The sequence below is a fragment of the Lepus europaeus genome, chromosome 20 (genome assembly GCF_033115175.1).
Source record: "Lepus europaeus isolate LE1 chromosome 20, mLepTim1.pri, whole genome shotgun sequence".
In the NCBI taxonomy this organism is placed as follows: domain Eukaryota; kingdom Metazoa; phylum Chordata; class Mammalia; order Lagomorpha; family Leporidae; genus Lepus; species Lepus europaeus.
This window is the reverse complement of record NC_084846.1, coordinates 47251111-47323199: the sequence shown is the minus strand read 5'-3', so window position 1 is coordinate 47323199 and position 72089 is coordinate 47251111.

Sequence of the window (72089 nt, the reverse complement as noted above, 5' to 3'; positions counted from 1 at the left end):
GGGTCAGGGACAGGCCAAAACCAGGAGCCAGGAGCTTCTTCCAGGTCTCCCAGGTGGGTATAAGGGTCCAAGAACTAGGGCCATCCTCTGCTGTTTTCCTGGGTTCATTAGCAGAGAGCTGGATTGGAAGTGGAGCAGCTGGGACTTGAGCCAGTGCCCATATGGGACATCGGCAACTGCAAGCAGAGGCTTAACCTTCTACGCCACAGCACTGGTTCCCATCTCACATATTTTATAAATGTCTTCAATGTCTAACTTAATGGATAATAGCTGGAATCGCTTATATGTTTCTATATATAAAACTGATATGTCATAATATAACTTGTGGCCTCTGGAAAAACTATTATATATTCAATGAGGTTAAAAAGACAAATTGCATTTTAATGTCACTATGACCTCCACAGCTCTTTCTTATAAGGTTCTTAGGAATGCTCAGAATTATCTACTTACATACTACACATTGAAATCTTCTTTTCTAGAATCAAATACAACCTTAACACTGATTGAAAAAGGCATGACATTCCATAAACAACCTCACTAAAAGTAACAGACATTTCCCAACTCGGTCCTTATCAAACACACACAAAAATCACAGGTTAAACACTCAACTCACTAATTTATTGGCAAGAAGTACAGAAATACAGAAAGAATAAAATAAAAACTTGCAAATATTTTATAAAAATATTTTATAAGATTTTGAAGGATATATACACACTTAATTTAATAAATCCCTTTCTTAAGGAAGCACAAATTTCTATTTCTACTAGATTTCTATTTCTATTTCTACTATAGGGATTTGATTTCTCTTGATGTAAGGACAAGATACATAAGTTGCTTGCAGAAATATTTAAAAATTATGTTGGATGTCCAAAACAGTTAAAGCTAGCTCTTTGTGGTAATATTAGGGTTATCACATAATAATTCATAATAGGAGTCCCATTTTGAAGTGATAAAATCATTTTATTTAAACCTCACACTAATATAGTTTTTCTAATTTAAAAACTAATTTAGGAGAAAAGAACTGTTGACTTTATTCAAAGTCATCCAACTTCTCTTCCTTTTGTCAGAGCACAATTTGGATAGAGCAACAAAAGTCTATAAAGGCTGTTTTATTTAAGAAAATAACAGATAAGTAGCACTAACAAGATTTTTGACTTTTATCAAAATAAAGGCATAGCCAGTTTGTAATTTTTATTGTTCACATAAAAATAAGTTTTTTTAAAAAGATGTATTTATTTTTATTTGAAAGTCAGAGCTACACAGAGAAAGGAGAGGCAGAGAGAGAGAGAGAGAGGTCTTCCATCCGTTGGTTCACTCCCCAATTGGCCGCAACGGCTGGAACTGTGATGATGCAAAGTCAGGAGCCAGGAGCTTCTTCCAGGTCTCCCACATGGGTGCAGGGGCCCAAGGACTTGGGCCATCTTCTGCTGCTTTCCCAGTCCATAGCAGAGAGCTGGATTGAAAGTAGAGCAGCCGGGACTAGAACCAGCGCCCATATGGGATGCCGGCGCTTCAGGCCAGCCCCAAGATCTTTAGCTGATTTGTATACAAATACTCTTTTAAGTTTCATTTCACTTAACATATTAGAGCTCAATGATGGAAAATGCGATATTAAACACTAATTGAAAAAGTTAAGCCATTTATCAGATTAGCCTTAATATTGCAAATATCTAAATCAAAATCTGTGATGAACAGAGTATCAAGTCTCAGAAGACAATTTGTTATACAAATACAGACTAATCTCAATTTATAACAAAGCTCTACATCTCTTCCTGCAGGCATCTGTACACCATTTTCATAGTACTTATTTTGACTTCTTATTTATGTATCTGGAAGCTCTAGCAGAGAAGAAACCATGCTCTATTCACTTTTTTAAAAAGTTATTTATTTATTATTTATTTGAAAGGAAGAGTTACATTGAGATAGAGAGAGAAGGGGATCTTATATCTTCAGTTTTATTCCCCAAATGGCTGCAATGGCCAGGGCTGGGCCAGGCCAATCCCAGGAGCCAGGAGCTTCCTCTGGGTCTCTCATGTGAGATGCAAGGATTTGGACCATCTTCCGCTGCTCTCTCAGGTGCACTAGCACAGAGCTGGATTGGAAACAGAACAGTCAGGACTCAACCAGCACCCATATTGGATGCCATCATCACAGGCAGCAGCTTTACCCACTATGCCACAATGCCAGCCCTTCTATTCACTTTATTTACTTTTTGTAATACAGTAATCTAGCAGAGAGACTGATGCAATGTTGCTTACCAATAATTATTTGATAAATAAGTGAATAAACACATTCATACTTGCTGAAGATGTAGTAACTTTCCCAAACTCATATGTCCAACGAGTGATAGGATTAGAGTTTGCAACCTTGACCATGGAATCCATTGTTGTTTTATCTCTCTCAAGCTCGCCAACAACCAAATAGTTATTCTTGCCAGGTCCTTCTGGGCTACTTATTTTTGATATATAAAACTAAGTAGTACACTGTCCATCTGTAACATTTACTACTCTTCCAGCTCTAACGGTTTTACTTTAGTATTTATTCTGCTCTCAGTTAGATGCCAAATACCGTATTTGTTAAAATCGGGTAAGGAAAGTTGTACTCTTTTCCCTTGCAAGGTTTTCATCAAATTGAAAATGTGCACCATTATGTCAAAGAAGCAAAACAATGACAAAAATACTAAACACATCTAACTACAAATGAGTAGATATTTAATAGATAATTAGGATCACAATTTCCCATTTTCTTTATTGGCTTTATTACTATCACTTGCTGGTCATTAACTTTCAGATAATATTAAAACTAAAATCCTTAAAATTTTACATCAACCAACAATGTCATTTAATGACACTGTGTTTATATCCCTTCCTGTCTCAGGCTGCTTTGTGTTGTTCTCTATATATTCTAAAGCTATTTACCAAGACAATTACCTTCTCCAAACAGTTCTTCTGCTTCTAAAGCACTGAAATAATCTACAGTTTCAAAAAATCAATTCAGTAAGTAGTTTATAATAGGACTCCTTACAATTCAAAATGTGCACTATTCAATACTGAAAGGATAGGTATTCATAAAATAAAGTGGGGAAATTGCTTATAACAAAGGTAGTCATGTAGCCTGGCATTCACTCCTTTTGAAAACCCTGCTTCAGGTTTTGTATAAGAGAAAGAGATCAGTCATGCTTGGACAAAACACATGAAATTTCAAAACACATGGAATTTCCATTACTTCAGAGGCTTCTTAGAATTTTTATTGATTTATTTCAGGAAATAATCTTTAAAAAGCAATGCATAATAGTGGTTACAAACTTGGACGCTGGAGCCAGACAGGCTGGATTCAAGTCTCACTTCTATTATTGGCCTGGCTTTGGCCTTCCTACTTAATTTTCCCTCACCTTCATCTCTTTGTTTTTAAAATGAAGTTAATAGCAGTACTTACCTCACAGCTCATTATAAGAATTAATGCTAATAATCATGAAAAGCTTATAAAGTTCTAGGCATATGGCCTACACACTTTGCTTAAAAAGAAATAAATCTGATTATAATGGTTTTCTAAAACTGAGAAGAGCAAAAAAATATTTGAGACCTAAAGAAGAAACCAAAGGATTGTACAAACTGTAAAATGTGATGGCTAAGTGGCTAAACCAATGTGGGTGATGAAAGCTACATAGACAATATGGTAAGACAAAGGAGGTAGATGGAGAAAACAGACCATTTTTGTATTCTATATGCAGTTCATGTCCAAAATGTGTCAGTGACGTTGTTGAACTCTGTAACTTGCACAAGCATCAACAGATGTTTGTTTAAAGCATAACATTTCCAACTGCTTTATGAAGGCCTGTAGGATTCTTTTAAAAAATTAAATAAATGGCACCATTTTCCAAATGAAATATAAAATAAAATGTTGAAAAGGCTTTCCATCAAAGAAATGCTTTGTGCTGCATTGTATACATTGGCAAAAGAGTGAACTAACTTAGTGTTTGGAACACTAAAAAATTTAGGTTTGCATAGGATAATTTTGTTACAAAGTACAAAATGCCAGCCCTGGACAGTTTGCCACCTACTATGACATTTAAAAGAACAAACTGAAAGAACATTTTGATAAATGCAATTTCAGATAAAAGACCATAAACATAGACAATGCAGTTAAGAAAAATAAAAAGGAGGTAGAGGGTTGATACCTAACAGAGAAATTCTACCAAGTTTGATAGAAAATAATTAAGAAGAAATTTGAAAATAAATACTGGGAAATCTGATAGCAAGGAAGTATCAGACACTGGGAGAAAAAGATAAAGATGAAGGTTGAGAAGAATATGGATACCAAAGTTTTACCATGTACCATAGAGAGATACTGAGGAAATGAACGTAAGTATAAATGTCACAGATATGAATGTGTAAATTAAAATAACATATGCCTAGGACATGTATCCAATATTTTTGAGACATAGATATACATATTTTTATAAATATACCAGCTGAGAAAATCAAATATAGAATCCTAAAATGGTAAGAAAGTGTTAGCCAATTCAATTCTGTAATTTTTAAAGTTAGAGAAATGAGGCTCATAGAACTGGTAGTGATAGAGTTAAAGCTGAGAACTAATCATTTGATTCACTGCCCAGTGCTCTTTACAGTATACCTGCCCAACCTCTCATGTGTAAAGGGCTAACTTTTTTTGCTACCCACCACTCTTAATAATATTACTCCCAATAATCCATGACAATTAATAAATTCAAAACCATTTGGGATATGTATTAAACCCAAATAAACCTCTGTAAAAAGATTTAACAAAAGAAAAGCATTTTTAAAGTATAAATGCTGCATTATTTTGCTATCTGTTGATCAGAAATTAACAGTTACAAAACTAAAAAAAAAGTTGCATCTTAAGAGTCCTCAATTTGTTGTACATCTGATCAGTAAGTACTTACTAAACAGTACTATATGGCATTCGTCCAGGGACCAAGGGTATAGTAATAAAAACATTGTTTTTCCTTATCAATGATATGCTTCTACCTAGGAAAAATCAAAACTCTGCTTTGCTGCACTTGCCAATTTCTACAGTATGAATATTCCATCATGGCTGATTTCAAGCCAACCAATGTAAAACTGGGAAAAAGTATACAGTAAGATACCATTATGTGTTGTTTCCAGGATAACTGTCGACTTTTACAAGTCAGTTTGAATGGGATATACCACACCATTGGACCTTTGCGAAATATTTTCTGTTGGGAGAGGCAGATAATTAAGAAGACTGAAAATTGTACAAGGTGTTTCAAATGGTGGTCTAAGAACTATGAAGGAAAGATCCAGGGTGATGGTTCACTGGAAGAGGATCACAGAGTGGATTAGGTTTGGCTTTCAGTGAAGACACAGATACTCAGGGCTTAAAAATAAACTGAAGGAACTGCTTTTAATTCATAGACTGCTGAGGCAGGAACTCGAGGTCCTCTTCTCTTTCCCCCCAGGAATGTTTTTTCTACATTTCTGCCCTCCTTTGAGGATTTAATAGAAGTAATGCAATTACTAACAGTTGGAGTACCCACCAGACACCCTTCAGGAAGGCTCAACAATGTGCTGTGGGAGGAAGCTTTCGGATACATTATAATGAAACATCCATAAGGCAAACCTTCCTTTGTGACACCAAGGGCATCACAGCACAAAAACCGTAGTGAAGCACATCTATAATTTATATCTTACACCTTCTTACCAAAGACCTTTTTACCTCTAGGTAATGGACAGCAAAAGTAAAAAGACAAGAATAAGAAATTAAAAGTTCCTATAGTTCATATATATATGTGTGTATATATATATATATATAGTTCCTATAGTTCTCTCTCTATATATAGTGTGTATATATATATATATCCTATAGTACTATATATGTAGTTCCTATAGATCATATAGACTTTTAAAATTACTTCTAATTTTTTATCATTTTTAATTATGTCATTATATAGAAATGAGTAAGAACTTAATACTCTGATACTCTGTAGGCAGCCCATTCTTTGAAATCACTTCCCTGTTCAAAATTTGACATCTGGAGTAATTTAGGACATATTAGCAAGAAAGCAGGTGTTTACAGTATTAAATGTTTCAATATCCTCAGAAGATAGTTTTATATTTTAGTTAAAGTTACCCACATTGCTCATGTGCCTCATTTCCTCACTCTTTTAACCATTCCATTGGCACCCAAACCTTTGAATTTAGAAAACATTCTCTAAGTTCTAGTGATGAGTGAGACGTCAGGATCATTGGAGATTCTTTTAGCACCACAATTCTGATTACAGTAAGTGTAGGAGAACTTGCACAGCCAATCAAGCTAAGATGGAAGTGAAACTACATGATGAGACATATTGCAAGAATGGAAGACTTCCCACCTCATAGCCTGAAATGTCCTTCTTCCAAGGACCTTAGAAGTCCTCACCAAACAATATAAAATTATTATTTGTTTCAACTGTTTTTGCTTGAACTGCATGTTCAAACATCACTCATTTCCACACTTGAATTTCTAAAAATGGAGGGGAGGTTTTTTCAACATTTTAAGAGATATACTTTAGGAAACAGAAAACACTTTTTGGTGTGGAAAACTTTATAAAGTATCTCGCCTCCACACTTCTAGGACTGCTGATCATTAAAAGGAAGATCTTGCAGATCTGGGTTTTACCCCTTTTAATCAGGCAATATCAGTTCTGTAACACAGAACTGGTTAAATCTGTGTAATCAGTCACTATCTCAGGAACATGCCTGTGTAAGCCAACAGTCAGGGTCAATGTCAGGCTTTGAAGGTCAACCTTAGGTGGCAAATCTACTTCAGCGAAGACTGAAAAGTCTATGTTGATTCACTCTCCCTGTTGCCAACAGCACAACTTCAAAGAATACATCCACCAGAACTTTGTATACAGTCAGTGATTTTTTTTTTCAGTAGATTGAGTCTGACCAACACGCCTCTTCCTTACTTATAAATTCTGCCTTTCAGTTTCAGATATTGTGTGAATGCCTTCCAGTTCTCAAAAGTAGTTGACAAAGCCATTTTTGTCTTGTCATGTTATTAAAATTAAAATATTTTAGTATTTTCTGAGAATATAATACAGGGCTACAACCCATAATCCAAAATTGTAGGAACCCTATGCCTTTCAAAATTCAGTTCTTTTAACTTTAAAGTGGTAACATGGAACATAGACCATCTATTTGCTTACCCTCAGTTGAGTCTGCATCACTACTCTGTCATGCAGCTCACTATTTCTAAGGAAAAACAGTAGCAAAAACAAGGACTATTGCTAGCCTCTTGTCAGTTCAGAGAGGGTCTTTCTGACAAATGAGTTTGTGTCAGGTAAGTTTTGCCAACAAGTAATAATATGAAAGCTTGGGGTTTAAGAGCTCTTATGGGATCTGAACCAAGATGGCAGCTGAGCTAGAGGCTCTGGCAACTGCCTCCCTGAAGAAATGTAAATATGAACAACAGGAGTCACTGTGCACTTACTCCCCATGTAGGATCTCTGTCCTTAATGTGTTGTACTATGTGAATTAATGGTATAACTAGTACTCAAACAGTACTTTACACTTCGTGTGTCTGTGTGGGAGCAGTCTGTTGAAATCTTTACTTAGTATATACTAAGTTGATCTTCTGTATATAAAGATAATCGAAAATGAATCTTAATGAAGAATGGGATGGGAGAGGGAGTAGGAGATGGGATGGTTTGCGGGTGGGAGGGTGGTTATGGGAGGAAAAACTGCTATAGTCCAAAAGTTGTACTTTTGAAATTTATATTTATTAAATAAAAGTTTTAAAAAAAAGAAATATAAATGTGAAGAGCAATACACACTTCAGTCACCTTAACAAGTGCTGCAGAGGGCAAGCACTGATGTGTAATGGGCCATCTTCTGCAAATGTGATTAAGTTAAGCATTTTGAAATGAGGGGATTATCCTAAATTTTCTGAATGGTCTTAAATCCAATTGCAATTATCCTCATAAAACAAAGTCAGAGGGGCTGGCGCTGTGGCACAGCAGGTTAAAGCCCTGGCCTGAAGCGCTGGCATCCCATATGGGTGCCAATTCAAGTCCCGGCTGCTCCTCTTCCGATTCAGCTCTCTGCTATGGCCTGGGATAGCAGTAGAAGATGACCCAAGTGCTTGGGCCCCTGCACCCATGTGGGAGTCCCAGAAGAAGCTCCTGGCTCCTGACTTTGGATGGGTTCAGCTCCAGCCGTTGCAGCCATCTGGGGAGTAAACCCGAAGATGGAAGACCTCTCTCTCTGTCTCTACCTCTGTAACTTTAAAATAAATAAATCTTTTTAGAAAAAGTCAGAAAAAGACTACATGCACAAAGAAAAGAAGAGGATTTGAAAATGGAGGCAGAAGTTGAGGCAATGCAGCCACAAGCAAAGGGATAATGGCAATGGCAACCATCAGGGCTGGAAGATGAGGGAAAGGAATTCTACAGGAACTTCACAGGGAGTTTGGAGTGGGTGACACCTTGGTTTTTGCTCAGTGAAACTGATAATAAACTTATGGCCTCCAGACCTGTAAGAAAATAAATGTCTGGTGTTTTAAGCCACCAAATTTGTGGCATTTTGTTATAGTGGCCATGGAAAATGGATACAAATGGCTAGATTTTAATTTCATAATTTATTTAGAGTATTATTATGGTACTGCATAGAGTACTCTTAAAAAAAGTAGTTGGAAATTTTAGATTTGTAAACACCAACCAAAGAATGGGGAGGCTATGATTTAGAGTGTTTTTCATGAGATAAACTCTGGGGAAGTCTTTGTTTTACGTTCAACTTTGACAACAATCTTAAAGAGATGCAGCAAAGCCACGTGGTGATTTCAACCTCTCAATAGCATGTAAAATAGCATGTGTGTGGCTTAGGGATCTATGCAAAGATAGAGACAAATGCCATAGAGCCATAAAGAGAAGCATTCATATCCCTTATTCACACTTGATGTTGTTCTTATTCTAGGGAGAGCATCCTGTAGAAGAGGTGAAGTATGGGAGTTCCAAACAGATAAAAAGGCAAAAGCTGCTTCCTCAGAGAAGGAAAAGGATATGAAAAGCACAGGCAAACCAACAGCCAGTAGGAAACTCAGGAAGCAAATCTAAGGCAAGCCTCCTTCTAAGCCAATTTTCATTTCTATTGTTTAGTAGTTGCTTCCTTCTCATGTTCCTTCTTTTCCTCTTTTTTTTTTAGACTTATTTATCTATTTGACAGAGTTACAGAAAGAAAGTGTGAGACACAGACAGAGATAGAGATGGAGAGAGATCTTCCATCCAGTGGTTCACTCCCAAGTTGGCCTCATTACCTGGGTGAGTGAGGCTGAAATCAGGAGACAGGAGCTTCTTCCAGGTTTCCCATGTGGATAGCAGGGGCCCAAGTGCTTGGGCCATCTTTTCTGCTTTCCAGGCCATTAGCAGGGAGCTGGGCTAGAAGTAGAGAAACTGGGACTTGAACCAGCATCCATATGGGATATTGGAATTGCAGGCAGCAACTCTACCTGCTATGCCACAACACCAGCCCCCTTTTCCTTCTTCCCTTCCTTAAACACACGCACACATAAACACACAAAATTATGTAAATACAAGGGTACTTCAAAAAGTGTGTGGGAAATGGAATTCAAAGATCATCATGGTGCAAAAATTTTTGAAATTCATGTCTATAAAGAGCCTTCAAAAATCCATGAAAAGTTCATCTGAAATGCAGATTGTTCAGTTGACCACCTTTAGGATCAAATAACCCCTTATCTAACTAACTGTTTAACTGTGCTCAGAAAATTACTGGTTATTATTTGAGGACTCTCTTCAAAACCTCACAGTGCAATGTCCACGATTCTACATTATTGTATCATGATGCTTTCTCAGTCCCATTCACTATTTTATATAAAAAGATATTTCTTGAACTAGACTAATCAAAATTTTTAAATAAACCACCTTCATTCTTTCTTTTTGAAGATGCTACCAGGATTCTGTGAAAGTAGTAGCCTTTCTTCAGTAAATAGTAAAATTTTTTTACTTGGTAATTTTTCAGAAACTCAGTAATCAGCATTATGGAAAACCTCTGTAGGCAATAACATTGACAATTCTTGGTGTAGAAGAATCCAAAAATTTCTCATACATGGTTTTATATATTCTCTGTCTATATACATTCTTCCTGTCCCTATGAATAATATCAGTGATTATAGTTCCTAATCAAATAAGCCAGTTTAGGTTAATTGTCAAGATTTTAGTATAAAATGGTGCTCCCAGGTCACCATACCCCCTGAACCTACATAAATAAGAATAAGGAGAAACAACAAGGGTTATATCCTGTGATAGACAACCATGACAGTTAAACTATAGTGCCCATTAACTGTGCTATTATTTCATTCTTGAAAATGACATAGTGTTTTTGTGAGTTAGTACACCAATACTGGAAGAGCAAATAAACAGAAGACCAAAGAGGACACTTGAAATTGCTATTAGAAGTACAGACGAGAAAATCATAACTAATTATTAAATCAAATCATGTTAAATCAGCACTAGATTGTAGTAACTGCTTAGTAATTTGATAGCCTAGCAAAGCAGCCATTGCCTAATGATGACAGCCATTTACCCAGATGGAAAGTCACAGGGAATTGGGGCTACTGCCACACAGCATTAACTGGAATAGCCATCAGCGATGGCCCCTCCAGAGTACCAAATCATTCATGATTAGTAGGGGTGGTTCAAGTTCAAAGGGTTGAGAAGTTAGACACTGTGCTCTTGGTCCCAGCACCAGGACTCTGCTGTTTGCCTCCTAGTTTAATGCACTGAATAGAACATGAGGTACAAAGCTCTGTAAGGGCTTGGTAGTCATGTCCTATCCAGCCATCTTTAATGTAGAGTCTAACATTTTTGCAATGATTATTTTTTAAACTCAGCTATGTCAATGCTTGCTTCAAAATGCAAAACATGTCATTCCCCACTGTCACCTCACTATTTACCTCAGCCATGCTCCTCAATTAATCCCTCAAGCCTTTCATGATTTTCATTCTATCCCCAAATGTCATATCAACCATGAATCTATGCATTTCTCAGTCCAATCTCATCATCTGTAGTGACAGACCTAGAAAATAAAGCCTGTCTTACATTATTAACTGATCATAGAAATAAATGTTTAAAAGTCAAATAATTTTTAAGTTCCTACCAAAATATTCCTGAATGCAAATAGTCTAGTCATCAAAATGATTAAGCAGAATGATTCATCAAGAAGTAATGTGTCCATTAATGAAGTGAAGCATTGTTTATAACCAATAGGATGAAATATATAATAGAACAATACAAAAACGCTGAATACAGCCCTCGATTCTTGGTACCTGAAACTATTTTAGGCTATGAAAGGGAGTACTTTTTTTTAATTTAGAAAGGATATGAACAGGTCTCAAAAAGGTTGCTATGACAACAGAAACGATTCCATGATCTATGCATAAGTGGATAAGGTGAATTAGTATTCATAATCTCTATTCAGAATGTTGGGAATCCTTACTCAGGGAAACGGGAAAAGATATAGAACAAATCTGTTGGAAATGGTTCATTGATTCTCATCACATAGACTAACTGTTGAAGATACAGGTGAGAGGAAACAACTATTCTGATTTCTAAAATTAGAAGGGTTGATTTTATTTAACAAATACAGACATGGGCAACAGATTATCCATACAATGGTAGTCTGATAGCATTAAAATGGAGCTGAAAAATTTCTTTCACTTTCACTTCATCATGACATTGCTGTTGTAACATTACTCTTGTGTCTATATGTCGCGTTGGTAAAAGCAAGCCTACTGTGCAGCCTGTCATATATAATTAGGTACACTTCATACTAGTTTGTGATAATGAATAATGATATTACTAGTTTATTATTTATTTACTATATTACACATTTATTAATTTAGTGTACTTCTACTTAGTAAAACAATACTCCCTGTGTTATGCCAGCAGCAGCCTCATATATTTCATGTTCACTGTGTCTTGATTAAATCAAACATAAGGAAGAATGATGCAACCTCATAGTTTTTTTTTCCCATCATGGTCCAATAAGCTAGAATGACTGTGTGTATGTATGTGTGTGCACGCGCGTGTGTGCACATGAGAGAGAGAGAGAGAGAGAGAGAGAGACAGAAAGAGAGAGACAGAAAGACTGAGAGAGGGAGAAAGGGAATGTATCTGTATGTGTGTATAGTAGGCTATACCATCCAGGTTTGTATAAATAAGCTCTGTGATGCTTACATAACAAAATCACATAACAACATATTTCTTAGAAACTATTACCAGGGGCTGGTGCTGTGATACAGCAGGCTAAATTGCTGCCTGAAGTGCCTATATTGGCACCAGTTAAACTTCTGGCTTTTTCACTTCCAACCCAGCCCCTTGTTAATGCACCTAGGAAAGCAGAAGAGGATTATCCAAGTTCTTGGGACCCTGCCACCCATATTGGAGACCTGAAAGAAGCTGCTGTCTTCTGGCTTTGGCCTGGCCCAGCCACAACTCCCTCTCCCTCTCCCCTTTCCCTCCTCTTCTTCTCTCTGTAACTCTTCCTTTCAAATAAATAAATAAATAAAATCTTTAAAAAAGTATTTCCATACTTAAGTAGTACATGACTATATTACATAGCCACTGACAGTCTTATTATAAGAAGCAGAGAAATAAAAGAACTTTAGGCATATTAATCTAAGAACAGAAATCAAGTTTTATACATTCTTTAATTTTTTCCAAAAAACAACATATTTTAAAAGTAAATTATTCTTAAATACAAAGGTTGAAAATTAAGAAAAAATTGGTATAGTGAAGTCACTCATAACCCAATGACTAGAAATATCTTGGTGTATATACTTTAAGGTACTCACACACAATTATTAGTAATTTTAAAAATAATTAAATTTTAGTGTAGGGGGCGTTAGGTACTCTGAGAGATTCTTTCACTGTAGAATAGCTATGTTGTAGGTAGAACCACACAAAACTCAAGGGTTGGTTACAGAGCTGGCAGTCATAACTTTGGGGCATACATGACCATGTATGGTTAGATTTTTCTAAAACAGCACTATGATAGGGAAGTAATCATAAACTAGCATTAAACATTATTTTGCTCTAATTCTTTAATTAAGATGGAACATTAAGGATAGCTGAAGTTACACCAAATCAGATGTAAATCCTGGATATTGGCAGAAGTGGACAAAAATCATCACTACCAAAAAATTCCTACAACTTAAGTCCATATGATTCCCATGGATGAACTCACAACTAGAGAAATGTAACATATTAAATGACAAGTCAAGATGTGGGCATTTGGCACAGAAGTGAAGACACTGCTTGGAGACACTCACGGACCTGGGTTGGAGTCCTGGCTCCTCCACTTCCCATCCAGCTTTCTGCTATGCACACCCTAGGCAGCACACCTGCTAATGCACACCCTAGGCAAGTACCTAGGTTCTGCCAAGCGTGTACTTCCTTTTACTCACTTCCTCATGTTATGTATTAATCAATAAATTTCCTTTGTAATTTAATATTTTTGTGACATTGAAAATCCAAATATAAGTACTTACATTGTTTGATTTACCAGAATAACAAAAGATACATTTTTTTTTTATTTTTGACAGGCAGAGTGGACAGTGAGAGAGAGAGAGACAGAGAGAAAGGTCTTCCTTTTGCCGTTGGTTCAACCTCCAATGGCCGCCGCAGTAGGCGCGCTGCGGCCGGCGCACTGCGCTGATCCGATGGCAGGAGCCAGGTACTTCTCCTGGTCTTCCATGGGGTGCAGGGCCCAAGCACTTGGGCCATCCTCCACTGCACTTCCTGGCCACAGCAGAGAGCTGGCCTGGAAGATGGGCAACCGGGACAGGATCGGTGCCCCGACCGGGACTAGAACCCGTGTGCCGGCGCCGCAAGGCGGAGGATTAGCCTATTGAGCCGCAGCGCCGGCCAAAAGATACATATTTTAAACTTTAGTTACTAGAAATGTTCTTAGAAACTGCTTATTCCACTTTTCAGCTCCTCTCCCATGGTCATACATGTCATTCTTATAAATAGTTTATCAAAACATACAATATTTAAATTCTATTATCCTTACTCACTATTTAAAGTTAGTAATTTTATATTTAAATATTCCAAATGCTCAAGTTTTGTTCATTAGCCAGTTTCCTCCATAATCTGTTGGTCAGCTAATGTATGTCCATTCATAATTTCTAAAGAAAAGCTAGTATACAAAGATTTCCCTAAATCCTGTATGTTCAAAATGACATGACTGTGGCCTTCTAACTGAAGAACTTTTTATATCTGTATTCCTCAAAACATACATTTTTCTGTATCTATGTTTTTCATTGCCTGCTGATGTTGAATGTAGTTGAAAATCTGAAACAAATCTGACATTTTGCCTTTACAACAGAATTGGTATTTCTTACTGAAAACACATATTTTTATTTTTCATTCTGGTTTCTCATCATTTTACTGGGAAAATGTCATTCTGTTCACTTGTGTCAATTTTTCCTGGCACAGACACTCTTCTCAATATGTAAACTTAGCTCATTTTGATCAAGAAAGTCTTCTTAAACAATATATGTAAGTCTTGCTCTATTTTATTAATTTACAATTCTTCCAGATAGTCTCAAAGATCCATCTGTAAGACAGGACTATTGAACTAAAAGGAGTTATGGTGGGGGTACTCATTCACACTTCCTTTAGACCTTTGCACATGGCACTAATATCCATGCTCTCCACTCCAGGTATAATACTGTTCTGATATGCTACTCTGGCTGAAGGTCATTCAGTTTTAGAAGACTTCAGATGGCTTTCATAGTTGACCTTCCACACTATAGATAGCCTTTATTAAACAAGCAGAGTTTACACCAACTAACAAATATGCCTGTCCCAATTATATATTCAGCTACCGAGGAAATGATCACATAATAAGCCTTCAAGAGATCCACTGTGACTCAGACCTCAGCCAGAACCCAATTCATTATATGCTCCCTACATGCCCCATTTTAACAAAGGGACCTAGCCAACTATTTGGATCTTAGTATAAATGTCAACATGGACTCTATGTCCACGATTCCTCAAAATATTCCTCTTTCTGCAGTGTACAGTCCTTTGAGTAAATGGGTGAAGGTTCTTTTAGGGAAGAATATGAGAATTTACTTCATGTATACTTGTCCTGATATGGCAAAATCCTTTCTTCTAGTCCTTTCCAAATCTGAAAACTAACTGAGGTTTGGAAACTAGGCAGAATTTGTGGCTTTTTATTGGGCTAACTACCCTTAGCTTTCTGAACATTCATTCCTAAATTTTTCTGTGTCATATAGTATGAGTTGATTGACACTCTTTTGACTGACCACTTTTTATACCTCTAAGGACACCATGTTCTATTAACAATTTCCATGGTTCTATGTATGAGGCCACCGTGGATTTCATTTGGACCTTGTCACTCATTACAATAGTTGTATCTATTGTACTTTGGATAATTAGGCCCCTCGACTGTCCCCACAGAGATTTTGTGTCTGGACCAATCATCTCAATTGCTATCAGAGAGCCTGAGTGTGTAGTGGATTCCCCTCCTATCATTCCTGAACAATAAAGAACAGCCTCTGAACTTCCCAGCAACACACCTGCCTTTCTTACATTAATGACCTTTCTAGCCATTAATGACCTTGGTAAATGGTATCCCCTCTGAGAATTCCCAAAATACTCAGTAGTAGGTGCTTTTTCTCACCAAGGTATATCCACTCCATCACACATGACTGAAGTTTCATACTACTACCATCTCAAATAGAGAATTTGGCATTTTGACCTCACTTAACATTTGCACCTATCTCCTGGGATCTTTTGAAGGATGTTATATTTTGTATTTTGAGAAAGCATTATCAAATCAATACATTTTCATTTTGTTCCTTAATATTTTCCATGGAGGAAACTGAAACGTTGGTTCATGTAAACAATTTAATTCAAAATTCAACATGCTCTTAGTATAATCATTTGGTTTAAGGCAGTTCAGTGCATTTGTATGAACATTTGCATATGCCCACATATGCCCATGATTATTGATATCAGAAAATTTTTTAGAATTGAAAATTATTAAAATTTTGGAATTATAATGAAATTGTAGGAAGCCTAAGGAAAGCTAGACGATATTTATAAATTTCAAGTAAGATAAATATTTCTTTTCACAATCATTGTGAGAAATAATCTCTTATTATCTTGCACTGGTTGGCAAAGGACCCAGAGAAGCTATGCCTGTACACCTGACCCATGGAAACTGCAAGATAGGAGGTAACCAGGCTTTGTTTTTCTCAGGTCATCAGAACCCATGTTTTAGCTTTCGTTTAGGATCATGTTGTCCATTCTCCATATATTTGCATATGGTGTAGAGATTCTTGGGTTGTTGATTTCGAGTTTCACTGCACTATGGTCTGAGAAGCTGCATGGTATAGTTTAAATTTTTTTGAATTTGTTGAGGCTCCCTTTATGGCCTAGCATATGGTCAATCCTAGAGAACGTTCCATGTACTGGGGAGAAATACATGAACTCTGTGGCTGTGGGGTGGAAGGTTCTGAAGATATCTATTAGGTCTATTTGGTCTATAGAGTCAATTAACTCTGTTGTTTCCTTGTTGAATTTCTGTCTGGTTGATCTGTCCATTGGTGAGAGTGGGGTGTTGAAGTCCCCTGTTACTATTGTATTTGAATCTCTACCTCCCTTTAAATCCTTTAGTAATTCTTTCAGGTAGCCAGGCGCCCTGTAATTAGGTGCGTATACATTTATAATTGTAATGTCTTCCTGCTGGATAGATCCTTTAATCATTATATAGTGCCCTTCTCTGTCTCTTTTAATAGTTTTTATGTTAAAGTCTATTTTGTCTGATATCAGGATGGCCACACCAGCTCTTTTTTCATTTCTGTTAGCTTGGAGTATCTTTTTCCATCCTTTCACTTTCAGTCTGCGTGCATCTTTGCTGATAAGGTGTGTCTCCTGAAGGCAGCATATAGATGGATTCTCTTTCTTGATCCAATCAGCTAGTCTACGTCTTATGGTAGTAGAATTAAGACCATTCACATTCAGTATGATTACTGTTAAGTACTGTCTTTTCCCATTCATGTTTCCTAAACGAGCTGTTTATGTATTTTGAACTTTGTAGGTTACTCTACATTCACTTTTTTTTGTAGTGAAGTTCTTGCTTTTGTATTTCTGTGTGCAGCACGTCTTTGAGCAAGTGTTGTAGGGTTGGACGTGTGGATACAAATTCTTTCAGTTTCTGTTTGTCTTGGAAGATCTTTATTTCCCCTTCATTCATAAATGATAGCTTTGCAATCAACCTAAATGTCCATCAACGGATGACTGGATAAAGAAACTATGGGATATGTACACTATGGAACACTATACAGCAGTAAAAAACAATGAAATCCGGGCATTTACAACAAAATGGAGGAAGCTGGAAAATATCATGCTGAGCAAAATAAGCCAGTCCAAGAGGGACAAATATCATATGTTCTCCCTGATCGATGGCAACTAAACGAGCATCTAAAATGATACTCATTGAAGTGAAATGGACACTATGAGAAACAATGACATGATCAGCCCTTGTCTAGACTGTTGAGGAACAACTTACTATTTTATTCCTTTTAGTATTTTTGTTCTTGTTGTTGTTGCTCTGTTTGTTCTACATAAGACCACTGTAATCAATGCACAATCATTCTTAGGCGTTTAAAATTAACAGAAAAGTGATCTCTGTTAAACATAAGAATGGGAATAAGAGAGGGAGGAGATATATAGGTTGGCACATGCTCACTCGGACTTACCTCCAATGGTGGAACTAGAAATGTGCCAGGGGACTTCAACTCAATCTTACCAAGGAGGCAGGTACCAATGCCAGCGCACTTGGTAAAGTGATAAGTATAAATACACAACCGATCAAAAAGATAGGGTATGTGTTGAAGAGATTTCACAAATAAGACCAGTGTAAGCAAATAATGAAGGATAGAATTAAAAGGGAGAGAATGATCCTGCGGGGGAAGCAGGACACACAGCAGACTCATAGAATGGCAAACGCCCAAAACAGCACTCCTGTCTCAGAATCAACCCTTGGGACATTCGGATCTGGCTAAAAGGTCCATGAGAGTCTCACAGGCATGGAAAGCCATGACACGGTGGCAAAAAACAATCTAAATGAAAGATCCTGGTGAACAAGACCCCAGCAGAAGGAACAGGCCATCAAGGAGAGAGGCACCTTTCTCTGAAGGGAGGAAGGAACCTCCACTGTGATACGGCCTTGACTAAGCAAGTTCAGAGTCGGTGAACTCAAGGGGCTTCCATAGCCTAGAAAGCTCATAGCAAGAGTCTCGGGTGATTGCTGACGCCATAAATAAGAGTGCCAATTGTTAAATCAACAACGGGAGTCACTGGGTACATGCTCCCCATGTAGGATCTCTGTCCTTAATGTGTTTTACTATGAAACTTAAAAACACTACTAGTGGAACAGTACCCTATACCTTGTGCGGTTGTGTGAGTGCAGCCTGTTGAAATCCTTGCTTAGTATATACTAAGTTGATCTTCAGTATGTGAAGGTAATTGAAAATGAAACTCGATGAAGGGCGGAATGAGAGAGGGAGTGGGAGAGGGGAGGGCCACGGGAGGGAGGGAGGTTGGAGGGGGGGAAGCCACAACAATAAAAAAGTTGCACTTTGTAAATTCACGTTTATTAAATAAAAAAAATAATAACTATATAACAAACACACAAAAAAAGAACTTAATACTTTACCCTTTTAGTATTTTTTATGTTCTACTTAAAACTATTGGTTGAACTCTGTAATTAATACACAATTATTCTTAGGTGTTTAATTAATGCTATAACTAGTACTCAAATAGTATTTTACACTTTGTGTTTCTGTGTGGGTGCAAACTGTTGAAATCTTTACTTAATATATGCTAAATTGTATATAAAGATAATTGAAAATTAATCTTGATGTGAATGGAAGAGGAGAGGGGGTGGGAGAGGGGAGTGTTGTGGGTGGGAGGTAAGTTATGGGGGGGGAAGCTATTGTAATCCATAAGCTATACTTTGGAAATTTATGTTCATTAAATAAAATTTTAAAAAAAGAAGGTAAATAAAAAAAAAGAACCCTAGGTTGTAACATAGAAGAAGATAGCTTAATTAATTATGGCAAACAAGTGGTCGGTATGCACTAGCCTCTCACAATACTCCTTACAACCACACTCACAATATCAGCTCTGTTCTAGAGACACACCACTAAGTGATTTTCCTCAGGTCCTATGACTACCACAGGACAAGAATAGGATCAAAAGCCAGACTGGTTTAATATTTGCACTAGCCTCTGCAATATTGTGTCACAAATGATGCAAGCATGTTCAAGTGGTCCTCCTAAACCATACTGAAAACATGAAACTAAAGCCAGGATGCCTTATGTAAGTGCTCTATTAAAATTCCTTCCAAGGATTCTTTTATGAAGCTGTACAAGATATGGTGCCTATCTTTCCTCTATGATAATCCCCCAGCTGATTTTGCTGAAGGCACACAATACACCACCTCAAAGAAATGTCCACTCGCCCGATAACGAGGAACACCATCTCTTTCCCAGTTTCCACCATCTTTTTTATCGGTATGAACTCTTATTAATGGATGCCTCTTAATAGCTTCCCAGTAGGTATCCTGGATCCAGGCTTCTTTTCAAGTATATCATCCTGTATATTAATTCTAGAATAATCCCCTAATCAACACTTTGATCATAAGACATACACTGTGGGGCTTAAAAGCTTTTCCTGACTTCTGATTGCCATTTCAAAACTAGAAAATTTCCTTATCATTCACAAACCAGCCTGAAACTTTCTCTTAGTTTTCTACCACCTTCTATGATTCAGTAAAATTAGACTGTTCACTATATCTTTTATATAATGATTTCCCCTTATATCTCTAGTCTGCTAGTAATGGATTGACAGGAACTGAAGTTTTCTTTTCCAGTAAGCTTGCCAATAAGAAGCAGTAACCTCTTTATAACAGCAGGAGACACTGCAAAAAATTAAAAAATTAAAAAAATAAAAATTAAAAAAAACATATAGTTCCCCAGATAGCCAGGAGTACACAAATGGCTATCTTTGAACTCATAAAATTGCTGACATCTAAGCCCAGATATGAAGGCTGAGCCTTAAATATGTGTTTCCCTATTTGTAGGGTTGCTCTCATGCTTGTACATAAAGGAAATTAGCGTAGTAGCAGAGACAAGGAACCCTTATTTGGAGCACTATCTTTGTGCCTCTAGCAGTGCCTACCACAAGAATTTTCCATTTCACTATGATGTCAAGAGAGCAGAGAACCACACAACTTTTTCTGGGGCATTTGTTCTCACCAGTAACTTGTTTCATTACACATATGTTGTCCACCCACCACCTCTCCTATTTTGTTTCTGTAGTGACTTCAAGCTTAAACTCAAAGTTCAAAAGTTACTTTCTCCATTACTTATGTCCCTTGTTTCCTAATCAGAAGTGGCCTTTTTGTGGAATTCCAATTAATTTATTCTTTTTAAAAGCCCTGATTCTGTACTGCCTGTTAGTATTAAGGTGGTGGTATTGCTTAATACCAGATTGAGAAGGACTCCTATGAATTCACCATCACAGAGGCTTAGGCACAGCTTATTCTCACCATTACAAAGGACATGTAAAGAAAACTTCAGACACACCATCCTTCCTAAAAAATGCAGTTGACATCTATTAGTCCACAAGGACTGGAGAGGCCTGGGCTCTTCTACAGACTAGACTGATGACTCCTCACATTCTCACTCAGTCCAGATGCTTCAGTTCTGCCTGGGTTGGTCAAGACTATAAAACCCTACAGTAACATAAATGCTGCTTTTATGCTTGTGGGAACAAAAGCTGGTTTTATCAAAGGCATAATTTACTATAACACTTTTCTTATTGTTCTAAAGCCCTTAGGGTATTTAGGATGGAATTTCACAACTCAGAAATCTAAACATGTAAAGAAAGATTAACTGAGATTCAAAAATATAATAAAGCAAATATCTCCACATTATTTATATGATTCTGTTCATCTAAATAAAAACATGAGTGGGCTTCTCAAGCCTTATTTAATAGAAAATGGTTAATTTTATCCCATCTGGTTCTACACATGAAAGAATCAACACAGAGATCTGACCAATTTTAAGGCGAGAAGAACATAAAAGTCAGTTTCTTATGCTCTTTCAGGAGGAAATGCACTTGAAATACTGTGAGAAAGGCAGTCTTGTGATATTTCTCATTATAAAAGGTCACTGCTCCGCGCATTTATCACTATTTTATGGAAGAAGCAGAGTGCATTGTGTCTAGTTGGGAGCAATGCTGCTGAGAAGAGTTTAAAAAATTACCTGGTGTTAAGAGGAACAGAGAAATTACTCAGTATATCGCAAAGCAGAATTTGGAAATATATCACCTGTACAAAAACTCAGAATTATTGTAAGATGTGCAAAGAGAAAGAGAAATCTATACTGAAGGCATTATTTTCTTCTTTTACAAATAATTATACTTGCCCTAAAGAGAGATTATTTATAAATTTAAGAAGAGGTTTTTGTATCTCTAATTGCATTTAAATTTTCTATTAGATATCACTGGGAGATAATCAGGTGTCATAATGGCTACTAATATACAAAAACCATACAAAGAAGTATTATATATTTTGACAAAGTAAAATAGCTTCTCACTCTACATAAACGCTATCATATCTAATGCAATGTAATGTCATGTTGTTGTATCACTGTGCAAGTCCATAACACATAAAATCAGTACATAATACTATGGCATGCCTGCTCTGTGGAAGATGTCACTTTGAGAGTTCTAAAGGGGATGTTTAATTTAATCCTTTAATCTTCTTAACACACCCATATGGGAACTACTGATATTAGCTTTATTTAATAGATGAGAAAGCTGGGGTACTGGCTCATGGATTCACCATTAATAAATGGTGGAACTGGAATCCAAACGTAGGCAGTAAGGACCACTAAACTATGCCCGGTTTTTTATTCAGGAGTTACTTTTTTATTGAAGAAACAGCGAAATTCTGTAATTAAATAATAAAAATCACCAGAAAAGCAGTTAAGCAGGTATATATTGGAAAGCTGCAGTCCTTAAAGACCTGGCTTCGGATCAGCGCAGCTCCAACCATTGTGGCCAACTGGGGAGTGAACCAATGGATGGAAGACCTTTCTCTCTCTCTGCGTAACTCTTTCAAATAAATAAATAAATCTTTAAAAAAAGAATAAACTATAGTTATGTGGCATATAATGATGCCTCATTCAACAATGAAGCACACAGTCAATGGTGGTCCTGTGAGATCATATTGAACTGCCTAGTGATCTCATACCTCTCCTAGTTTGTGAGCTGATGCTAAGTGTACTCTGATGTTGGCACAATGATGAACTGTCTACCAATGCATTTCTTAGAATATATTCTCTTTGTTAAGAATGCATAACTATAGGGAAAATCTTTCTTGTACACTCCTCTAGGAAACATATATGTGCAAGCTACCCAGTCTGTACCATGCTTCTAATCATATGAAAAAGGGAGAAAACTACTGTAGATCTCTCTGTGATTGGTTTGGTAAAAAGAGTTCAAACATTCCATAAATGATTGCAGCTAGATTTATAAAAATTATAGCATACAATTATTAAATATTGATATTTTTAAAAATAGTATATGATAATGGGCACAAAAAATTCCACTTTGTAAAATAAATGAAACAAGCTCTCATTAGTACTCATCTTGATTAGTTCAATATGAACAAATATAATGTGATTTTTTATATTAGTACATGAGAAACAAAATTGGCTGAATTCAACTTAAAAACTCAATTACTTGTACACTTTTTTCTTGCAGATTTTAAAATTAATCTTGTAGATCTTATAACTTGGAAAAGATAACAAAAATTGGGAAGGAGTGAGTTAATCTTTCTTCTACTTTGACAAATATTTAAAAAGAATGTACTTTCATTAATAAAAGCAAGATTCTATCACAAAGAAAAAATCCCCAATACTTTCAAAGTTCACATTGAACACATCTGGCAAAAGAGCCACAAATTTAACTTCTGAGTTTTCTAGAGAAGTGCTATTTATGAAGAGGATTTTTGTCAGATCAAAAACATAATAGGCATAATGAACAGGAAATCATGAATTTCCCTTCTTTCATAGCTATGAAACAAAACAGAGAAAACATACAGTACTTTTATACTGTTCTTTTGTATACATTAATACTCATATAGCCCTACTTTTTATTATTTGAAATTTCTACGATAATGTATAGTCTATACATTTTGTGTTAAACTATTGAAAGGTTGATATAATCAAAAAGATTTACTGTCATTCTTTTAAGTGCTATTTTTAATTTAGGTAAAGACTTTTTAACTAATATAATTCTCTCTTAACCAGTCTACTCTGCTCTATTTGATTTTCTGTTAATTTTAAATGTAAAACAATGAATTCAGACCTGGTCTGGAATGGAGAATTGGGTAATTTCCCTAAACTACACATGAATAGGTCTGCATCAAGCAACATAGGCAGGACTCAAGAACAGATGAGAATTAAAGACCTTCTGGCAGGAGGGCATTTGGCCAGTGGTTGAGGTGCCTGTACACCATACTGGAGTGCCTAGGCTGATGTCCCCACTCTGTTCCTGATTCCATCTTCTGCTAACTGTGCTCCCTGAGCAGCAGCAAGCGATGGTCCACGTATTTGAATCCCTGTCACCCACAGGGAGACCTGGATTGAATTCCCTACTACTGGCCTTGGCCTCTTCCAGCCCTGGTTATCGCAGGCATTTGGGGAGTGAATCAGCAGCTGTGAGATCTCTCTTCATATTCTCTCTCTCTCATTCAGTATCTCTCCCTCCCATCTTATCTTCATTCCTTCCTTCTTCCAACCTTCCCTCTTCACAACCCCCAGTTACAGAGAAGTCCACATTTGTTGCCTCTACAAAAATTCCCTGCCTTGACTTCTCAAAGAACACTCAATTGTTAACCCTAAACCATACTCCTCTGTCCTCATTACAATCAGAATTGATATTTTAAAAGACAGCAACTCCCTGTAGAATGTACTGTTACTGATGACTCTATTCATCCTTTCTCTCCTCATCCCATCATTCGCTCTCCTCATCCCACCCTATTTTTTTCCCTCTAAATGTCCATGCTGGTTAATTCTCTTACTTTTTTTTTTTTTTTTTTTTTGACAGGCAGAGTGGACAGTGAGAGAGACAGAGAGAAAGGTCTTCCTTTTTGCCATTGGTTCACCCTCCAATGGCCGCCGCGGTAGGCGCGCTGCGGCCGGCGCACTGCGCTGATCCGATGGCAGGAGCCAGGTGCTTCTCCTGGTCTCCCATGGGGTGCAGGGCCCAAGCACTTGGGCCATCCTCCACTGCACTCCCTGGCCACAGCAGAGAGCTGGCCTGTAAGAGGGGCAACCGGGACAGGATCGGTGCCCCGACCGGGACTAGAACCCGGTGTGCCGGCGCCGCAAGGCGGAGGATTAGCCTAGTGAGCCATGGCGCCAGCCAATTCTCTTACTTCTTATCTCTCATTTTGCATTCCATCCTTCTCATTCTAATCCTTGAACTTAGGTGCTTCCAGTACCTTTTCCTCAACTCCCTTCTCCTAACTTTCTTCTTTACTTTCATTTTATTTCTTTTCAATTCATCTGCTCAGACTAAATTATCTATTCAATGTAATGAAAATGAAATTGAAATCTTTCAATTTGTTTTCATTTGGGATATTTTCAAAATTTGTTATTTATTGCCACTTTATTTGAAAGGTAGCAAGAGAAAGATAGATAGATCTGTCATCTGCTGGTTTATTCCCCAAACACCTACAACAGCCAGAGGAGTAGATCAAAGCCAGTATCCCAGAATTCAATACCTGTCTCCACCTGGGTGGCAGGAATCCAAGCACTTCAGTCATCATCTTCTGCTGTCTAGGGTGCCCATTAACAAAAAGCTTAATTGGAAGCAGAGAAACCAATACTCAGAACAGGTACTCCAATATGAAATGTGGGCATCCTATGCCTGACCCTACTTGACATATTTTTAATGTCATATATGCCACATATCACTTGATTATCTGAAGCCTTCATAATTATTTTAATCTAAAGCATGATATAAATCACTAAAAAGTCACTTAATCACCTATAAAATTAATATTCCCAAAGACTTGTCTTTAAAATGTTCCTCCAGCACTTAAAAACACTTGAAGGTTTCTAGGTGATCACCAAGCAAAGTCTGACATATTTAGCTTCATTGTCTAAGAAGTTGGCTGACTCAATGCATTTCTAACCTATTCTACTGTGATTTCCTGTCACTGGCTAGAAAAGAAAAGGACATGTTTCAAATTTTCTCCCAGCTGGGTCTCTGCATACGGCTTCACTTCAGGAAATGAGTTCCCTTTCATGACTGGGAAGGAAGAAGTGGGAACATCAAAGGTTGGGCATAGGGTTCTTCAGTAAACATGGAGCGCAGCATGTTTCAGCAATGAAAAAATCTCAGCTGTCCAGTCAATCCCTATTTAGGGGTAATACATGAGTCTCCTTTCCAATCAAGTCAGAGGAAGCAAAGTTGTGACATGTTGAGGCAGGTGATTTCTTACTAAGCCAACTTTGCAATACGACTCTGGGGCTCTGAAGGTATTCTGGAAACACAGGCGAGGGTGCCTTCCTCAGGCTATCCAGTGATGCTGACAGATACATAATCGTCTGTTTAATTCCCTTCCTATTTAAACTAGCTTGAGAGGATTTTGCTGTCTACAACTAAATTCCACCCTACAGAACTTCTCCCTAAACTATCCTTAGGATTCTGTCCATTACAACTCGTACTCCAGGAAAAATCTAGCAACTTGATATTCTCCATTTCAATCCCAATTTCTACTTCCATATCTTCACTCAAATTATTCAGTTTGTGCACCATAGATTAATTCTCCCTACCCCTAATTTCTAAATATTTAATAATTCCTCATGCTACAAGTCTTCAATGTTACCTTCTCCATAAAACTTGACCAGTAACCTCAACTAGAATAATATTCTCCTTTTTACTCTCCAGGATATTTTATTTACATATTATTTTTCTCAGTCTTTTAAACATTTACTTTGCCTGTACTTAACTGTAAATGTGTTAAAAGCAGAAAAAACTAATTCTGTTCGTATCATTTTTTTTTTTTTAACTTATCCAGTTAACCATCCATTTGTTTTACCAGGCAATGGACCCAGTCAATTCAGACTACCCCTTCTGGCTGAAGTTTAGATAAAAGATAAATTTGTCCTCCATTCCATACTTACTTGCAATTAAAAGAAGTATATTAACATATACTAAGACCATGTAATGAATAATTAGCTTGAATAATTTTTGACAATAGACTTTTGACTCTGCATAAATTAAAAAGTTGACCTAATCATAGAAACTGGAGGTCAAGGATATTTCAGTTCACCACCCATTGTTAGGTCTTTCTGATTACTGGCTGTCACACCATTTGACAATCATACAGCAGATATCACAAAGACAGGAGTTTAATTGAAAAATTCAGTCTGCAGAAAGCTAACTCATTCTGCTGAGGTAACTATCTTTTACATAATAATATATTTTTATTTAAGCAGTATCTTAAAGTATCTTAAGTATCTTCTCTTTTTAAATAACAGAAGTTGTGTTTATTATTTTTGCTTCCAGTTAAAGTATTGGAGAGGAAATAAACTGATGCATGTTCTATGGAGTCAGATGCTAACATTTGGACTCAATATCTTATATAGTCCAATAACTGGAATTGCAGTGAGTTGTGCTAAATGAAACCTCAGTAAATATTTGAATATTGAATGCACGACTAAATGAGAAAGACATACAGACACAAATTAAGCATGCAAAGCTAATTCCACAGATAAATATGACAGTGAGGGAGATTTTAGTGAGTGAATGCACCCTGAAAAGCTCATTGAAGAAATAATTTGACCTACATGGAAAATCAGTTGATCCTGTATAAGGATCAGTCAATGCAAAAAAGGTACACTTGAATGATTTTTATTCTAGACTAGTATGGACATGTTGAGAACAAAGTAAATCAAATGAGGATCAAAGGATATAAAGTCTGTAAAACTACATCGAACACTGTCAAACACAATACAAACATTAAGTCTGTAATTAAAAGTAGGTGTGCCAGGGAAGCAATTCTCAATCAGATTCACTTTATCAGTGGCTACTAAGATTCAGCACTGGATAAGGTGGTGTGAATAGTATTACTTTCTTTGGGAATGCAGATTTGATTTAATAGCTTGATGAAGTTTTTAAACATGCACCTTGGTAGAAGGCTTTGTACATTTCTTTTTATAGTTAGGAAACTCTCCTTACATCAAAGCAAAATTTTTTGTTCATTTGAAAATTCTTGTTTTGAAAAACCTTGGTTTAGATAGCAAAACTACTGACACTTTCTCCTTACAAAAAAAGTATTGATACCTGGGGCAGTATATGTTATGCAAAATATTCGCTTTACCATCTGAAATGAGAATCCTCATTTTAATAAAGTTTCCAGAGGCTTAGACCATGGTTTGAACCGTAATTACCTGCAGGGGGAAATTTAAAGATCAAAAATGTCCATTTGCTTCCTGAACCCAAATCTAGTGTTTTCTCTGCGGGAAACTGACTTTCATTTTTTTTCCCAAAAATATTTGAGTTTCAGTGTATTGCTTAGCAATGCCAAGAATAGTAAGATAGAATAAAATTTTAAAAACCATGCATTTACATCTAAACAATAGCTCATATAGAGGTTAACTTGCAGCTCTTATGAATAAAAAATTTTAACTCAATTTCTTTGGAATTCTTAAAATGTCTCACTGAAAAATAAGTTATCAATGTGTTTTGCTATGTATATAATATGTGAAGCTGAGAAATTCTGTATTTTGTTAGCTTTGGTGTACATCAATAATATTTTATTCTCATTTTAACAGTGTCTTTGTGAATCCCAAACACTGAATTTCTACAATGATCACCTAATAGGGATGCATGATAAATAAAATATTCACATTTCAGCATATGGTATCATCTCAGGCATAATCTTGGTGGCTTCAAGTCATTTCACAAGAACATAACTTCCTTCAAAATTATTCTTATTACACTACTGAGTAAACTCCACCTCTAATTAACACTTTGATACAGGTAACAGGATGATGAAAATTAAATCCTTCTTGAAAAATGTTAGTTTCCTTGATTAAACATCTCTTGATTCTCCATTTATCTTTGCCTTTGCTAAGTTAATCTTTGTGTTTTGTAAATCTTTCAGTTAGTTTTCCAACCTAATATAAAGAAGTCAAGATGTAAGATACTAGAAGCAATATAGCATTAATATTTATATGTTTCATTTATATCTCTTTCCTGTTAAGCCACTGTAAATCTTTTGATTCTAAAATTGCATTATTAAATTTGCATTATTAACAAAATAATTATATTATCAAAGTTTGGTTTTAAATCACTAAGTTATTTAATTTAATAAAGCACTTAGATAAATATCTCATAATACTATATGGAATGTCAATCAAATATATAGACATTTGGGGGTACTATAGTGAAGAAATGATCAGAAAGTGTAACATAATGATGAATTAGACTGATAGGTTCTGATTGAATAGTGTTTTACTAATAAACACATAATAATCTGGGGGAGTGAATAATACAAAAAAAGAAGAAATACACCAGTGGTTAACAAATAAAATTAATCAGATTGACTTCACAGATATTGATGCCCATAATATATGAGAAAAAGTAGAATACTCTTTACTTGGATATATAAAATTTTTTTCATGCATTAGGACGTAGTCAGGAAAAACTGCAGAAAGTAAAGTGATTTCACAAGATAATAAAAATACATGATAATCTAGATTTATGGTATGAGTACAACTTTAAAATGATCCCAAATAGTTGGGATTAGGTCCCCTAAAATTATAAATCACAAAGAAGACAGAAAAAAGTAGAAAAAAACAGTCTGTTCTTTGCACATACTTGTAAATCTAGGGATGTGTGTGTGTGTTGACAAAGGAGTCAAATAATATTTCAGAAATAGAATGAATGGGGCTGGCACTGTGGTGCAGTGGGTTAAAGTCTGGGCCTGCAGCATGAACATCCCACATGGGCACTGGTTTGAGTTCTGGCTGCCCCACTTCCAATCCAGCACCCTACTAATGCTCCTGGGAAAGCAGTGGAAGATGGCCTAAGTCCTGGGGCCCCTGTACCTACATTGGAGACCTGGAAGAAGCTCCTGGCTTCAGATCAACTCAGCTCCAGCCATTGAGGCCATATGAGGAATAAACCAGTGGATGGAAGACTTCTCTTTCTCTCTCTGTAACTCTATCTTTCAAATAAATAAAAAAAAGCCTTTAGAAAAGAAGACGATGTAGAATGAATGATGACCATTGTTGACAGGTGGATATGGAAAGAAAGCAGAATGAATATATAAGGCAAATTCCCCAAGCTGCTAGTTTAATGGGTAGAGTCAATAGTGAGGCTATCAACGAATAGAGGAAAAATTAGAAGTAGATAAATTAGAAAGTAGATAAAAAATTTAATTTCAGTTCAATTTATTTTAGAAACTTAATTTTCAAGAGTAAAGTACATTAGCAATCATCAATATTAGAATAAGACATTGGAGGGATTCAATTCAGTAAGTAGAGATTACTGGAAGAGATGAGAGGGAGGAAAACACCAAGAAAGATTAATGTGTGTGATAATGGCAGAGGAAAACTGTTCAGGAAGAAAGGATATTCAGTGTTGTCACATGGCATTAAGAAGTTTCATGAGTAAAATCTGAGAAAGTATTTAGATTTCTCCAGTTGGGCACTTATTGAAAACTTTTCAAAAAACTTGCTCAGAAAGATTAGATTGGGATGTTTAGATTGTTTTTCTTTCTTTCTTTTTTTTTTTTTTTTTTTTTTGACAGGCAGAGTGGATAGTGAGAGAGAGAGAGACAGAGAGAAAGGTCTTCCTTTTTGCCATTGGTTCACCCTCCAATGGCCGCCGCGGCCGGTGCATGGCGCTGATCCGAAGCCAGGAGCCAGGTGCTTCTTCTGGTCTCCCATGAGGGTGCAGGGCCCAAGGACTTGGGCCATCCTCCACTGCCTTCCCGGGCCATAGCAGAGAGCTGGCCTGGAAGAGAGGCAACCGGGACAGAATCCGGCGCCCCAACCGGGACTAGAACCCGGTGTGTCAGCGCCGCAAGGCAGAGGATTAGCCTGTTAAGCCACGGCGCTGGCCTAGATTGTTGTTAAGTGCAGAAGCAAACTGGGCTTGAAATAGTTGAGACATATTTATAAAGATTGTTCCTTCAAGATGCTAGAAGGAGTGGAGATAGAACTCAAACCTTCAGGGTAGTCAAGATCAAGATAAGTAGAATTTCTTTGTTTGTGATTTCATTGTTTCTTTTCTCGCTTAGGAGTGGCTTGCATTTTTTTTTTTTTTAGAAAAACGCATACAGAATTAACTTTATTTTAAAAGGAATTTAGAAAACATGAGCAAATATTGATATTGCATTAAAAACAAATTGAAGTCTGTACATCATTCAAATTTTAAAAATGAGTTGGTGACACTAAAAATTTACTAACAGAGTAATTATGCTTCATTTTAAATCAAAATACTATTCAGTGGCTCATCACAACATGTACAAACACAAAGGAAATGCTAAAATGATGTAAAACTCTGAATCTGGGAGTGATCCATTTGGCTGACGGGAGCACCAAAGTGTCACCAGTGTGGGACCGTCATGTACTCTACCACAGGAACAAACGACCACCAGGTGGGAAAGACAAGCAAAGAAACAAACTCGGGGTGGGGGGCCACAACACCTGGAATTTTAGAGTATTTATCTGGTTCTGCTGTCATACATGTTTTATCTATTTTCTTCCTTCAGGAAAGTAAGTAGATATGTGAGGAGTCTAAGAATATCTCCCGATTGGACTATTTTTCAATAAGGTTAAGCCCCTATGGAAAACTAACGACTGACACTCCTGGTCATGTTCTCCACTGACTATGCTATTAAAATGACTGTCTTAACTATAGTACGCTTTGATTTTTTTGTGGCGCAATCGGTAGCGCACGGTACTTATAGGGCAGTGCTTGTGCAGAGGTGGCTTGCATTTTTATAAGCATAAAAGAAACCAGTAAGAAAAAATTTAAAAAAGAAAGGATAATAATGGTAGCAAGGGTCAAAATAACGAAGAAAACTGGGAAGATGAAATAATTGAAAAAGATCAGACTTTAGCAAGATTATTTATTGAAAGGGAGAGAAAAGTGAAGGCTAGATGAATAATGTATTAGGATGGTGTCATACTGTATGTTTCTCCCAAAGAAGGCCCTGAGGAAAAATCTGGCTACAGAAAGCACTAGTAGGGAGTAGAGAAAGGACAATCAACCAAGCTACAGGAGTCAACCCTCTGGGGACACCATGAGAAATCACATAAACCATCTTTTAGGAAGGTGGGAGATGAGACACTTAGCCACAAGCTTTGGTTGGCTTCAGGGATATTAAATGCTACCCCTTTCATCCTTACGGTTGCTAACTTTTGGACTGAGGAAACTCTTCTGGCCCTTGAGAAAACTTTCGGGCAGTGATGCTGAAAATGAAAGCTATCCGCTCTTTTCGGAATGCCCTGATGCAGCCTTAGGTGAACTCAGAGGGGATGGAGAGGATCTGAGGTAGGTCATCAAAGATGCTCTTGCAGATGGAAAAGAGATGTTCTTCTTACTGGCACTGTATGTGCACTGCTGTGTGTGCCCAAGATTCCAACAGAAGATCGTGCCCTTCTCCACTCATGCCCTATGTACTTCAAACCTTTCTCTGCATATGCTCCTCTCTGCACCAAGAATCTCTTCCCTTCTACTCTGCCAAGGGATTCTCTACCACTCCTCATTCTTTCAATTAGGTCCGGAAAGATCTTTTCATCTTACCTCAGCCCCCATGCCACACACACTCGCCAAGGCCTTTTTCTCACTCCTGTCTGGGGGACTCATCTTGCTAAAGCAAAATAAAACAATGAAAAAGCCTCTATTCCAGCAACAGCACATCTGCATTGTGATTTGAAAGATAACCAGGAATATGAGGACAGTTCAAAGACTTTATAGAAAAGTGTGATTTAGCTTATCTTGGCACAGAAAATAGATATGCATGATTAGTTTTTCATAATACACATTTTCATGAACTTTTCAAAGATTCCTTGTGTGCATGGATTTCAAAATAGCCTTCATCACAATGGACATATTTTGCTTAAATTTTCCATAAACTTTTCAAAGTCCCCTCATAGTCAAGAGATAGTTAATTTACCATTTATGATGTTTTATTGGAGAACTTGAAAGATATAAGTCCTCCTTAGGAAATATCAGATGCCCCATCCCTCCACTAGAGAGAGGTGCGGTAAAGAGAGGCAGAAAAGATTCAGAAACTCTGAGGGGAAATCAAGAGGATATCAGAGTGGAAGGGGTCCCATGAATACTTATCTGAAATGGACTCTCACTGCCAGGGACTTGATAAGGGAAGGAAGGACACATTTTTCAGCTTACTCTGGACTCTGTGTGCATGGATAATTGGCTAAGAGATTGTACCTCCTCACTTTCCTAGACATTAGGGGCATGTATAATGGGTTATCACGGCATTCAGACAATTTTGTACAGTCTACATCTTATGTGACAGGCACCATGCTGTATGCTGTGCTCATAATAGTGAATTAGCAGACCTGGTCCCAGCCTCATGGCATTTATAGTCCAAAGAGATTAGAGAACACTATGTTTACAATACCTTCTGCTCCTCATATTTCACATCAGTCTTATTTTGCCTCTTGAGTCATCTTTTCTATCCTGCCTGATAACTATTTGTACGTATGCCTGACCTCACTTAACAGATTAAGAACGCCCTGAGGGTGCAGACTTTCTTCTCTCATACAATTACTAACTGGCTGACTCTGCCTGATGGAAAGAGAGATGATTGAGTGGAGGTAACATTTGAAGTCTAGATGGGAGCATTTTAAGCCTATAACATGTTTGACCCAATCTACTCTGCTATATCCTGAACTGGAGCAGGTTCCTTGCCTGAAGGAGGCAGCCCTCCTCTTACTCTTATATCTTCAAAGAAACATATTTAATGATCAAAGCCCTATCTGTTCCACTTATTTGGGGAACAACATTACATTGAAGTTTGAGCTTTAAAAATGATGGGGAAAAGTTAATCTTTAGGCTGGCTACTACTTCAACGTTTGTGGGAATGAATATTCAAAGGGAATTCTGCAGTAAAGCATTTCAAACTTTCAGAAACTGTCATTCTTTCCATATGCAGATATAATTCCAAGGTGTAACTCAGGGACAGAAGCTGAGTAGAATGCCAGAAAGGGCCATGACCTCAGGAACATGGTCACTTATTAACTTTATGAATTTGAACAAGTAAATTAATCTCTCTGGGTCTCAGTTTCATCTTTAAAATGTTGATGCTAATATCTCCAAAGATTCTTAAGAATTCATATGGATCATATATGTAGAGTCCTCATTTACTGTGTGTAACACAGGCATGTGTTAAAGATACCCAGAATTTATTTCAATGACAAATATTTTAGCTTTTGTCTAAACTCAGGACAAATTAAATATGACTTCTCTGAAAAACTATTATTGTAAAGAAATCAAAAAACTAAATGAAAATAGACACAGCACAGAATCACACGTTAACAAGAAAAATGACAGGATACAATTAAAACAATGCTTTACCAGAAACAGAACAGCCTTGATGTTTATGAGAGAATACCAAAATATTATATTAGAAATTTTTATTATTTTAAGTAACAATCGGGGGAAAATGTTCATATATGGAAAACTACATTTCAGGATTTCTCTGAGGAAGGAGAAGAGTTAACCAACGTAGGACTGCCTCTATGAAGGAAATTAATACAGGGAGAATGCCTACAAAACACTCATAATATAACTTTCTCTAAGCCCCTCTTGAAAAAAGCCAGAAAAAGTTGCTTACTAATTTTTATTTTACCTGACTCACCATGAAATCAATTAAAATGTGATCCTTGCTAGATTCATGGTTTTCAGAGAAAGCAGAGACAAATCAATTCCAGTGAAATATGTGGGAAGTATCAATGTACATCTTAGAATGGATTCAGGATTAGTATCTGTGGGTCCAGACATGCAGCTGCCCACAGACTGCAGAATGAATACATCAGAATGCTACAGAATGGAAACACAAACTCACACGTAAGTATACAAGCACCAAAACATGCACTTACACACCACACACACATTTTAAAGCCTCTGTAGTAAGCACTTTGCTTGTAACTCTCCGATGAGACTCATTACAGAGTACAATAAATTATAGGCAACCATGCAATTTCTCATCTCTTTTTATACCAAATACTACTTGACAAAAAAAGACTGTGCCATGCTCAGTTCTCACCGCTGTATTTCCTGCTGTGCTAGTATCAGGAATCAATTCCCACTATAGTCCAAGAAAACTAAGAAAACTCAAAAAGTCTTTAACGAGTGCTAGACACATCTCATTGAACACATTGTTGAATTAAAATTTTTTGAAGTGATGAGAGTCCCTTTGGCCTTTTAAAAAAGCCAAGATGACACCTTGATTGTACCCACTCCCAAGCAAATGCTCTTTCATAGAGCACAAGTTATTACGCAATAGTGGTTTAATACACAATAACAGCATAACTCTATCTTCTTCCAAGTAAAGCCCAAAGCACAGATGAACTAATGATTGAAAATCTACAAGTTAAAGAAATCCATGCTGTAATTACAAATGAGAACATCCAACATAAAGGAAATGCTTAATAAATAAATCTCAATATAATAATGAATCTACAAGTGTCATCATGTGTTGGCTTCAAAATTGCCTTGCCCTTTTAAATCCACGTGACAGGTGATTATGAAAAAGAGTGTGGTGCAGTCATTCGAAATAATAAGGAAATAAAATTGAAATTAGAGTCTTACATATGTGCAAAAATGTAACATAGGCCACAGATAAAATGCAAGTCCCACTTGCTTCCTCACTGTTCTTCCTTCAGTGATATTTAATAAAAGAATATTTCCTTTGAATAAGGTACATTAAAGCTGTTGTCCAACATATTTACAATTGAAAGAAACAATTTTAAACAAAAAAAATCACCTTTATTTTCTTACCCCTGGTCTCAGAGATGAAAAATATTATTTCCCTTTAATTCAGCAGTTGACTCATGTGATAAATTGAGATTGGAAGGAAAAAAAATTGATACAGGGATATGAAAAGTTAAATGAGGGATTCTGAGTTCTGTTCCAATTGGAGAACACCGATGGGGAGGCTAAAGCATCTCTCTTTACTGAAGCAGCAGTTTGAAGTACTCTTGTGTAGTATAATAGAATAATTGACCCAATTAGGGCTCTATTCATCAGAAATTAGATTTCTGCAGGTGCCAAGCACAAAGGCTTTTAAGGACCTTCTCAGCTTCTCACTAGCAACATTGGGAAATTGCAGGCACAACAAAACTGCAAAATCTGCAATTTAATATCTTTTCTCAAGGTATCTGCTGAACCTGACTTTAATTTTAAAGACTGATGAAAGGGACACAGCTTAGGGTCTGTTCACTTGCCAAGACAACCCTTTACTTGTAAGCGATGGCCGGTCACCCTCTCTGACCCCACTTTAAAGAAACATGTTCAAAAGCAGCAAGAAAGGCTGTGACAGAATATTCACCTTTCTGAGCATCTCATTCCCAAGTCTGTCCAATTCAGGTCATCTCCTTTGAGATTAATCTTGTATTCACCATTAAAGAACAGAAAACCTAGGAAGGTCTCAACCAAGTCTTTTAGATGCTGTTTTTTCTGAGCAATTTTATGTGATGCAGTTAAAGATTTTTTGAAGCTGGGACTGAGATTCTCAAAGAGAAACATTGGTGGTATTTCAAACTCTCCTGGGCTTGTGAGATAGGCAAGAGGTTAAGGAAAGCCCCTTCTCTGAAAAACAAGAGATCTTTGAGTGAATTTCAATCCTTTTGTTTTTTTCTAATAAAATGTTCCCTTTCATTGGTAAGACATGAAGAAATTCTTTCCCCTCATTTCCATCTTGAATAATCATACAGTCACTTTAATTTCTTTAAAGCAAGATAGCACAGCTTCATAGTTTATTTATTTTTATTTGTAAAAAAGAGAGAGGGAGAGAAGAGAGAGAAGGGAGAGAAAGGAGTGAGAGGGAGAGAAAGGGAGAGGGAGAACGAGAGAAGGAGGAGAGAGGGGGGTGGGGAAGAGCGAGAGAGAGAGAGAGAGAGAGAGAGAGAGAATGCACTCACCTGCTGGCTCACTTCCCGAATGCCTGCAATAGACTCTGGCTGGCCAGGGGCCAAGCTGGGAACCAAGATCAGAATCCAGATTTCCCATACAGGTGGCAGGAATCCAAAATGTCCACCACCATCACTGCCTCCCAAGGTCTGCACTGGCAGGAAGCCAGAAGCAGAGCTAGGAACCAAATCTGGGAATTCTGATATAGGAGGTGGGCATCCTAACCACTGTGCTAAATGCCCCTCCCTAAGGGTATGTTGATACTGAGGGAACCAACACCCTTCTGCTGCTCCAGGGACTCAAAGGAATGTACCAGATCCTGTAACTAAACAACACAGGATTACATCTGCCTTTAAGTCAGATTGTGGCTTCCCTCCCTCCACTTCTTAAGTCAGTATCTTCAGCATTGGCTCCATTCCTAGGCTAAACATGGTCACAAGATGGCAGAAGCCATTCCAGCTCTTCCATCTGCGGTGCACCTAACAGAAAGATATACCTAATGTTCTTAGTTGTTTTTTTTTGTTTTTTTTTTTGTTTTTGTTTTTGTTTTTGTTTTTTTTTACTTTTGTGAAAAACCTTCAGAAAATTTATCTTACTGTTCTTGATTTGCTTTATACTAGAGTGTGTTGTGGACCTGGATGCCTCCCCTTGGATCCTGAGGTAAGTCAGCTTTACACAATGCATATCGCCAGTGGAGAAAGTCAATATCCTCCAAGACAAAATGGGAATATTAATGCTAAAAAAGTAGTAGTGGCTGGAAAATAATTCAAATTCCAATTATAACCCCTGAAATCTAAATCAGTGGACATTCTGTAGTTCTTATCTTAACCAAGCTCTCTGCATCATAAACTTAAGTTGACTTTGTTTTCCATCTTAAAATTTTTTGTTTGGCTTTGGTCTAACTCTTAAAGTCCACCATGTTTTGGATGGTTGCTCTTGGTTTATATATTCAGCTATTTTATGTCATTTTTCCTTTAAATATTAATATGCTCTAGGATTTCTCATATGCTGTCATTTTTACACTCTCCCACTGTGGTTTAATACACACCTATAGCATCAACTAAGTCCTAAACTCTAACTCTTCATCTCCATGTGGACTCTTTCCAACACTTTAGGTTCTATACATCAAATGTCTACCAGGCCTTACCATAACTGAAATGAAAATATCCTAAACTAAGTATTCTATCCCCCTACCTCCTCCTGCCCTACTCTGATTACAAGCCAGTTTCTCCAACTATATTATTTACACTTGACTGGACTCAATCCAAAAGCTATGTCAACTTCAGACTCCGAATCAATACAAAGATGCCAAATCTTGCCAATTTCACTTAGTTAACATCTCAATAGTACATCTATCATCTCTTCTCTTTTTGCATCATTATTGCCACCATTTTAGATAAAATAACCCTTTATTTTGGTCTAACTTAGAATATCTGGCGTGTACATGACCGGTCTCCTTAACTCAGTCTTCTTTTTTCTTTCCCAACCATCCTCTATATTTTTTATTCAGAATCTATCTTAAAGTCTGAACTTTATAATAAGCCTTCAATAGTTCTCACTGCCTGCTCAACAGGATAAAAATTCCTAGTATATATGTGTTTGCCATATAGATTTTCCTGCTTTCTTGTTGCTTCCTCTGGGCACTCTGTTACTTTCACAGTGTCTTCTGCTCTTTGGTCATTAATTTTCCCCTAATACCCTGCTATTCTGTTCCCCTGATCCTCATGCATTAGGAAATGCTTACTCACCATGGCTCAAATCAAGGACTAATAGACTTCTTGTGACTCTGGAACCTGGGGAGAATTGGCCCTGTATTGTCTTCTGTGGATGTTACTGTGGATATTTATACTCTTCTTCTCTCCAAGTGTTTTCTCTGTGACAGTAATTTGAGACCTCTTTGAAAGAAAGTACTGGGTCATATTTGTCCTTTACAATCTGAAATGTGGCATCAGGCAAAATATAGATGTATTTATGGAATGATTTATAAAGGGACCAAGAAGCTATGAGGTGTGCACAGATGGAAATAATAAGATATTTTTAAGTCCATAGTATCAACTCATTTGAACTAGCACTGGTAGATAAATTAAAATAAAATTATGGCTATAGTTTTGATAATTTTCTGTTAATACTATCTTTATCAAACCAGAAATTCTAAATCTGGTTCAGTGGATGGCCAACAGGTGTCCCTTTGAAATTGTGTGCAGAATTTCATATAAATGTCCATTTTCCTGAAAGACAGGATCTATATGTTTCTTTTTCTCTTTTTTCTTGACAGGCAAAGTGGACAGTGAGAGATAGAGACAGAGAGAAAGAGAGAAATGTCTTCCTTTACCATTGGTTCACCCTACAATGGCCGCTGCAGTCAGCGCACTGAGGCCGGCGCACCACGCTGGTCCGAAGCCAGGAGCCAGATACTTCTCCTGGTCTCCCATGCAGGTGCAGGGCCCAATCACTTGGGCCATCCTCCACTGCACTCCCGGGTCACAGCAGAGAGCTGGACTGGAAGAGGGGCAACCGGGACATAATCCAATGCCCCAACCGGGACTAGAACCTGGGGTGCCAGCACCGCAGGCAGAGAATTAGCCTATTGAGCCATGGTGCCGGCCAGGATCTATATGTTTCATGGGTCTCAGCTGGGATCCAGAATCTATGAAATTTGAAAACTACTGACCTAGGCCTTACATTTTGTACAAAAAGATGAACTATGATCTCACTGTCACCATCTCTGTGTTCTATCACTTATAATGATCAACAGTGTATTGATGTTGAAGTCTCTTTACATTTTTATCACCATTATCAGTTATAATCATTCTTTGGAAGAAATCATATGAAAATTAATTACCACTAAAGCTAATATTGTAAATGATTCATATTTTTCCTATTATAGATATGACAATCAAAATTATAGCAGGCATGCATTTCACATAGATAAAGTTCATATTAAAAAATTATACTTTGGATATTTTTCTAAGATTTTTGAGTAAAGTATAAGAGGCAGCACATGGCACAAATACTCTGCCTCAAGGACCACAGACCTGGGTCCAGAACACCACCTTTAAAATTCACAGAACTGAATGAGAATTCCACATGCTTGTATGTGACTTTGGGCAAGTTAGTTTACTTTTTTCCTAACTTAATATCCCACCTGTGTAAATTTATGTGGATAAAATGACCTATTCATGCTAAATATTTTGCTCAGTGTATTTGAATATATAAGTCCTCAATGCTAATTAGGAATTGTATCTCTTATTATTATGTATTATCTGAAAATTATTTTATAAAAAGAAAATAAATTTATATTACATTTGCAGTAATGATTAAAATGTCATAGTATGCCATTAATTGGTATTCCCACAGAAAGAGCCAGCTAGATGCTATCCATAGCCTTCAGCACTGCAAGACTTTGAAGAGCCTTTTGCCCACCTTGTGAATAAAATTGAGATATACTAAACAGCTCTTTCTCAGAAGTCTCTAAACCACACGAAGCTACCATACAAAGTAGCCATTCAATAAATATTCACTGCCTAGTGAACTGGTTAACTCTGAGGTATTGATATTTTACTGCTTTGTAACAAATTACAATTCAGCAGCTTAGAACAAAATGTATTTACAATCTGCCAGTTTCTGTGAATGAGGAGCCCAAGGGTGCATTTGCTGGGGCATCTACCAGAGGACTCACGAAGCTATAGTCAAAGTGTCAGCTGGCCTATGGTTCTTCCTGGAGTAGAGTTCCCTTCTAAAGCTCATGTGTTTATTTGTCAAATTCAGATTCTTGCATTTGCATGATAATTTTCTAGCCAGCGATGAGCCAGTGTTCACTCCAGGTTACCAAAGACCTCACAATATGTCTTTGCTGGTGGGGGAGGGCAGGGGACTCCTCTCACTTCAGTTTCCTTTTTCAAGGCCAGAAAAGGAGCCCTTCCAGAGTCAAGGAGGGCTGCAATTCCTCTTTCAAAGGCTCACATGATTAGAATTCTTTCCATCACATTTGTGCCCCTCTAGACTAAATCTTGCTTATTTATTCTAAACTTGAACAATCTCAGAAGTTGCATGAACAAGTTGATATCTGAAGAACCAAGCCATGTGTAAGGCTACATCCAGGCTTATTATCTAGCATCAAAACGATCATCCACTCAGATCAAGAGAGATTTACCCAGGGATGTCGGGATGGTTCAATGTATGCAAGTCAATAAATGCAATATGTCACATTAACAAATTGAAGAATTAAAACCATATGATTTCTCAGTAGATGCAGAGAAATCATTTGACAAAATACAATATCCTTTCATGATGAAAACCTTAAGTAAATTGGTTATAGATAGAATATTCCTCAATATAGTCAAGGCAATAAATGACAATATCAGATTTCAAGACATACTATAGGAATGATTTAATCAAAACATCCTGGTACCGGTACAAGAATAGACATGTAAACCAACAGAACAGAACTGAAACTCCAAGAAATTAATACCTAGCAGGTATAATCAATTAATCATTGAAAAATGAGCTAAAATCACTCCCTAGAGAAAGGACATTCTTTTCAACAAATAGTTCTTGGAAATTTAAATCTTAGTATACACAAGTATGAACCAAGACCCCTTATCTATCACCCTAGATAAAAATCAACTCACAATGGATGAAAGATACAAACCTAAGACCTGAAAACATCAAATTTCTATAGGAAAACAGTGGAAACGCTGCAAGACATTGGCATAGGCAAAAATGTCTTGGATAAGACCCTAGAAGCATAGGTAATAAAAGCAAAAATACACAAATGGGATTACATCATGCTAAGATGCTTCTGTACTACAAAGGAAACATTTAGCAAGCTGAAGAGGTAACCAAGGGAATGGGAGAAAATATTTACAAATTACGTATCTGATAAAAGACTTAGTATATACTAAGGAAAGATTTCAACAGTTTGTACCCACACAGATACACAAAGTGTAAAGTATTATTTGAGTGCTAGTTTTACCATTAATTTGCTTAGTACAACACATTAAGGACAGAGATACTACATGGGGAGTAAGTGTACAGTGACTCCCATTGTTGATTTAACAATTGACACTCTTATTTAAGACGTCAGTCATCAGCCGAGGCTCTTGTCATGAGCTCCCAAGGTTATGGAAGCCTCTTGAGTTCACAAACTCTGACCTTATTCGGACAAGGACATAATCAAAGTGGAAGTTCTCTCCTCCCTTCAGAGAAATGAATCTTGACAAAGAATGGAATGGGAGAAGGAGTGGGAGATAGGATGGTTGCAGGTAGGAGGGAGGATATGGAGGGAAAAGCCGCTATAATCCAAAAATTGTACTTTTGAAATTTATATTTATCAAATAAATGTTTAAAAAAAGGAATTAGTGTCCAGAATATATAAAGAGAATCATCAGGGCAGTTCAAGAAAAATCACGATGAGGTTTCACTTCACTACACTTAGAATAGCTATTATCCAAACATCAAAAAATAACAAATGCTGGAGAGGATGTGGAGGAAAAGGTACCCTAACATACTGATGGTGGGAATATAAACTGGTATAACCATTATGCACGACTGTATGGAGATTCCTCAGAAATCTGATAATAGATGATCTACCATACGACCCATTCATTTCACTTCTGAGAATATACTCAAAAGAAATGAATTCAGCATATGCAAAATTTATCTGTACTCTCATGCTTATATCACATCAATTTACAATAACTAAGATATGGTATGAACCCAAATGTCCATCAACCATTGACTGGATAAAGAAAATTTGCAAAAAACACATGATGGAATACTACTTAGTCATTTAAAAGAATGAAATCTTGTCTGTTGAACAAAATGGGTGTAACTGTAGACCACTGTGCTTTGTGAAATATGCTAGAACCTAAAAGACAAATACCATATGTTTTCTCTGATTTGTGGTAGCTAATATAGATTATACAAAATATCCCTCCACCTGCAGTGCTGGCATCCTGTATGGGTGCCAGTTCAAGTCCCAGCTGCTCCCTCATGATCCAGCTCCCTGCTAATGGGCCTGGGAAAGCAGTGGAAAACGGTTCAGGTGTTTGAGCTCCTGCATCCATGTGGGAGACCCAAAAAAAGCTCCTGGCCCAGCCCTAGCTATTGCAGCCATTTGGCAAGTGAACCAGTGGATGGAAGACCTCTCTCTGTGTCTCTCTCTCCTGCCCTTATAACTCTGCAAAACAAACAAACAAACAAATAAATAAGTAGTATCTTAAAATAATCCCCTAATGTATATGAGTAAAATTTACTTTGTGTTCCTCCAAGAAGTAGAGGTGGCCCTACTGTCAGATGTCTCATGAAAATTCTCTCTGAGGGTCTTCAGAATAGATCCCACAACAAAAGGACAAAGGGAAGAACTGACATGAAAGACATTTAAGTCATTCAGTCCCTCAAGTCCATATGGGCAGTTGATATTCAACTTATTTAGTCTTCAGTGAATCATGAGGAAAAAGCAGTCATACACAGTATGAAACTTACAGAAATCCTCAGATTTCCAAATACTGGAAAGATGATTGGGGATTGATTATAGTCACAATTTTTTGTATCTGAAAACAGCTTAGTATTAAAGAAACATCTTCGTAGACAAAGGTTTTAAACAGAGGTAGATGTGCTGTAGGAAGCCCACGAAGTCCCTGAGAAAAGTGAGGAAAAGTCTTGCAGTACTCTTGTGTGAACATGTAACACAGATGTCAAGTGGGGTCTTCTCTGCCCTCAGGGGCTAACCTAAAATTCACTCAGACTCCAGATTCAAAGCCTAACAAAACAAAGATCCCCATTCACACAGTATATGCGTTATTTGTCCTTTTTTCTGTTTGGATCTGGAATCAAGAAGTTTACTTTTTGCTGTTCTACCTTTAAGCCAGAAGCACAGATCTGCCTCAATTTCTTGCCTCCAGGAAAAATTCCAATCACAGATAATATATTATGAGTTTTGTCAATGTATAATTTGTGAGGTCAAGGAGAAGCAGTTTTTAAGATTTTCCTGGACTTATTTTTCTTTCTTCTTTACTCTTGTTAGTATCCATTATGGCTGTTTATATCTCTGTGTTTATCACACGTGGCCCTCTTTGTCTCAAAAAGGTCGCTGAGAAATATTATCCAGTCCATAAATCTCGATAGCGCATTTCCAAAATCTGCCGCATTCCCCTGTTCTTTTTCAATGTTTTAAAATACACTTTCCATCTGCCTTTACACCCATGTGCATTTTTCCATAAGTAGAAAATGCATGTAGTAGGTGTTCAGCACAATAGTTACACTGCCTGGGACTCCACATCCCATATCAGAGAGTCTAGTTCAAGTCCTGGCTATACTGATTCTAGCTTCCTATAAATACACACTCTGGGAGGCAGCAGGTGATGGTCCAATTACTTTCAAATAATGGGAGACTCAGACTGAGTTCCCAGCTTCTACCTTTCCTTTGGCCTAACCCAGCCCTGGCTATTGTTGGTATTTGGGAGACTGAACCAGCAGATGGGAGATTACTCTCTATCCATTTCTCTCTCTCTCTCTCTCTCTCTCTCTCTCTCTCTCTGTCTCTGTCTCTGTCTCTGTCTCTCTCTCTTTCTTTCTCTATCAATACACAAAGAAATAAATAAGAGAAAGTGTAAAATGCTTACCATAATCTCAATGGACCACATGATCCAGAATGTGTTTGAATCTGAGTTTATTCCCATAAGGGAAGTATTTGGAGGCATAATCCATTGCAAGGAAGCAATAATGACACAACACACAGTGGCCCTAAGTAAGAATAAATGGTTCATATTTCTGGCCTGGAAGCAGCAAAGATCTTGGGCAGAACCAAGCAACTCTGTGCTTCTCATCTTGATCACCATCTTGAGGCTCAAGGCCTTCTCCTTGCCTTCTCCCATTGCTCTCCTACACCTTTCACACTTTCTCATGTTCTCTCCAGAATATCCTATACATTATCAATAATTCCATTTTCTTCACAACCTCTTCTTGGAATATTCCATATCTAGAGTACTAGTATAGCCCAGCAGTCTAACAGTACAATCTGTGAAATTAAAATTTCTGTTTACAAGTCTGATGTATATTAGCTCTATGAGTTTGGGCAACTTGATTTTACATTTATGAATTGGGATTATATATATATATATGTATATATATATATATATATATATATACACACACACACACACACACCCTATATTCTGAGCACAAATATCTAAGCATCCAAATACATTAAGCCACTCTGCAGTTATACGAATCTCACTGAAACCATGGGATTCTATGGTCTGTCACCTTCTCCTAGTACCAAGTTGTATCCAGCCTCCTAGCCTCCTTTCCTAACACCCTCTGAAAGGTACAGTTTGTCCATTGCATTGCTCTGTTGCCAGCACTCCAAACTCCCTGATACCACTCTCCTTCAATTTTCTTCAAGTATGAATTTACCCTAAATTAGTGGCATATCTAGTTTCTTTTTGTATATACACACCAAAATGGTAAAAAAAAAAATAGTTCAGAAAAACACTATTTTTTGGATTTCTGACACCAAAAATTAGTTTGTTAATATCAGCTGGGTTTTTAATATAACTAGAAGTAGTATTTTCCAATCACTTGCCCTTTGCCCATTCCTTTACCAGCTTCCCTAAACTTTTAATACATTGTGTAACTCCTACTTCAAACCAACTCTCATAATTCTTCACAGAAAAACCTCATTTACAGCATTGTAAAAAAAAAAAAAGTGAGGCCACTGAGCATGATCTTAGAGCCTCCTCCTGTCTCCAATAAATTTTAAGTCCATAAATAGTATTATTTGTGTTCTGACACAAGGTTGCTCACTTCTCAACCAAACCAAAGCCCCCAAACAAGTACCTCAACTCACCATTTCCTCTATCTCCAATAAATATCTAACACTCCTTAATTATACAGTTTTCCTATGTTTTTATCCTACTTAAATGTTTATCACCCTACATAAATAAGTGAATACATGTCATGCTGCTGTCATCTGCCTCCAGCTGTTACTCTTCCTCCACGGCTGGAACAGGACGCAGGGGCGGTGAATGGTGAGAAGTATGTGCCGCCGAAATTGCTCTGGACTTAAACCAAATGTGCATACATGGTATCTGAGGCAACGGGTTTCAGACTACGTGGGCCTTGGGAAATTGTGAGCAGCCGGATTGCCGTTACTGAATCAGGAAGCCCAGTGGCATGTTTCTGAGTCTGAGCTGGTCAAAAAGAGGGAAGGGGAGGTGTTCAACACAGCTGTTAAGACAGCTCTTGGGATCCCCACATCCTATATCTCAGTTCCGAGATTTGGAGCTGGCTCTGTTCCAGATTCCAGCTTCCTGCTGTTGAGCACCCTGGGATGAGCAGGTTATGGCTCGAGTAGTTGAATCCTTGCCATTCGGGTGGGAGACCTTGATTGAGTTCCAGGCTCTTGGCTTCTGCCTGACCCAGATCTAGCTGTTGCAGCATTTGAAGAGTGAACCAATTGATGGGAGATCTCCTTTCCTCACCTCTCCCTCTCCCTCCCTCCCTCTTTTTCTCTCCCTCTATTTCCCTCCCTCCCTCCCTCCTCTCTCTCATATGTGTGTGCGTGTGTATGTGTGTGTGTGTGTCTGTATGTCTTTCAAATAAAAATAAATGGGCTTAACTCACAAGAAAGAAGGGGGAGCCATTTCCCAAGTGTGAATGTGGCTCTATTACTTAGCCTTTCTGGGCTTTAATTTCCTTCCCATAACATGGGAGAAATGACATTTGAACTTACTCCTGAACATCATCAGCCAGGATGAGTATGAACTTGTCTTTGGAAAGTAGATTCAGAGTCCTCATTTTCTTCCTTATATTTATTCTTTTCCTATCTTCCTCCTCCTCCTCTTTCAAATATTATCAGTGCCATGAAGTAATGAACCTGAGAGTCAACCTTAGCCAATTAAAATTTATGGTCAAAAATTAAGAAGGTAAGATTTTGAGGAATTTCTTTTGTGTTTAAAGCATTTCACAATCCTTAGAACTACAGACCACCTAATCAAGATGGAGGATACTGTAGATTTTGTAGGTACCTAAGTAGGTACCTTGAAATAGAAGGTACACTCATATATCAATACTGTTACCCATGAAGTTCCCATTAATCCAATCATTACATGAGAACATCTCCCAGATTGCATCATGACTTATGATGCATATCACACATATGAGAGAATCAGCAGTGTTGTTATGCCTTACATGTTGGTGGATGGGTTCTGGTCCTTCATATATCAAATGACTTTAAAGTGTTCATAGGTGGGCTGGCGTTGTGGCAGAGTAGGTTAAGCCTCCGCCTGCAGTGTCAGCATCCCATATGGGTGCTGGTTCATGACCCAGCTGCTCTTCTTTGGATCCATCTCTCTGCTAATGGCATGGGAAAACAGTGGAAGATGGTCCAAGTGCTTGAGTCCCTGTACCCACGTGGGAGACCAGGGAGAAGCTGTGGCTCCTGACTGGCCCAGCTCCAGCTGTTGCAACCATCTGGGGAGTTAACTAGTGGATGGAAGGACTTTCTCTGTCTCTTTCTGTAAAACTCTGCCTCTCCAATAAATAAAACAACCTTTAAAAGTATGTCCAAAGAAAAATTGAATTAAAATGTTTCTATCAGTGCAAACTTTTTTGAAATCCATGTATAGGTGTGGCATAGACATTTTCCATCAACATCTTAACCCTCACATGCATCAATTTCAAAAATTTTTGTATCAAAATAAATTAATCTTTAAATTCCATTTTTGACAAACTTTTTCATGTCCCCTTATAAAAGGTTTTAATAAATAATTTAATGCACACATGCTCACATTTGTTCATTCAACAGTCACGTATGTGCTATGTCAAGCATTCTCCTTATTCTGAATACAATAATAAAAGTAGTATGATGTCCCCTTTCTCTGATATTGTTAAGAAGGATCCCAGCTCAAGGAGAAACTTGGACACAATTTTTTAAAAAATTTTCTTCAAGGCCGGTGCCGTAGCTCAACAGGCTAATCCTCCGCCTTGTGGCGCCGGCACACCGGGTTCTAGTCCCGGTCGGGGCTCCGGATTCTGTCCCGGTTGCCCCTCTTCCAGGCCAGCTCTCTGCTGTGGCCAGGGAGTGCAGTGGAGGATGGCCCAGGTCCTTGGGCCCTGCACCCCATGGGAGACCAGAAGAAGCACCTGGCTCCTGCCATCGGATCAGCGCGGTGCGCCAGCCGCAGCGCACCAGCCGCGGCGGCCATTGGAGGGTGAACCAATGGCAAAGGAAGACCTTTCTCTCTGTCTCTCTCTCTCACTGTCCACTCTGCCTGTCAAAAATAAAAAAATAAATAACTTAAAAAAAATTTTCTTCAAGCTAATCCTCTCAATCTTGAGTCTCCATGAAATGGTTTCATATTCCAAGGAAAACATCCACAAACAATTTAGTAGTTTTATGTGCACCACATGGTTTAAGTCCACTGGGAGAAGGGGAGCTCTTGGCTACCAGATCCATACTCTACACTTAAGTCTACAACTTACTTGCATGACCTTAAAGAGGTCATTTGGTCTCTGTCACTGAAGAGGAAGTAAATACTATACCTGTGGATTTCAAACTTTTAAACTGTAAAATCTTTTCTGCTGATAAAAGCCCATGGAGCATTTGTATTAATAGCATTGCTCATTATAGAAACTTAACGTTTGGTACCACATCACATCTTGACAGTACTTCTAATATAATCCAAATAGCCTGATTAGTTGGTGTCTCTATAAGATGAGAGACATAGGTCCTTCGATTTTTTCAGTTGGGCCCAAACTGGAAAAACCAAAGTCCAGGATTTACTGGAAATTTTAGAGACCAGATTGTTTGAAACTTTGATTTTTTGAATGCCTGTCAAGAATGCCAAGAAGGCTCAAAATCCAAAATATCTGGTTGAAATAAGATTCCTTAAAATCATGACATAACATAGACCAAATTTGATCATTGTTACAAGGTGATTATTCAAATCTTTGAAAGTAAGCACATATTTAAATAACCCATAGCTCTTAATAAAAATTCAGCTGTTTTTGAACAAGTAGAATTTAACAGACATCAAGAGAACATAATAGATTACTTTAACACATTGCTTTAACAGAGCATCAGAGTTTAATTCTATGTCAAAGAGAAATTGAGCTTCCTGTGATCTTTTGCTGTGAGGTTTCCTTCCTTTACCTTCTTTCATATTGGTGACCATGTTTCTGTGTTTCTGTGTGTAAGACATCTTTAAGCATCTTTTGCAGGGCAGGATGAGTGGCAACAAATTCTTTCAGTTTCTGTTTGCTATGAAAAGTCTTAATTTCACCTTCATTCACAAATGAGAGCTTTGCAGGATATAATATTCTGGGCTGGCAGTGTTTCTCTCTTAGTACCTGGGCTATGTCTCGCCATTCCCTTCTAGCTTGTAGGGTTTCTGATGAGAAGTCTGCTGTGAGTCTAATTGGAGATCCTCTAAGAGTAATCTGACGTTTCTCTCTTGCACCTTTTAGAATCTTTTCTTTATGTTTCACTGTGGTGAGTTTGATTACGATGTGTCGTGGTGAGGATCTCTTTTGGTCATGTTTATTAGGGGTTCTATAAGCTTCCTGTACTAAGATGCCTCTGTCCTTCTCCGAACCCTGGAAATTTTCTGCTAGTATCTCACTGAAAATGCCTTCTAATCCTTTCTCCCTCTCCATGCCTTCAGGAACTCCTAGAACCCGAATGTTAGGTTTTTTAATAGTATCCTGTAGATTCCCGACAATATTTTTTAGATTTCTAATTTCCTCTTCTTTTCTTTGGTTTGCCTGTTTCCTTTCCTGTTCTGTCTTCTAAGTCTGATATTCTCTCTTCTGCTTCGCCCATTCTGTTTTTAAGGCTCTCTAATGTGTTTGTCATTTGATCTATTGAATTCTTCATTTCATGCCTGGAGTAATTATTGTAATCCATAAGCTGTACACTGGAAATATATATTCATTAAATAAAAGTTAAAAAAAATTTAAAAAAAGAATGATAAAAAAAAAGCCCATGAAAAAGCTCAATACGTAGCAGAGATGAGTTCGCAGTTGTTCAGACTTCTGTAGGAATGCCCATGGCCTGCTCAGTTCCCTCTGCTGATGCTCTGCAGCCTCCTGGCCAGGGTCATCCCATTCAAGTGACCTCACAGACCTTCAGAGCATGCTCAGAGCCAATTTGCAAAACCAACCAACCAAATCAGCAACATGGCCTCCAGAATCTTTACACTTCTATCAGAATTTATATCTTTAATGCATATAACCTAAAATAAATATTTAAAATCAATGACGTTTTCTCTCTGTTCAAAATTTTTGTTGGTTGATATAAACATTTAAGTAAGATAAGATCAAAGGATAACAGCACTGAAATGCCATTGCTTTATGTTTATTATTCAATTAAGCATGATAGAATAAACTGATCTGTTGTTTTTGCTTCCCTATTTATACTTTAGTTTAGTACGCTTAAGGTTTTTTTTCTTAATTCTATTATAGATATGGGTACATGCTTTTGTCATGCATGAGTGTTTTTACTATGCATGTTTTCAGATATAATTGATAGCAAGAAAATTATATATGAATATAATAAAATAATAAAAGTAATAAAAGTCTATATGGGCTATATCACAAATCTTGTTTAAAACAATTTGAATGAAAATCCAAGAGAAATGTTTTTATCTGCTTTCAAACTCAAAGTCATCATTACCTTTCAAACAACAGCATAAAATAAATATGCCAATAATATTTTAAAGAGAAAAGCATAATGAAATATATTCACTATGATGAACTTTTGGCATTTAGAAAGGACTCCAATATAGGTATCAAACATATCAAGATTCAATTTGGTTGAGAATTGTTAGGTTTGTGACCAAGAATGAAATCTCCAACTAGACTATTCAAAGGTACTTGTTAGAAGAAAAGATTTTCTAGACTGAATTGTTAGTCACATATAAACTTATCAAGAAGTGAACTTTAGCTTGTGATCTAGGAAAAAAACATTAAACTAAGACAGTCACTAATATAGGTAGAAATAATAAGATGCAGGTGAAAACAAGCAATAACAAGAGATAAGATACCGATGAAAACAAGTAATTACAGGACACTCATCATTTCCTATGATAGAATTGATACTTCTTAAATGTTGCTATGGTGTACTTAGCACTAGTCAGGACTTTATTAAAATACTCAATCTTGCTTAGAGTGAACGAATTAAGTTAGCTCTGGGAGTACCAAGAAATCCCTGAAGAAAGTTACAAGTCCCTGCCACTAACAAACCAGAATGGGTCTTAAGATATAACATGCACATAATTTTGGCCTCCCTTTCTTCATGGGCTAGTGCATTAACATCTGTAATTCCATATGGCTAAATTCTTGACACACAGCTCCTACGAGGTAAGCACAACTCTGGTATCATTGACCCTGGTACTGATGCATGAACTACCTTAAAGAAAGATATTAAACATGGACTTCCACAGTTATCCAAAATTCTCTTAAAGAATGACCAGAGGCAAGAAGAAACCAAAAGCTCTCCTATTCCTTTGACTTCCTTTGTTAGTTTCATTAACCAAAGTTCTCAAAGAGTGTTATGTCTGTAGTTCCTCTACTATCATTAATGACTTGGCCTTCTATAATCTGATATTTTCCTTCACTATTCAATGAAAAATCTTGACTTCATACTACAAATATTCTTTTGGTGGCATGTTTCAACAGACACTTGTAAATTTTACTACTTGATCTTGCTCCTGCATTCGAACAGAATTTGATTGGATATATTTTTTGTGTGTGATTCTGCTCTGAGTGTAATTTTCACCCTTTTGACTGATTTTCATTTGCCATGTGTGGCTCTAAATGTTAAAATTCTTCAAGGTGCTGGCACCGCGGCTCACTAGGCTAATCCTCCGCCAGCAGCACAGGCACTCCAGGTTCTAGTCCCGGTCAGGGCGCCGGATTCTGTCCCAGTTCCTACTCTTCCAGTCCAGCTCTGCTGTAGCCCAGGAAGGCAGTGGAGGATGGCCCAAGTGCTTGGGCCCTGCACCTACATGGGAGACCAGGAGGAAGCATCTGGCTCCTGGCTTCAGATTGGCGCAGCGTGCCAGCCGTGGTGGTCATTTGGGGAGTGAACCAATGGAAGGAAGACCTTTCTCTCTGTCTCTCTCTCACTGTCTAACTCTACCTGCTCAAAACAAAAAAATTCCTCAGGGTTCTATGAAAAGCCCTCATTTGTTCTCTGTATATCTAGTCTCACTGAGCAAGCACCTCCTGCACTTTCAGCCATCATCCATATCACGATGCCTCAGATGGCCTGTGTCTAGTCTTTGTTATCTACTTTTCTATGTACATTTTCAACTGTCTAAAGGATATTCTCACTCATATTCCATAGGCAGCCAAAATAAGGACTAAAATCTAACTTCTTAATTCACACTTCTTATTCCCCCTAGTGAATTTTTGTTTTCTCATGTGCCCTTACTAAGAACTTTAAATCCTCCTCCAATATTCTACCCACTTTGCCTTCTACTCCACATGTAAGTACTGCTGATCTTCCCAAGTTAAAGTTTTACAATAGTAATTATTTCTTTCTTACTTTCCTTGATTTTCCTTGTACCTAACTTTATTCTTACTTGCCTGTTAACTAAAATATTTTAAAAATATAAATAAATATTAAACTCTTACATAAAATACTTATTATATCTCTATTATATGCAGGATATAACCCAACTTCTTAACCGTGGAATATTGACAAATAAAATTCATGATGCCACTCTTCTGCATCCTACTCACCCTACATAACAGAGACTTTCCTGTCTCTTCAGTTTTCTTCCATTTTTTATCCCCATTCTCTTCTGCATTTTCAGTATCTGTTAGCTCTTCTCTTCTGCATATATACATGCTGACAATAATGTTTTACATAGAATTTATATATTTCTTCCACCTCTTTCTCTAGTTAGTAGTAATACATCTACTCTTCTTTATTTGCTGCTAAAATTTCTCCTTTTCTGTGCCAGAAACTAGGTTATGCATTGTTCTAATGAACAAATTTGATAGGCATTATTCAGTGCTTATCTTTTTTGAATACTCAGCAGGATTAGATATGTTTGGCTTCTTTCTCCTAACTCCACTCCTTTGGCTCCCATAATATGACTCAACTTACTCTCCCCCTGCTCTGTTTAATTTTCTATGTATGTAGTAGGAGTGAGGGTGGTGTTCACTTCTACATTTCCTTTTGAAATAGTGCAGGTACTCAGGATCCTTAATAAGCACACTTCCTGGCTTCTCAATATACACATCTTTCTTTGGCAATCTTGCAAATACTTCAAACTCAGTATGTCCACAGATTGACTCACTGATCTAAATGAATTCAAGATTAGGAAAGGTAGTGCCAAGAACATTTTACATGAGGCAAAACAAAAATCTTGGACCTAGCTATCCTAAATCATTCCTTCTCCCCACCACCAGTACTACAGAAAATGCATTAGCAGGACCTCTTAATGAGACTGCATTGATATGGATGGTGGGGTGGGATTGATGAAATTTGTATGAAGGCACAAAAATGGTGCAGCTGGCACATGTGAACATTTAAGAGGTCCTGCTAATGTATTCTCATGAACTATATAAAACAGAAAATGATAATACAGCATAAATGATCAATAATTAAGTTTGTAAATTAAAATGATACATATCTATATCTATATCTACATATCCATCTATCTATTATCTATATAAAGAAAATAAATTTCAATACAACCCAAGGCTCTCAAACACTAAAAAAACAAAGAACTAAAAGGTTCCTCTGATTTTTAAAAAGCAGAAAATAAAGATTAAAGGATATTCTACTTACAAATTATTTTATGCATAGAGGAAATTTTGAGTTAAAGGAATTTACATTGAAAATGCAGTATCCATGTATACCAAAATGAGGAGAAATTCAGCACAATGGATCATCACTGATCTTGGACCTCTTCACCTTTCATGATATGAACTGAGGAAGTCTGTTAAGCCTTTGTACATTTGAAGATCGATGCTATGGGCCAAATAATTGGGTATGCCCCAAATTTATCTGTGAAGTCCTAACCTCCAATGTGATTGTATTTGGAGGCAGAACCTTTGGGAGGTAATTACATTTAAATTAATTACTGAGAGAGGACCCTACATAATGGTATTAGTGTCCTTCTCAGCAAGGGAAGGGGTTCCAGAGGTCTCTCTCCACCTGGTGAGGATATAGCAAGATGATCATCTGCACCTCACCAGCAACTGCACTAGCTGGCATGTTGGTCTTGGATGTCCAGGTTTCAGAACCATGAGCAAATAAATTCCTGCGATTCAAGCTACCCAGTCTATTGTATTTTCCTGTTTCCACAGGAAATTTGGATAATTAGTTTATCCAGCTTGGAACAGTCAAGAGTTTCCAACATATTAATAAGGAAATCTAGAGTTTGTGAATGACTATGTTCATTTTGTCACTGCATGGAAATCCTATCAATAATTTAGAAGTAGGCCATACCTGTAATATTTTGTAGCCATCTAAATGCAAAATGTAACTTACTTCCTAGGCCCAAAAGGCTTGCAGGAACTTTATATCATACAGTAAGTCAATACACCCAACATCTTTGCTTGTATTTGAAATAAATCAATCCAGTAATTGTTGCGAATCTTACTGAAGAGCATAGCAAATTTTACATGTTAGAAAAAACTTTGAATTTAGTAAAAGACTTTACGGAAAGTAAGAGTAGAACAAGAAAATCAGAAATCTGGATAAGGCATTAATTTAGCAACTCAATATCAAGGCCAGTATTTCTCTGGATGTCAGTGGTTGCAAAATGGTTGCTACAGATTGGGTATAAATCCAGTTAAGAAAGAAGAAAGGTACACTTTTTAACAGGGAAGCAAAAGAACATTCCTCAAGGGAGTTCTTTCTAGGTACTGTTGACCAGAACTGTATCACCTGTCTAACTAGAGTGTACAGAGACACTGGAAAAATATGAGGTTTCATCTACCCATATTGTAGACAAGAAGATTGGAAACAGGTTTTGGGTTAATGAGTTAACAGTATCCAGTTACAACCAACTAGATGCAGAATTATTATTAACACAGAATCAAATCAGAATTGCAAAATGTCTCAACACTCAGAAATCTAAAGTTTAAAATTTCAACTTATGGGAAGATCTTCCTTCTAACTTTAAATGCCTTTCTCAGTATTAAAGCCAAGTCATGGTGTCCTGCCTCCTTAATAAATCAAGAAACAGCAAAGCAAGCAGTTTTCAAAAGTCTTTGCAGATATCATGGGTCTATGAATATTTTAAAAGGTTACTGTATTTGTACATCAGCTCAGGATTCCTGTCTTTCAGAGAAGTTAATTCATCTTTGGAATCTAGTGCTGGTTTTCTGAAATAAAGTCAACAAGAGACCAGGGAACATCAACTTAAAAGCAACAAGGCATGGTGGCTAAAAGTCAGCAATTGCATCAAGTAGAGGTTAGGTTCAATTCCTCTTACCTGTTGATTGCAAGCAAGTTATTGGACCCATCTACACATCTGTTTTCTCAGTAATTAAGAAAAACAACAATAATAGAGAGGGCTCTTGTGATACATGATTAAGAAAATTCATGTGAATGTTGCCTTAAGATAAGTATTCAGGGTTGTTGGGCAGATTATTAGTTGCCTATTCAGTAGTAATTGATTTCTTACATGTGTATAGTTTAAGACTCCCCTCCCTTATGGATAGAGGTTACTATGTGACTGATTCTAATTATTGGTAGGCACTATAGAAAACTTTGTGCTGATTTTGGGGTGTTGTGACTTTAGCTTCACACAGATTGTCAAGAAAAGCATAAATTCAAAAATGAGGGATCATAGAAAAATATTAAAAGATGCTTAATATAGATACTTTTTGTTTTTAAAGGTTTACTTTTTTAATACAAATAGTTAGAGAGAGTGGGAGAGATCTTCCATTTGTTGTTTCACTCCTCAGAAACAGCTACTACTGGGCCAGGCCAAAGTCAGGATTCAGTAGCTTTATCCAGGTATTTAGTAAAATAGATGGTAGGAGGGGCCGGCGCCATGGCTCACTTGGCTAATCCTCTGCCTGCAGTGCCGGCATCCCATGTGGGCGCCGGGTTCTAGTCCCAGTTACTCCTCTTCCAGTCCAGCTCTCTGCTGTGGCCTGGGAAGGTAGTGGAGGATGGCCCAAGTACTTAGGCTCCCATATCCATGGGAGACCAGGAAGAGGCACCTGGCTCCTGGCTTCGGATCAGCGCAGTACTGGCCATGGCAGCCATTTGGAGTGAACCAACGGAAGTAAGACCTTTCTCTCTCTCTCTCACTGTCTAACTCTGCCTGTCAAATAAAAAAAAATAGATGGTAGGGGCCCAAACACCTGGGACATCTTCTCCTGCTTTTCCCAGGCCACTAGTAGAGAGCTGGATCAGAAGTGGAGCAGCTGGGAGAGGAACTGGCTCCTATTTAGGATGCTAGTGTCACAAGGGGTTGCTTTACCTGCTATACCACACCACAATGTCAACCCTATTTCTTTGTTTTGAGTTAAAAAAAAAAAACCTTAGACTCTCCCGAGAAGATAGAGAAGATATGAGAAAATGAAGGAGGGTATCCATCTATTTCTTCCATTTTAATGAGAATTTGCCTCATTACTATGGGATAAAATAGGTGTTCTATAGGCAATTCTATAGAATTTTTCTCAATGAAAATTATATGACTCATGATCTTAGAGCATTTCACCAACAACAAAATGGACAATATTACAGTAATTCACCTTTGTTCAAACTTTTCTAGACAAGATATTATAATTTGTTGTTCTATACCTTAAGGGGCAGGTATTGTGGTATGGCTAGTTAAGACACAGCCTACAATGCCAGCACCCCACAAGTGAGTGCTGGTTTAAGTTCCAGCTGCTCTACTTCTGACCTAGCTCCCAGCTAATACACCTGGGAAAACAACAGAAGATGGCCCAATTGCTTGGGCCACCCACTTGGGAGACCTGGTTGGAGTTCCAAGTTCCTGGTTTTGGTTTGGCCCATTTGCACCCATTCAGGAAATGAATCAACAGATGGAAGATATCTCTCTCTCTCTCTCTCTCTCTCTCTCTCTTTCCCCCCACCTCTCTCTCTCCCTATCACTTAACTTTTCAAATAAATAAAACCAATCCTTTAAAAAAGCATAAATTATAGGCCAGGAACTATACATAAGCAAATTTAAGGCCAAGAATATTGATTATTTTGACTTTAAGTATAAATGTCCTTGATTACTGACATCATAAATAAGAGTGTCAATTGTTAAATCAACAACAGGAATCACTATGCACTTTCTCCCCATGTAGGACCTCTGTCCTTAATGTGTTATACTACGAGAATTAACGGTAAAACTAATCTTCAGGCCAGAGCTGTGGCTCACTAGGCTAATCCTCTGCCTGCGGCCCCGGCACCCCGGGTTCTAGTCCTGGTCAGGGCACCGGATTCTGTCCAGGTTGCTCCTCTTCTAGTCCAGCTCTGCTGTAGCCCAGGAAGGAGGTGCAGGATGGCCCAAGTGCTTGGGCCCTGCACCAGCATGGGAGACCAGGAGGAAGCACCTGGTTCCTGGCTTCGGATCAGCACAGCATGCCAGCCATAGCAGCCATTTGGGGGATGAACCAACGGAAAAAGGAAGACTTTTTTTTCTCTCTCTCTCTCTCTCACCGTCTAACTCTGCCTGTCAAAAAAAAATAATCTTCAAATAGTAATTTTATACTTTGTGTGTCTGTGTGGGTGTAAACCATTGAAATATTTATTCAGTATAGATTTGATCTTCTGTATATGCAGATAATTAAAAATGAATCTTAATGAAGAATGAGATGAGAGAGGGAGTAGGAGATGGAATGTTTTGCAGGTGGGAGGGTGGTTATGGGGGAGAAGAACTGCTATAATCCAAAAGTTGTATTTTTGAAATTTATATTTTTAAATAAAAGTTTTCTTTTAAAAATGTATAAATGTCCTTCAGAAAACTTCCTGTAATATTTTAAATGACTTTTAAGGACCCTATTTTAAAAGATATGATAAATGAAGGAAACCAAATTTTGAGCTGTAAATGCAAAACAATAATATATTATCTCCCTTAAATTTCTTTCTTGGGACTGGTATGTGGCATAGCAGGTTAAACCACTGCCTGAGACTCCGGCATTCCCTTATGGGTGCCAGCCAGCCCACTTCCAATCCAGCTCCTTGCTATTGTGCCTAAGAAAGCAGTAGAAGATAGATCAAGTGCTTGGGCTCCTACACCCACCTGGGAGACCCAGAAGAAACTCCTGACTCCTCCTGGCTTCAGCCTAGCTCAGTCCCAGCTGTTGGTGCCAAGTGGGGAGTCAACCAGAAGATGGAAGATCTTTCTGTCTGTCTTTCCCTCTCTAACTCTGCTGTTCAAATAAATAAAACAAATCTTAAAGTAAAATAAATTTCTTTCCAGTTCTTAAATATCATGACATTAATCTATTTAAAATTTTATAGAAAACTATATAAAAAAACAGAAAGTGTTTTTAAATTATTTTATTAAAAATTGTTTTGATTAACTAACAATACTTTTACAGTGTGGTATCCCCCCTGCTTCCCTGGCTCTGGTGAAGGGGACTTGATGCTTAAGTAGATGTTCAAATCACTGTCTCTGTGGAAGCCACCAGAGTATCTGAAAACATCACACAGTTCTCCAAAAATGTGTACAATTTTCATATGTCTGTCAGTTTAAACAGAAAATTCTACTAAGAACATGTAGACTCCACCTGGTACTTGTAAATTTAAGACGTTAGAATTATTTATAAACAGTAAATAACTTGTGACCATTGGACAAATGGCTCTGGCTCAACCACAAAGTACACATGGAATTTATTTTCACATTTAAAATTAATTGCTTATAACATGGTTATCTTCTTGATCATAAAAGTTATCAGATGCATAGTATCTGAATGAGTTTTACCTTCTGCCCAAGACTTCTGATTTTTCTTGGAAGATGTGTGACACAGGTGGTTGCGATCAAGGCTAGAACGAAAATGTCTGGGCCGGCACCTCGGCTCAACAGGCTAAACCTCTGCCTTGCAGCGCCGGCACACCAGGTTCTAGTCCTGGTCGGGGCGCCGGATTCTGTCCCGGTTGCCCCTCTTCCAAGCCAGCTCTCTGCTATGGCCCAAGTGCTTGGACCCTGCACCCCATGGGAGACCAGGAGGAAGCACCTGGCTCCTGGCTTCGGATCAGCGCGGTGCGCCAGCTGCAGCAGCCATTGGAGGGTGAACCAATGGCAAAGGAAGACCTTTCTCTCTGTCTCTCTCTCTCACTGTCCACTCTGCCTGTCAAAATTTTTTAAAAAAAGAAAGAGAATGTCTGACACACAGTATCATTGTGGACCACTGAACACCTCTGAAATCCACTTTTTATACCTTTTGCTAGTAACAAGTATTTTGAGAATCTTCCCAGCAGAAATCTGAAAGCAGACAATTTCTTTCTATTGAAGCAAATCTATAGGTGGAATGGCACATATCATTTAAGATAAATCTCACATTTAGACAGTATGTGGAATGAATTCTTTTTCAAGAGATGAAAATGACTTAAATTCTGGTTCAAGTTTCAAGCTAAGTTTTACTTTTAAAAAACCTGTATATCCATTACTCAAATATATTCATATTTTACAATGTACACTTCAGATGCCAGAAAGGCTGTCAGATTTCTTATGATACAATGCTATTTCATCAATCATTTTTAATACTGCTGCCAGAATTGACATATGCTTTATCAGTAAGTTTTAATAGTACTGCTACTCATTTGAAATGTGCATCTTAAGACTTAAAACACATCATAATAGAGTAATACCTTTGCCTATATTTGCCATCATCTGTTGTGTTTTTCACTGTTTAAAAATTAAACACTGATTCTTTCATCCAACAAAAAAGAAATTATCTGACTTCAGCTTTGCAAAGAGATAAACCTACTTCTTATGATTGCTTTAAATACATTCTAACAGAATGTCAAAGAATACCAATTCTGATATACTTATTAACATTTTATAACAATTATAAAATAATGATCTATAATAATGACAGCTAACAGCTATTTATCTGTATATTTTAGTATAACACATTGTCATTATAATGACACCACTTAAATATGTACTGTCCTTGTTTATCATATAAGCCTTACAGGACTCAAAGATTTATCTGAAGTTTCCTTAACCAAGTCTTTATGTAAATTTGATTGAACATTTCACAAAATCAGTTTCTTTGTTATTTCTGTGATTTGATAGTTTGTACTAAAATAAGGTTTCTGTATCTGAGCAAAGATTTGTAAGAAAAGGAAAACACAAAAATCTTAAAATACTATGATTCCCATGTATTTCCTTTTTTGTTGATACATAAAAATGATAAAGAAATAAAATTTTTAGAACCATAACATAATGTGAACATAGACCATATCCCTGCAGTGAGCTTGTTGTGAAATAAACATGGAAGTGATGACAAAGTGGTCATCTACATCTAGCCACTCAGGAGGGAAAGAGGCAACCTCATGATTCTGCGCACACTCTTAGCATAAACAAGCTGGTGCCGAGACAATGAGACATAGAACAGACCCCACCATCTGCATTTTAATTTGAAAGAACACAAGATATGTTGTGCTTTTGATGATAGGAAAATGGGAGAATCTGGGATAGTGACAAAGATATCCTGATACAAAGCTGAGGGAAAGAAAGGGATTTAAGACTGGCATTCACAAAATGCAATTAAAAATGGAATCCACAGTGGTAGTTCATTTGGAAATGCAATATTCTCAAATATACATTTGATTTACAAAACAGAGTTCCCTCAAGTAAAACTTTATGCTGTATTTGTAAATACATAAGGAAACTCCCTAGGGCAAGGGATCATGGGATTCCAGTTTTTCAGAAAATACTCTGGACTAAAATGAAAGATAATCGGGGCCAGAGCTGTGGCATAGTGGGTTAAGCCACTGCCTGTAGTGCCGGCATCCTATAAGGGCACCTGAGACCTGGCTGCTCCACTTCCTATCCGGCTCTCTGCTATGGCCTAGGAAAGCAGTAGAAGATGGCCCAAGTCCTTGGACCCCTACAACCATGTGGGAGACCTAGAAGAAGCTCCTGGCTCCTGGCTTCGCAGCAGCATAGCTCTGGCTGTTGTGGCCACTTGGGGAGTGAACCAGCGGATGAAAGACCTCTCTCTCTCTGCCTCTCCTTCTCTCTCTGTTTAACTCTGACTTTCAAATAAATAAAAATAAATCTTAAAAAAAAAAAGATAATCAGTCACTGAAGGTAGGAGATCATATCCTAACAGCAAAAAGGAACCCAAATGAGAATCTGCCTGGCCACAGATGAATTTTTGTCAGACTCAAGGAATTAGAATGAGAACTGTGGGTGCCAAGCCAACCTCAATCTATAAACCTGAAATATACCTACCAAATACCTATACAAACAAAATATAAAATTAGGCATTACATAATCATCAACTATCTATCCACCAGGAGTTTTTGCATAAGAATGAGTAATGAGAAAGCTAAATATACATTTGTAAAATAAGATCGATCGCTATAAGATAAGAATCTCTATAATCAGCATTCAGAGAAATAAATTATCTCTAAATAGGAAAAGCTGTGAAAATATATAAAAATGTTTATAAAACTGCACTAATGAAAATTGACAAGAGGATATAGGTATTCCAGACAGGAGTGGATATACAAAAGAACATGCAAAACATAAGAAAGAAAAACCCTCACAGACACACACACACAAACACTCCAAGATACATAGATGATGAAACAAACAAGGTTAACTAAAGAAAATTTAAGTCAGAAAAGTGAATTAACATTTTTAGCTAGGATCAGTACAGAACAGACTTCAGTCCCAGAAAAATAACTTAGTGAAGTATAGAAAATTAGAAACTCCCTCAGAATTCAAAGGAAAAGGCAAATAAATTACAATAATGCATGAGAAGATGAAAAAATGTGAGCACAAACAACACAACGTTAATATAAGGGTTTGAAATATTCTTAGGTCTAAAAATGGAAGTAGAAACATTTATTATTCTTTTCTGATTAAAGATAGAATTCAGCTCCTATATGTCAGAGCAGTATTTCAGAGCCACCAAACCACAGAGCAAACTAGAAACATGTTTTCCAAATATGTGTGTGTATGTACTTGAAGGAATAAGGGAGTTCTCCTTGTATGACAAGGTCCCTGTAGAAGATCAACTTAGAAAAATAAGTCTAATGTCTGGCATTGCTTTTCTGTTTAAATATTTTAAAATACATAAGTGGAGGCCAAAATCCTGAGAAGTGGAGCAGAAAGGAAGGCTGATATGCACGAAAACCAGAGCTTAGGTCAGTCTAACGCCAGTTGGAGAAATCTGAAGTTCAAGATGTGTAGGATGAATAGGTGCCCTTAAGATAACTGAAGGCCTGAAAAAAACAAAAAGCTAAACATTTTTTGGAAAAAAATAATATAATCAAAAACTCAAAAAAATTTCATTTTCCACATATTAAATAACATTTAAAGAAGAGTAGGTATAAAGAAAAAAAAACAACTAAATTAAAAGAAGGGAGAGCAGAAAAGAAAAATAGAGGCAGATCATGGGATGTTACGGAATTGGAATAACCAGCAATGACTTTGAAAGTTAAGTTAGTTACAATATGAAATCACAAGAGCAGAGATTTAGGTAGAGAATGTGAAGGAAAACAAAAGGCCAATACTAACTCTGGAACTGAAAATACAACTGAAGTTAAACACTCAGTGGTACGATTTAACACTGAATGAGTCCCAAGTAAAGAGAAAACTAGTTAACACATGAAAAAAATGCCCAACTAAAATAGATGGGAAATAAAATGGAATCATTTACTAAAGAATGCGAGGGACACAGACAATATGGTAAAAAAGCATAACACCTGTAATTATATCCCAAAATGTGAAAAGAAACACAACAAGGCAGAGATAAGACTTAGAGAATCAGGATTTAGAAGTTTCCAAAACTGGGGCTGTTGCTGTGGCAGAGTGGGTTAAACTGCCATCTACAGCACCAACATTTCATTTGGGTGCAGGTTTGAGTCCTGGGTGTTCCACTTCCAATCCACCTCCCTGCTAATGTGCCTGAGAAAGCAGTAGAAGATGTGCCAAGTCCTTGGGCACCTGTACCCATGTGGGAGACCTGGAAGAAACTCCCGGCTCCTAGCTTCAGCTTGGCCCAGCGCTGGCTGTAAAAGCCATTTGGTGAGTGCGTTAGCTGATCGAAGGTATCTCTATTTGCCTCTGCCTCTCTTTCTCTGTAACTCTTTCAAATAAATAAGTAAATCTTAAAAAAAAAAGTTTTGAAAACTGATTAAAGACATTAAATCAAAACTTAAATGAGATCTAGAAATATCAAACAATACAATTAAAAGAAATCGCACACATATCATAGGAAAATTGTTACAATGCAAAAATAAAACATTAAAAGCAATCAGAAAATAAACATGAATCTCCTCAAAAGTAGCTACAGTCAAACTTAAACTTGATTTTCAGAAGAAACGATGGAATTCCGGAGATGATAAAGGACAGTGGTTTCCAACCAGGTTTGGATTCCAGACACACATGTTCTTCAAAGCCGAAGGTGAGGGGATATCCAAGATGGCTGAACAGTGAAAAGTCACAGTGATCTCAGGTGCAGATACCAGAAAAATAGAAACCAGGTTCCCAGGGGACTGACAGAAATTTACAGTGGAGATCAGAGACTCTGGAGCAGTGGGGAGAGAGGACAGAGAGCCCACTGCCAACCACTTCTGTACCTACACAGCTGGCTGCAGGCTGGCACCACCTTTCCAGGGCAAAGCCGGGACATACCGCCACAGCCCTTCCCACTGGCAGCTTTGAATCAAGGGGAGTTTCATGGTCCCCACTGGCTACGAGTCCAGCCTGGGAAACTGGTGGGGGTCTGGGAGACTACTTTGCTCTGTGATGATGCCCTTCCCTCCTCTCACCAAAGTGCTGAATATGCTGAGTTGGAGCTTCAGATGAACTGTGTCCTGAGCCAGGGAACACTGGACAGTTTCACCACTGCTGGAGGCCTTGGAGTTGGGAAGAGGCAGCTTGCAGGGTGGAGAATAGACCCTTTGCACCTTGTGACTGTGGGAGGTGTAGGCATAGGCAACCAAGGTCATGTATTGCACTGGGTTCCTATGCACCTGCTTGGTCTGACTGGTTTTTTAAACTCAGAGCTCCCTGCACACTGGGGACAGGCCTTGAGGAGGAGTCAGGGAACACACTGGAATGGATCAGTGCTATGTACCCACGTGTGCCTCAGCAGGTAGGGTGCACAGGCACTGTGAGCTCATGCTGGGTTGTGAATCAGTTGGCTCACCCTGGCACATTAATGGTTGGGACAGTGAACACACTAGGAATCTCCAACAGCCCCTCCAGCCAAGGACTGTAGGCAAAAGTGCTCCAACTTGGGTGTCACTCTGGACTCCTGCCCCACCACAAACTGTGGCCAAAACTCTTGGGCCCCACCTCACACACACACCCCTGGAACTAAGCCCTCACAAAGTCCCACAGGCAAATTTCTAGGAAATAAAGCCTCCAATCAAGAAGAGAAAGGAGAGGAGGGAGGAGAAGAAGAAGAAAAGGAAGAAGAAGAAGAGGAGAACGAAGAGGAATAAGAAGAAAAGAAAAACATCCTCCAGAGGAGATAGTAACAAAGAACTCCTCCAGATGTGCAAAAGCCATCATAGAGGAACTGGTGATGTGGTGCAGTAGGTTAAGTGACAGCCTAGCCTGCAGGGCCAGCATGCCATATGAGTGCCAGTTCCAGTCCTAGCTGCTCAACTTCTGATCTAGCTCCCTGCTAATGCACCTGGGAAAGCAGAGGAAAATGCTCCAAATGCTTGAGCCCTGCCACCCACGTAGGAGAGCCAGTTGCAGTTCCTGGCTACTGGCTTTGCCCAGGCAGAGCCCCAGCCATTGCAGCCATTTGGGAAGTGAACCAGTAGAGGGAATTGCTCTCATTCTCTCTCTCAGCCTTTCAAATAATAAATCTTAAAAAAAGTAGAAAAACAAAAAACATGAACAAGGAAGACCATATGTCTCCCCAAAAGGAACACAATAATTCATGAATACTGGACTGTGAAGAAGGGGAGATTGATGAAATGCCTGAAAATCATTTTTAAAAAGTGATTGTAAGACTACTCAAAAGCAAACGGTTAAATAAAATAGAAAGTCATTGCATGATATGGATAAAAACCTAAGCTAAGGGACAAAGATATTGAGAAAAATGGAACAGAAATAGTATATATTAAGTATTCAATAAGTCAGATAAAATACAGAGGGGCCAGTACTGTGGTGCAGCATGTTAAGCCACTGGCTGCAATGCTGGCTTCCCATTCAAGACCCGATTCAAGTACTGGCTTCTCCATTTCCAATCTAGATCCCTATTAATACACATTAGAAAGGAGCAAAATATGGTTTAAGTCCTTGGTAACCTGTCACCTGTGTGGGGGACACTATCCATGTGGGGATGGAATTCTAGACTACAAGCTTTGACCTGGCCCAGCCCAAATTAATGCAGCCATTTTGGTAGTGAACCAGTGGATAGAATCTCTCTCTCTCTCTCTGTATGTATGTATGTATGTATGTGTGTGTTCCTTTGGTCTAGGTTTCTGTTTTTATGCCATTATCATGCTGTTTGCATTATTATACTTTTGTAGTATGTTTTGAAGTACTACTTTGGCTATTGAGCACTTTTGTGATTCTATAGAAATTTTAAGATTCCTTTTTGTGAAGAATGTCACTGATATTCTGACAGGAATTTCATCAAATCTGTAGGTTATTTTGAGTAGTATGAGCATTTTAAAATATTTATTCTTAAAATCCATGACCATAGGATGATATTCCATTTTTTAGTGGCCTCTTCAATTTCTTTTACCTCCTTGTTTCAATTTATTGCTGGATAATTGGCAATGTTTATAACTTTTAAATGGAATTGGTTTTTTTTTTATCTTTTCTATTTGATACTGATGTATTGAAATGCTACTGATTTTTGTGGCTAATCTTATATCCTGTATTTTTTACTGAATTCACTTATCAGGCGTTTTTTGGTGGAGGATTTATTTTTTCTATATGTAAGATCATATCATCTGCAAACAAGGACAATTTGACTTTCTTCTTTTGAAACTGGATGACCTTATTTCTTGATAAATGAGATTATATCAAACAAAAAAGCCTATGCACAGCAAAGGAAACAGTCAATAGAGTAAAAGAACCTACAGAATGAGAAAAAAAATTGCAACTTGTTCATCTGATGAGATTAAAGAACTCTACTCAACAGAGCTCCTAAAATATCCAATTAAAAAATAGGCAAATGAGTTGAGTAGACATATGTCAAAAGGAAATAAACAAATGTCAACTAGTGTTTGAAATAATGCTCAACTACACTAATCATTAGGGAAAAGGAAATCAAAACCACAGTGAAATATTGTCTCACCTCAGCTAAAATGACTGTTAACAGAAAGACAAAAATCAAATGCAGGCAAAAACACGGAGAAAGCAGAACCTTCATACACTGCTGATAGAAATGTAAATTAGTACAGCCCTTGTGGAAAACAATATGGAGTGACCTCAAACTAGTAAAAATAGGATTACTTTAGGATCCAGAAACCCCACTACAGGTATACACCCAAAGGAAAGGACATCAGTATGTTGAAGAGATATCTGTACTCCCAGGTTCATGGCAGCACTATGCATGATAGTTATGATATGCAGTCAATCTAGCTGTTCCATTGATGGACGAACAAATCAAGGACATGTGTTTACATATACACAATGGAATAATAGTCAGCTATTAAAAAGGATACATTTGCCACAAACAATGAGACTGGAGGACATTGTGTTAAGTAAAATAGGTCAGGCACAGAAAGAAAATTTCTGCATGTGCCCATATATGTGTGAAAACTTAAAGCATAGATCCCATAAAAACAGAAAATAGACTGGTGATGACCAGAGGCTGCACAGGGGAGGAGAGAGGAGGGAATAGTGGGAGGCTGGTTGATGGTGCAGGGCTGCAGTTGGATGGGAGGAGTAACTTCTGATGTTCTACAGCACAATAAGGTAACACTGATTGGAAATCATTAATCATGTGTCTCATGATAGCTAGTGGAGGGGATTCTGATTGTCGAATGTTTGAGGTGATAGCTATGCTAACAACTCTAATCTGTTCATTACCCATTGTATAAATGCATTGAAATATCACATAAATGTGTACAATTATGTGTCAGTTTTGAGTAAGCATACATTTATTAAATTCTCTTTAAAAAATAAAGACATTTTCAGATTAACTAAAACTATGAAAATCTTCAAAAGTAAAGTCTATACTAAAGGAAATGCCATAGGCTTTTGTTTATACAGAATAAAAATTCTCAGATGGAAATACAGAGATGTAGGGAGAAGAAGAGCAACAAGTAGAGTAAACATGGGTAAATCGAACGGAATACCTGGTCAGATTAAATCTAATCCTGTTGGCAGGAGTACTTTTTGTCTTCAGTCTGGTTTCTAACCTAAGCAACATCTCCAGCTTTCTCTTCCCCAGTCTCTGGTAAAGTGATTGGCTGTGGTTTAGCTTCTTGCTCTATCAGAACTCCTCAACTTCTCTTAATTATGTACCACAAAGATCTCTGCGGTTTTGTTTCCTTGTGTTTGAGCTTCCCTACCCACTGCTTCAAATAAAGTCAGTTCTTGGGGGTAGAATCTTGGGATTATCTGTTTCATGCCATTTCCGCTGAGCACAATGTCTGTCCCACTGCTGCTAAGCTGGGGATAGGGTGATAGGCCGATCTCTCTTCTTTTTTAAAGATTTATTTATCTTTAGAAAGTCAGAGTTACACAGAGAGAGGAGAGGCAGAGAGAGAGAGAGAGAGAGAGAGAGAGAGAGAGAGAGAGAGGTCTTCCATCCGATGGTTCACTCCCCAATTGGCCACAATGGCCAGAGCTGTGCCGATCCAAAGCCAGGAGCCAGGATCTTCTTCTGGGTCTCCCACATGGGTGCAGATGCCCAAGGACTTGGGCCATCTTCCACTGCTGTCCCAGGCCGTAGCAGAGAGCTGGATCGGAAGAGGAGCAGCCGGGACTAGAACCGGTGCCTATATGGGATGCTGGCACTTCAGGCCAGGGCGTTAACCCACTGCGCCACAGTGCCGGCCCCCTATCTCTTTCTGAAGGACTTCCCAGCTACATGGAAACTCTGCCTTCCTAGTAAGCTGGAAGATGATTAGTATCCCATCATTCTTCGCCTGCCATATGTGGGGTTTGAGTAACCTCTCAGTTGCACATGTGAGGAGTTCAGCCTCTGCAACCCAAGCTGTAGGAAAGACAAATGCTGGCAGTCTGCCCCTCCTGTGAAAACAGCACAACCCTAGAATGGGAGCTGATAGAGTTGGAAGAAGTTATTTATTCTTTGCCACATCTGCTGAATACATCTCCTATCATCTTGAACTCCAGAGGACGTGGGAAGTTGATAATAAAAGAGGCATGGAATATCTCAAGTGTCACAGGTTCTTTGTGTTCTTATTAAAATTTAGTAGATTTTCTTAACTATTTTTTCACTTGCTGTGCATTCATAGCAAAATTTCTTGATATTCAATTTTTTAAAAAGTAGTTTTTAAAAGTTATAATTCTTCCATTGGGAAGCAGTTCTGCCTTCAGGAATCCTCATTCTATCTTTATGAAAATGGAGCACTTTTGAATTTTGAAAGTCATCACAAATCATCAGTAGTGATCTGTATTTATGAATATTAATCCCTGTTTATTATATCTCATTTTATATATTATTTTAACAGTTATTCTATAGATAATAAACAGGATGATGACACATGTGGGACAGTTGAGAAGGGATTTGGCTTGGGGATATACCTGATATCTAATTCTGTTATCTGCTACTTATAAATCCCTGTTCATGTAAGTCCTAGGCACCCATGTCTAGACTCTGCCAAGAGTGAAAGATAAACCTTTCCATAGCCTTGTTTCCTATTCCCCCATGGTTTTAAAATTACTTATCAAAAACCTTTTATTTCTAAAATATTTGCTTATTTTAAAAGATTTAACCTTTATAAATCTTTATATTTTACCTCTCACTTTTCAAAGTAGTATATAATTGGATTTTGTTTAGTTTTGAAATTGAAATTTGGAATCTTGTCTTTTGAGATGTTTAGCATGTGCTTTGTCTCTTAAAATCTCATATCTCAAAACTGAATTTGCCTATTTTATTATGACAACGTTTTGTCAGTCTTTCCTTTATATATAAATGCTGTATTAGTTAACTCATATAGAAATCGGAATCAAGAAAAAGTGAGAACAATGGAATTCTGGGGCAGACCTTTGGCACAGTGCTTAAGTCACTCATTGGGATGTCCTAACCCAACATTGGAGTGCCAGGTCTGAGCCCCAGCACCTCTGCTTCTGCACATTCTGAGATGGAGAAGATGATTGCTCAGTTACTTGGGTCCCTAGCACTCATGTGGGAAATCCAGATGGGGTTCTTGACTCTTGGTTTTGGGATGGCCCAGCTTTGGTTGTTGAGGGCATTTAGGAAGTGCACCACAGGGGGTCGGCACTGTGGTGTAGTAGGTAAAGCCGCCAGCCACAGTGTCAGAATCCCATATGGGCGCTGGTTTAAGTCCTGGCTGTTCTCCAGCTCTGTGCTATGGCCTGGGAAAGCAGTGGAAGATGGCCCAAGTCCTTGGGCCCCTACCCCCATGTGGGAGACCTGGAAGAAGCTCCTAGCTCCTGGCTCCTGGCTTCAGATCAGCTCAGCTCCAGCCAGCTCAGCCAACTGGAAAGTGAATCAGTGGGTGGCAGACCTCTCTTTCTCTGCTTTTCCTTCTCTCTCTGTGTAACTCTGACTTTCAAATAAATAAATAAGTTTAAAAAGGGGGGGGGGGGGGAGTGAACCACAGAATAGAAGATCTCCGTCTCTTTTTCAAATAAAATGAAAATAAATCTTAAAAATTCATTATGATGGAATTTATAAATACTAACAGGAAAATAAGATTAATTAATATATTTTAAAATATTACAACAGATGTAAAGGTATGGATTACTGATATAGGGCGCATAATCACAATATATTCACCTAAAAGGTTGTATTTCTGTTTAATAGTTGAGATTATAGTCACTTTTTAAATTTTTATTTTAGAGTCACAAAACAAGAGGAGTCAGTGTATTCTGCTAAAGCAAAAAGATTATTGAGAATTGTATTCATCAATACGCACAAAAACATTTCCTTTCAAGGTCAAATGCCAACTTGCTATTTCTGTATACACAAAATAAACAACAACCAGCAGTTGCTATTTCCCCAGGTGACTTATTTTACCACAGCTCTCACACTGTTTCATTTTCCATTGATAGTATTGCAATTTTACCTTTCAATAATTGCTTAGCAATGGCAGATGCTTGACTCTTCAAATGACTTAAAGCCTTGAAATGTGTATACAGATATACACTGTACAAGTGCCATCACTGTCCTATCTGCTTTCAAAAACTCATGGAAAAATGACATGTTAATTTATTTTGTAAATGAATGAAGAGAAACATTTCAAATAGTTCTAAGAGAGGCAATAATCTATTAAAATCAAGTAGAAGGGGAAAAAATTAATGCTTACTCAAAGATGTCTAAATGAGCCAGAACTGACACCAGAAGCATTATTTTAATGTCATATCAGATTTACTGATGTTCTAAGTATATAAACAATATATTTGCATATTAATGATAAATGTCATGTTAATACCATAGCAAAATAACTACAAGGGCATTTCATTACTTACTTATAGGATGCATTTCTAGGTATGAGAACCACTTAGAATTGTCAAACAACCAGAGAATCACTAGAATTTTCAACCTTTAGTTAGAGAAAATTTTATTTTAAAACACACTTGTCATTTATATGACTAAGTGTAATGAATTCTTAAAGTTTTTTTGCATTGTATGGAGTCAATAAGATAGCTTCCCTTCAGCATTTCTGGTTAAGAGCTATTAGCTTTTTGAGATATTTTTCTGAAAATCACATATTAGTACCCCAACACTGCCCTAAAATGGTTTATGGTTTCTTTCTACTAAGGTCTCCTTTTACGAAAAGGTAGATTACCAGAAATATTTCAATTCCTTTTCTGAATACTTTGGACATGGTTATCTCTCCTGCTTGAGGATAAATCTTTATTTTCTCTTCTGACCTTCCTGAATTTTCCTTAATCTTACCTGGGCCATTTAAACTTGGGCAACATCATGCAGTCTATCACCACCATGAAACTACATGGTCTTGTTCCATGAGAAGTGGTTCTATAATAAATGTCTCTTTTACCAAACAGTTTTCAAATCTAAAAGGAACTTCTCCTTCAAACCAATACAACCATTCACACAGAATGAACCTCTTTAAAAACGTTATTTTAGGTGATATTAATATATTTCAAGAGAGGTTCCAAGATGGCAGAATAGGGAGGGAGCTCACTGATAGTCCAGGAAAAGATAGTTTAATAAAAGTGGAGATGGTGTAGTCTCAGGGAATAGTTAGGGAAAAAGTGGCAGAGAAAACTCTTCCAGAATTAGAGGGACATGGTGGATCTATGTGGAGGACATGGGTGCTCACAACTCGGGAGCCCAGCTGCCAAGAGTCTCCTCCACACCAGCACTGGAAAGAGAGTTGAGACGAAACCACAGTAGCCCAAGACACTGGTGGAAAAGCAGCAGGAAGAGCCTAGAGGACATGATATTTGAAGCCCCATGGGGGAAAGTACACCAACCTAACAAGAGGAGAGAAAAAAATAAAAGGGGTGGTATGGACACGATTGTCTCTCTCCACTCACCTTACAAAGGTGCATGAGGCAATGGAGTAGGCTTCATTTTAGATATATGTAACAGCTACACCTGCCCTCAGCCAAGCAGAAAAACCTGACTCTGGTGGGGAGTAATAACAGGAGACTAAGTCCTAGTGAATGTGTGGAGCTTATGAACCAGGACTGTGGAAAAAAAAAAAAAAACAAACTGAGGGTGTGTTGGAGAACTCACGGTGTGACTGAGACATGAGTAGTCTCAGTGGGAGATACCACAAATTCAGGCGGCTCTGGCTACCCAGTGTACCCAGTGAGAGACATTGCAGGGGAATCTGAGCTTACTCTGAGGACTGCACAGATCCTTTGTGTAGTCCTTGACAGAACAGATGAATATTAAACCCACTGGGGCTAGTGCTCAGGCATTGATTGCCATTGAGGAGAAGAGCTAAGCTGAGCAGAATTACTTCCCTTCTGAATAAAAGAGAGAGAGAGAGAGAGAGAGAGAGAGAGAGAGAGAGAGAGAGAGATTGATTTACCATGCCAATCCTGGGTATGTCACCTTTGACACACCATTAACCCTGAAGAACTGAACAGAACTCTCTGGCCACACCAACCACAAGCCTCTAGAGATTCACCAAAAGTAGACAGTCCACTTAATCTAGAGTCGTAGTACAATGAGAAAAGCCACCACAGAAAAAAAAAGAAGAAGAAGAAGAAGAAGAAGAAGAAGAAGAAGAAGAAGAAGAAGAAGAAGAAGAAACCGAAGAATATCTCCACAATTCCAAACAACAAACAACAAATGCAAAAACTGAGGAAACAATAACAAGGAAGACATCATGATGCTCCCAAATGAACATGACACTCCAATACAAGATTATGAAGATGATGAGACAGAAGAAATGCAAGATACAGATCTCAAAAAATTTATGGTAAGAATATTTAGAAGTAATCAAAAACAAATAAATGAACTACTGAAATCCATGCAGGACATAACAGAAAATCTCTCTCGT